Raw genomic sequence first — 72,089 nt, forward strand, 5'->3', positions numbered from 1 at the left:
TCCCGCGTACAGTCCCGATCTGGCACCTTACCTTGTGACTTTTATTTATTTTCAAAAATTGAGAACTAGTTACGCGATCAACGATTTTCATCACCTGAAGAGGCTATCGAAGAGTAGAGAGTATGTTTCAGAGATTGACACGGAGGAGTGGCATAAATGTTTTCAAACTTGGTTCAGTCGTATGAAAAAGTGCATTAACGCTAACGGAGAATATTTTGAGGAACAATAAATTCATTTCTGACCATTTATAGTATTTTTTTCTTATTCATTCCGGAAACTTATAGTGCGCCCCACGTACTACTAACTGTGGGAAGAAATATGTTGTTGTATATGTTGACTACTAAGCAACACTCGTGTCCACGCGCATAAACGTTCTGTACTGACAATGCACTTCACCCCGCCCCATTGAATAGCAGCAGAGCGCGTTGTGTCAGGGGTAGATAAGATTTTTTTCTTGTCCTAAGCCGAGGCAGTGTACACGGAGGCTACAAACTGAACGACAGCGGGTGGCGAAGGCGACAGCGGGTGGCGAAGGCGACAGCGATGCGGCTGGCGGCTTGCGCGACTTGATCAAAAAGTCTAAGTTTGCATATATGCTGTTATCCACTGTACCGGCGCGGGCGGCGCGCGTGGCACAAGCGCCGCACTCCAAATTCAGTCCAGTTGAGCGGTGAATACGCGTTCGAATAGTTATAGTGTCATCTTGTTGCTTACCTACACCAATTTTCCGATTAATCAAATTTAGAGATATCGGAATCGGAGGAAATAATTTCAGCAGTTTTAGAAAGACCACCAATATGGAATAGATATGTTTATCGACCATAAAAATAGAAGGAATCACTTAAAGAGAAGAATATTTATTTATTTTATGTTATTCACAATTAAAAAGTTTACGAAAAGGAACACAAGAGATGAATAGAGATGCTATTTGTTCATAATTTAGTGTGATTCCAATTATGGCTTGATATTTATCAAGAATATAGTCAAACGTTTTCCACGGTCATGCTGGCGTTATCATAGAACTTATCCCCGGATTTTATGTTTGGTCTTGACAATTTCGTCGAAACTTGCCTTTTTACTTTCTTTGTTTGTAGTACGGGTTCACGTCTTCTTGCCCCCATAATAACTCATATTGAATAAAATAGGTAATTATAAAAAGGTCACATCACAGTACCGACATCAAGCAAATTAAGCGAAAAGGTCGCTGGCGTTGGAAACAGGCTATTTTTACCGCCCCACCGACCGCATCGCTGTCGCCACCTTGCCGCGCCGCCACTCGCTGTCGTCCAGTTTGTGGCCGTAAAGTAAATAACTGAGAAAATATTGTAGTAACCATAAGAGGCAGAAGTATTGTAAAATCTCAGAAATCTAACTTAAACTATGTAGGTTCGCCAACAATGCTGTATTTCTTGGAACACCTACACTTATCCAAATAAACAAAGTAATAATAAAAAGTTTTTACAAACATTTCTGTGCTGCCGCCCTCACGCGCGTTAGGACGCGTTCCCATTATATCGTGACGACCATGTGACGATAGATAGTCGTGCAATTGTAAAGCATTTGTGTTTTTGAAGCAGGGCGGAAGACAAAATTAAATGGTAACTGGGTAACACCCGCTCACAGTAACGTGTGATTAAAAGTTACTTTAATTAATACTAATAACTTACCGGAGCTTGTTGATTATGAATTTGTTCAAGGAAAATAGAAATGGCTTCTGGAGTCATCAAAACTGGGTCATCATCAGGCATGTGATGATGGCTGGTAGTGGAATTGAGCACTAACAGATGGGGTACAGTCAGCTCTGACATGGCAATGGAATTAGCTAACTCTGGGGAACCCATCCATCCAAATTGGAAACGAGGATGCAGATCGCTTTTCCTTTGTCTAAAACATTATTATATTTGAAAAGTGGGAAATTCAAATTAGGAAGATTAGATTAAAGCCAGCGTAATATAAATTTCAATGCTCTTAGGCCGAAATCGGAGCATCGCAGCGCATTTTTCTCTGCGGTATTAAAGAGCACGCTACAGGATACTCGCTAACTCGGGAGACGCCGGTATCCACCGACATATGCCGATATCCACAGGTGTGCGCCGGAGTCTGCCTGAGTGCGCCGGGGACTTTTCGACTACGTAGCCGCTAGCAGAAGGGATTCAAATCCGAGCGACCGGTAGCATGTCGGGTGACACGACGTCGTTCCAGTGGACTCTGCGGTACGCAGGTGCACGGTCTCGGTATTGTAAAGGATAATATCCATCACTAGTTTGAGCTGGCGGGCAAAAGATCCTCTTCGATGCTCTCTCCCGCCGAGCGCCGCGCCGCCGCCGGTATGCGCTAGCTTACTATAGTAGCCCGTTAACATTTAAAACTACAGCGAAATAAGTTTTTTATTACGTATTACATAGTAGAAGGAAGAATTTTACAACTATTTGTTTATTATACTAACTTGATAAGTCCTTCAACCATATCCTTAAAATCTCTTTCAGTCTGCGTAATTTCGTTCAATTTATTTTCAGCAACAATCACTATTGCAATATATTTTCCTGTGTCCATCAGTTCATTTATATTTGATCTGGTAATCTTGGGAAAGAATCCGAAGCGTTCTGTATTAATCCACTTATCTAGTGTTTCATTTAAGGCTTCTTTATTGTCAATCAATTCTGGGGTAGCTAAAAATAAATGCGATTACTTACCACTAAACTTTATTATAGTGAATCAAGGTGATGTATATATAAAAATAATTAGTTCATTAATACAAGGAAGGAGTAAATAATATAACTATTATTTACTTCGTGATACAAGTGATTAGAGTAGGTTCATGTTATATTATAGATTACATAGTACAATGCCTAGTTAACCAGTACGAAAGATGATAGGAATAAGTTTTTTATTAAAAAAAAACTAATATAAATTAAAGAAAAACTACTGGTTGAACTTAAAATAAACATGAGGTCTGATAATTCGCGTTAATTGGGACGAATCCTTTTCGGAAAGAAAAAGATCAGTTGCACAGCAATGTCCCGTGACGGTGGCACACGGCACTTGCATCTGCTATCTGCTATGCAGATCGTAGAGAGGAAAAGTCAATTGCCGAACCAATACAATTTATCAAGAATTAGGAATTACAACCGGAAGATGACGATTAGAAGTCGGAACTCCGCCTTTGTGGCCTCAAACGCCGACTACGTGGGACAGAAATCTACATGAAGATTCAGGAATAATTTCACTTGCTTATAATCTAATTGAAAACTGGCGCGGAACGGAGTATTGTAGGTACCTTAGTTATAACGAAAAAAGAGAGAAAAGAAAAAAGCGTATAAGCCTTGAGTCTGTTGCGAGTAATTATGTAGGCTACTGGCTACACTTCCCAGTGAAGTTAGGCCTAACATCTTTGTTTTTTTACGATTTCCACATTACAACGAAAAAAAGAAGCTTCCTTCGGATTCTAAAACATAATAAATTACATAATAACAAGTGATTACAGTTTATTACTTAATTATATCAACATAAACCAAATCTCGAACAAAATGGTTGATAAGAAAGGGAGAAACTGTATTAATACCTTAAAATTTTATACTTTCAGTTTCGGATCAAGCGGAATCTTGAAGTACCGATGTTTGGATTATCGGGTCTCCATCCTAGATATATAATATGTACGTTCAATGTTTTTACATACCATTGAGATCTACTATTAATTATGTAAAATAAATTACCATCAAAGAAAAACGCTTCCTCCTCTTTATAAACAAACACAGCGGTTTCATTGGGTGGTTTGATTTCATGCTTAATTATTTCATGTGACATTGCATAGAACCATGAATGGGGTTGGTATTTCTCAGCATGCACAGCGAATATTTCCTGGAAAAATTATTAAAAAATAATAATTTGTTGATTTGATCACATGATAATTACAACAGTGAAATTAACTAAATGCACGGTAAGAAATAGCTCTCTCTTAATATAATATAAAGTGCTAACTAAACGTTGTTTCTTCATTACGAAAGTAATACGCATTGTTGTCATAGCTGTGTTAAATTATTCTGTACATCAGAACTCTGCAGTAAAGTTTCCTAATTTCAAAGTCGTACTTTGTCTGTTGTGTCTGCTTTGATGTCTCGTTTATCGTTTGTTATTGTTGTGATATTTCGAACCTTTTAGAGAAGAATCCCAAGTCTATAACACTATACACCGCGATATTTTAGTGTTATGCTATGAACTGAAGCAAACTCAAAACTCAAAACTCTGGAGCTGAAGCAGTATGTCAAGGAGTACATAGTCGCCACTGTGCCATAACCACTTTGCTAAGGTACGAATAAATACCAGCTGCCTTATACGCGTGCTACCTAGGCCTTGGCGACTAGAGGCACTGGAGCGCGGAAAAAAAGATAATGTGATTGGACAATTATTTCCTTTCTTAAATTTTAATAATTAAAGATTATTCTGATAGCAAGCATTATACAAAAAGAGTACAGCATTAATTCCATGTAAGCCCTTTTTGTAACACCTTGTATAGGTATTTGTAGTTTCATTTTACCTTGAAACCTCAATGATTTGAAGATTGCTATTTGTACAGTTATTTAATAAGATGTTTTTGGTTAATGGTATCTAAATATTCAATTTCGATTTCTTCGAGTATATATCTCGATGGACCATTATAATGTTATTGGAATTTGCTCTTTGTAGGTTACAGAAATTAAAGCAAGATCAGAGCAGGCAACTAAGTTTCACATCATGTATCGTCGCTTAGCAAACAACATTGCTCAGTTATTTAGCTCTTATTAGCTCAGTTATTTGGATATTTTAAAGGAGAGTTAAAAAACTGGTTACAGTATTGCGTACAGTATTGTACACAAGATTGTTAATGACTATTAACAATTTATAGATAGCAAATAATTGTATGCCTGTTAATTTTTTTTTTATTGCCTTATTATAAAAACTATACATATTAATAATAATATTCATGTTTGATTTTGACTTGAGTAACATACAAACATAAAAACTATCAATTTTCATTTTAAGCGGTATTGTTTGCTAAGCAACTACATTCAGTTATGTAAAATGACATTCAGGGTAGTATTCTAGAACTCTACTCAATGCTCAAGTTAGGATTGCACTGGAAATACGACCCTAATGGCAGGGACTTGAGTATGATTTCGAGTGCTTTAAACCATATTCAAACCCTGACTTGAGCATTGAGTAGAGTTCTAGAATACGACCGTTAGTAATGAAAAAGTCCACTCAAGTTAGTTTTATAAAGCAAAATATGAAGGACTTTCAAATCATACACTAAATTGCATTATTTAAATTTGGACATAGTTATGCAAACTCGAACCAACCCACAAAATGTCACTTTCCGAGATAATTAGATTTTTGTAAAAACAGTGTGAAGAAATAAATAGGTAAGTTATTTGAGACAAACAACGTGAGTTATGTGTAGCATTGAGAATGATATAGGGAAACTATTATATTATACAGCAATAAATAGAAAACATTATGTATCTTTTTATTTAGTTAACGAGAACCACGTTCTAGTTTTCGTAATGAAAACGCTAAAGATCTACAGTACTTCAGTACATGTGACATGGATCCATTTAGCATATTTTTAAAAATACATTATATGAAGTTAAGCAGCATGGTTCTTTTTAGCTATTAAAAAGTTACTTATTTAGGGTTGGTACCATGAAGAACTTTTATTTTCTCCGTTTTGGCTTGGTATCTTGCCTAGGATCTTTTGTGAGCGGGTAAAGGGCACGTCTGGTGTTCTACCTAAATACACAACTCATTTCACTCGAGGTGTGGGTTGGTTCTTGTTTGCATAACTATGTCCATTTGTTCTCATTCATAATCATAATATTTATTACCTACCCACAATGGCCCTTGTTGTTTGCCTACAAAACCAAAGAATACAGGGTGCGATTCCTTTAAGTCCCCTAGACTATCTGCATGTGTAAGTTTCTGCACGGCTGATTGAGACATGCGTAAAGCATAATTCACCATTTCCTCCTTTTCCCTCTCTCCTTGGTACTCATGCAGGGATGACCCTTTTATGCTGTAAATAAAATTGTTTCCAGGAACAAAACAGTTAAAGTGAATATTAGTCAAGATGTTTTTAATTATAAAATACTAGTGAGTTTTCCTCATTCTAATTATTTTGTTTATGTATCACATTTTCCTGATTTCTATACAGGGTGTAAATTTGAGACGGGGCAACAGGAAAACAGTTCTAAAAGACTATCCATGAATTTTGAAGATACTTTGATTGCCATTCACATATTTTGAAAAAATAGTACAGTCAGCAAGATAAAAGGCAATTTTTAGAACTTTTTTATGCCATTCGATCCGGCCTCTGGTAAGGATCAATAGTCTCTGTGGGACCAACTAAGGTAAGAGTACTCGAAATGTCAGAAATCGCAACAAACTATTTACCATACTTTTTGTAGGGACATATTTAGTAATCAGTTATTCTACGTCCTTAAGGAAACTAACAAATTGACAACGTATTTATTACGTATTTCAAAATAAAAACAATAAAAAAAAGCAAAATAACATAAAAATCTATGATAGGCATTGACTTACAATTATATGGACGTCGGGTCCGCGCTAAAAAGTGTCCGCACTTGTAAGGCGCTAAAATCGTATACAGAGCGCGACACTCCGCTTTAGTTCATTTGTTCTACGGACAGCGCGATACTGCGATGACATTACAATTTAAATTTCGAATAGGTTGACTTGGGACATTTTTTTCGTGGTTTTTGTATTAGACCCGTCGTCCATTTATTTGTAAGTCAATGATGATAGGACTTCATTGTCACCTTGGCGGATATAGGACCATGTGTTCCAATGCATGTGTTTCCACATTTGAGACCATTTTGATTAAAAATCGTATTAAAAGGGACACTTCGCTATTAACAAAACAAAACAAAGCTGTTCCAAATTTAAAAAATAATGATATGATTATAATTTGGTTTTACTTAATTCTTATTTGTAAAGCAGAAAAAAAGCGCGGGAAAGCTCGATCTAGGCGGGTTACCTTTTCGGCTTGTAAATTGAAATTTTAATAATAATTGTAATTAGGTGGTCAGGAGTGTAGTGTTTGTGTAAATATTATTTATTTGATTGTATATATTGTTTTTTGTATACATAATCATCGTCATCTGGTGAGTATTATCATTTTTCCTTTTGTCTAAAATGGACAAGCCCCAGGGTGCCCCCTGGATCAGGATCCAGGGGGCACGGTTCCCTAATCATTCATTCAGCCATACGACGCCCACTGCTGGGCATAGGCCTCCCCCAACGATCTCCACGACGATCGGTCCTGCGCTGCCCGCATCCATCGGCTTCCCGCGACCTCCACCAGATCGTCGGTCCACCTGGTGCGCGGTCGCCATTGAAGAACCTTTCCGCCCCAACGGCCATCGGTTCTCCTAGCTATGTGCCCCGCCCACTGCCACTTCAGCTGAGCAATTCTTCGAGCTATGTCGGTTACCTTAGTTCTCCTACGGATTTCCTCATTTCTGATTCTATCACGCAGGGAAATACCGAGCATCGCTCTCTTCATTGCCCGCTGAGTGACCTTGAGCCTTCTTATGAGGCCCATAGTGAGGGAGCACGTTTCTGATCCATATGTGTTCACTGGCAACACACACTGGTCAAAGACTTTCGTCTTGAGACATTGAGTTAATTTGGACGCAAAGATTTTTTGGAGTTTAACGCTGCCCATCCGAGCTGGATTCGACGAGAGATCTCTTTCTTAAAGTTGGACTAACCTAACTGCACTGTCTGCCCCAGGTATACGTAATGGTCAACAATTTCGAGTGTAATGCTCCCAATTTTAACTGGAGCGGGTACAACATGGACATTCGACATGATCTTCGTCTTGTCCATGATCATCTTAAGACCCACTCTTTGGGAAACACTACTGAGATCTTCGAGCATTGTGTTCAGGTCTCCCAAGGTCTCAGCCATAAGAACTATATCATCGGCAAATCGAAGGTGTGTTAGGTACTCGCCATTGATGTTGATGCCAAGTCCTTTCCAGTCCAGAAGCTTGAAAATATCCTCCAACGCAGCAGTGAACATCTTTGGAGATATCACATCTCCCTGTCTCACGCCTTGTTGCAGTTGGATAGGATTAGAGCTCTGATCCTGTAATCGGACTGACATAGTGGCATTTTTGTATAAGTACCTTAACACCTCTATATACCTATAGTCTATTTGGCACCTTTGGAGAGACTGCAGCAACGCCCAGGTCTCGATCGAATCAAAGGCCTTCTCATAGTCCACAAACGCTAAGCAAAGTGGCCGGTTACACTCCTCGGTCTTCTGTATAGCTTGCCGCAGCGTATGGATGTGGTCTATGGTACTAAAACCCTTTCGGAAACTGGCTTGTTCGGGAGGTTAGAAGTCGTCAAACCTGCGAGCGAGACGATTCGTGATAACTCTCGAAAACAACTTATAGATATGGCTCAGAAGCGAGATTGGCCGATAGTTCTTCAAGAGTGTTTTATCACCCTTTTTGAAGAACAGAACGACCTCGCTTCTGCTCCATGCCTTCGGCGTTTGACCTTCGACGATGACAGAATTGAAAAGCTTCTGGAGGACTTTAAGTATCGGCTTGCCACCCGCTCTCAGAAGTTCTGTAGTGATTCCATCATCGCCCGCCGCCGCTTTGTTGTTCTTGAGTTGTTTGAGAGCCACACTAATCTCATACAGGCTGCCGTCCGGGATATCTTCGGTATAATGTCGGGTAAGCTTGGCTCTGGGGTCTCTAACCTCGCTTTCAACAGGTGCTTTCGTGGAGTATAGCTGTCGATAGAAACTCTCTATCTCCCTCAGGATTTCAGGCTTAGATGAAATGATGCTACCGTCATCAGTCTTTAGCTTCGTCAGTTGGCTTTGCCCAATAGACAGATCTCTCGCGAACACCTTGGAGCCCTTGTTCCGCTCAATGGCCTCTTTAATACGCTCTGTACTAATTTGGCGTATGTCGCTAGTCAAAGACTTCGATATCTGCCTATTTAGCCGCCTGTAGTGACTTGCATCCTCTGAGTTCTGTAGCCTCATTTCATTTCTATGTTCCATGAGTTGAAGTGTTTTGTCGGAGAGTTTCTTTATTCTGGTACGGTGGGTTTTGAAAAACTTGGACCCAACCGTACGGACAGTGTCCACCACCATGTTGTTTAGGTCGTCCACATCTATGCAGTTTTCGAGGGCTTCGAAGCGGTTTTGAAGTTCGATCTGAAAGCTCTCGGGGTTTTGGAGTTGTGCAGGTATTGGTTGGAGCGTAGACTCTATCAGTCGAGTTCTTTCCAGCCGGATATTGATATTCAATGTGCCTCGTACCAACCGGTGATCATTTCCTGTTTTAACGGTGTTGATCACAGATACATAATTGAATATATGCTTTTTCGTCGACATGATAAAGTCAATCTCATTTTTTATTTTGTCGTCCGGAGTCATCCAGGTCCACTTACGAGTTGGAGATTTCCTGAAAAAGATGTTCATCATATAGAGGTTCTCCTTTTCCATGAAATCAACCAACATCCGGCCTCTGGCGTTCCGTTGTCCAACTCCAAATTGCCCCACTCTCAGTTCATCACCGCAACACTTTCCCAACCTTGTATTGAAGTCCCCCATAACAATCGTGTAGTGGGTTTTGTAGCTATGCATGGCTTTTGAGATCTCCTCATACATAGCCTCCACTTCGTCATCTGGGTGTGTCGAGGTCGGAGCATAAACCTGAATGACATTCAACGAATATCGTTTTGATATTCTGAGTATCAGGTATGCCACCCTGGTCGACACACTTCCGATGGAAATCACGTCCACAAGTCCCTTGTTAACAAACAAGGGACTTGTGGACAATAAACCCGACACCGTGCACCGCCAAGGGACTGTTAGTCGCCCTCCCGGTGGTACAGTAAGTTGCCGGAATTAAGGATTATCGAGTCCTCCCCCTCTGTTCGGACTTCAGATAGCCCAATGATATCCCAGCGTAACTTACTAATAGCTTCTTCCAATTCTGTGAGCTTTGCGTCGGTCCTCAATGTGCGCGTGTTGTAGGTTGCCAGGTCCAGTCGTCGTCGTTGATGGTAGCCGGGTCTCCCCCGGGGATTCTTCGACCCCATTCCCTGTTTCCAAAGCCGCTACCGTGACTAGGAAGAGCAGGACTGCCGGGACTAGGGGCCAATTCTTTGGTGTGTGTATCATAGGGGGGGTTGTGCCATAATCGCCACGCTTGGCAGGCGGGTTCGCGATCGCAGTTCTGGCCAAGATGTGTAGAAGACGCTGCTGCCCGTCTTCTTCTGACAATTTTTGTCCTTAGTCGCCTTTTACGACACCCACAGGATAAGAAGGGGGTGGTGGTATTCTAGGCCGGCACCACACGGTCCCCTCAGTTGGTAGAAATTTGATTATTGCCTCCAATGATTCCAGTATGGACACGAACCATACTGACTACTCTCTAAAAGGGTGAAAACGTATTCGTCAGCGTAAAATCTGTAAACATTGCAATAAGAAAAAACGAAAGCATAAGTCTCAATCAGACGATGGATGTGGTTGTTCAGATAGCGACATTTGCGGTATACCAAGTTTAATAGTACTTCAGAAATTTACTCGACGCCTCCTTCATCTATGATAAGTTAGCCCCTCCAATAGCCCAACAACAAATAGTACTTGATAAAGTTCTACTTTCAAATGATGAATCGGAGTTAAGTTTTCCATTTTCGTTGAAAGAATTGAGAGGCGTTTTATGTAATACTGTAGACTCTGCTCCTGGTAGTGATGGAATTACTTATACCCTTTTATCTAATTTGGATGATTCTGCCCTTTATTATTATTTACAGCTGATTAACACATCCATGTTGGAGTCGTTTTCAGATAACCTCCAAAAATGTGTCCCTTTCAATAACTTTTATGTTATTACATGAATGCTAAGGATTATTTATTTAATATGATTGCTTGCTTACTTAGTCTGTGTTACATATAAAAAGACTACTTTACTACGTCACAGTAATAAATAAAAAAATTAAAAAAGTGGGCCATTTCTCATTCATGGGAGCCGATTCCATGTCGCCCTAATTTTAAGAAAAGAAGAAAAAATTAAACACTGGTGGAAATCGCAATATTTCCCATCGAGGATAAACTCTAATAATTTACACGTCGAATACATACCATAACTTTCCAATTTATTATAAACAATCATGTTTTTTTGGGAATACAAAATGTGTTTCAATTTTTCTTATCATTAGTGTCAATTCAACTAAAAGCCTCCTAATAACAAAAGTTCATACCGCATCACCTTCACCCTTCGCACACCTGAGAAGGGGCTCCTGCCGGATTGGAGTGTACACAGTGAAGTAACCTGTGCATCTCCGTTTTAGCAAAAAATCGAGTTAAATACCAATTTCAGTACTAGTGACTAAATAGTTCTCATTCATGTAAAGCAATCTATCTATATAATATTAAGTAATAGTTTTATAAACTTTATTATACATCAATAGACAAAGGGAACTTTAAAATCCACTTGCACTTGCACTTGCCACATGCACTTTTATAACAGTCCAGCATATTTTACACACTGGACAATTAAAAATTTATCCAAATATCATTCTTGTCGCTCTCATTCTTATCTACTTTTAAGTCATATAGTTACTTTAAGCCAAACATTTACTTGAAATATAACAATTAGATGGTGATAGTGGTGGTGACGATGATGATTGTGGTGGTGATGATTGTAGTGATGATGACGATGATTGTGATGATGATGTGAATGGTAATGATGCTGATGATAATGGTGAACATGATGATGATGTTGATGGTGGTGATGATGATGATATATCGATGTACAACACAGTTTATATGACATTAACAAAATACTTATTTAGATTTATTTATTAATTACATATAGACAGATAGATGGTCTTACACGTATGAGAAGGATTTTGATACAAGAAGTTATATTAAAATATTTGTTACATGTTAAATGTTGTTAAATGTTCTTTTGTGAACGATAAAATGTGTGTTGTAACGATAATTTCTCATTACTGTGCCGTCGTTCTCATTTATGTTTATGAGAAAATCATTCGTGTTACTGCAATCTCATTCGTGTGACCTAAAATATCGTTTTTTTTGTTGTATTTAACTTAAATATTTCTGTGATTTTATAATTAGTGACATTGCTTGAACTTATTTGTACGTTTAAGACCTTAAAAAGAAAAAAGGGTTTTACAAAAATCACTCAAAAAGTGCCATTGAAATTCGGAAAGTGAAATTCACCCGTTGACAGGTGAAATTTCGCCATCTTGGAAAAGCCAGATAGTGTTACCAGTTTTAAATCCAAATAAAAACCCAGCAGAAAGCTCACCTTACCGTCCCATTGCCTTGTCTACTGTTCTTATCAAAACTGCTGAAAGTTTAGTGAAACCTCGGTTGGATTGGTATGTTGAACATAATAACAATTTGTTGCCCAATAATCAATACGGATTTCGAAAAGGTAGAAGCACCATGGACTGTCTCTCTATATTTACAACAGATATAAGATTCGCTTTTTCGATCGGTAATTCTATTTTAGCTGCATTTTTAGACATCCCTTCGGCGTATGATAATGTTCTTTTTCCAATTTTAAAATCAAAATTAGATTGTTTAAATGTTCTACCATTGTTATCTAACTTCATCATAAATTTATTAAACAATAGAACTATTAATGTTATAAATTATGAATATTCTTTCCACAGGACAATAAATAACAATAATAATAATAATAATAATAACGCACACACTCAACATAGCCCCGCACTAGGGAAACCCTGTGTTGCGGGTGCCATGGACACACACATAGACAACCACAAATTACACCCAAACTCATGAGAGAAATCAATGTAGGCTATGCAAATATTTCTCCCGGCCCGGGAATCGAACCTGGGAGCTCCGCGTGGCAGCCGTTCCGCATGGTAACCGTTCGGCCACAGAGGCAGTTAAAGCAGGCAATAAATAAAGGTTTTTCGAAAGGATCTGGGGGTCTACTCTCGATCTCCGTCCGACATCCGTCCGAAACATTTACTGCCAAATAAGCAATACTTGACCAAATGAAAAGACGCGTGATGCGAATGAAGCTTCATACTGGACACTTGTCTTTTAATTTTGTCGAATATTACTTATTTGACAGTAATTGTTTCGAACGGATGTCGGACGGAGATCGAGAGTTGCCCCCGTTTTGAGTCCCATACTATACAACATAATATACACTCATGATTTAGATAGGTGTTAAGGTGATGGAGTTTCTATTTTGCAATATGCTGACGATGTTCTTTTATATATTGAATCTAATGGAAGTGACCAAGCTGTAAATGTACTATCAAATAAATTGTTGGTTAGAATCGAATGGTTTAGAGTGATCTGCTAGTAAAAGCTCCATTGTGTTTTTCTCAAGGCGTAAAGTCCACCCTGCAATAAATGTTTCTTTTAATAATAACATAATCCCAGTTGTTGGCGAGGTTAAATACCTTGGTATTCTTTTTGATTGTAAAATGAATGGATCTCCTCATGATTATGTTGTTAATAAATGTGAAAAGGTTCTCAACATGCTTAGATGTTTATGCTGGGTCTGGTGGGGCAGCCATTCATACTCTTTAAAACTGCTGTATAATGCCCTGATTAGGAGTATAATTGAGTGTATAAGTGGAGTGCGTTGAGCCTCCGCTTGCCCTTCATCGACAGTTTCTAGCTGATAAATTCTTTTTCTGCATTATCCAATTTAATAGTTACCCTTTACTGCAAAAACCAGAGCTATTAAACAATCTAATAAATACCCCGGGTTATTGGTCTCACAAAAGTACTCCTTGCCGTATAAATAGTTATAGAAAGTATCTTACATTACAAGCTCCAACTCATAGTTTTGATATTCACCCACTTTACAGCAGTAATTATTTTGCCCCCTGATGTTTGTTTTGATTTTAGTTTAGTTAACAGACGTTTTGCTAACGCTTCCTTCAACTTTAATGTAGATTAAAGTAGTATTAAAGTAGTTAATTGGCATCCCTACAATCATATTTTCACTGATGCCTCAAAACTAGATAACTCGGCCGTAGGAGTAGGTGTTCTTCATTCTCAATACGATATTATTGAAAAAACAAAACTTCCTCCTCAAACATCTGTTTTCACTGGTGAATGCATAGGTCTTCTTAAGGCAGATGAATACATTCTCTTAGCACAATTACATAAAACAATAATATTTTCTGATTCCAAAAGCACTCTGCCGTCATTATGTAAATTCCCTTTTAGACCAAGTAAAATTTTCCCAATTATTAGTCAAATATGTGAAGCTGTACAACTGCCATTCAAAGGGTCTTTCTGTACTATTTGTGTACCTGGTCACAGTGATATTAGAGGTAACAAGAGAGCCAATATCTTAGCTAAAGATGCAGCAAACAACGGCGATGTAGATTTATATAGAAACTTGCTACACTACCTGCTATTTAACTTAAAGAATCTTGGCAAACTGTGTAGGAAGCAAGCAGTAAATCCATGGGTAGATATTTTCATGATATACAGCCCGATATCCCTGTCAAACCCTGGTTTTCGCAAATATATTTTGAGAAATGTGTTACTTCAATCATTACAAGAATGAGATTAGGACATACTTGTTCATCTGAACATCTTGCTAGACTTAATATAATACCTGATTCAATGTGCGAACAAGACATTGGCAGTCTGAACCATCTTTACCTGTCCAAGATATGACCATGCTTCATTTTTTAAATTTTAAATCTATAATTTCTTTACAAATTCCTTTACCAATGTCTATTCCTTTGTTATTATTGTATAATAATCATTCCTTTATTAATGCATTGGCTCAGTTCATAAGGAAAAATGATATTGAAATTTAGATTAATTATTTATCCACTTATCATTATTTTCAGCGATTACCATCTCATTTCCATTTCCTTCCGTAATTTCCATCCTTCATTGTTCAGATTTACCTATAATATACTACCTACCCTATCCTGTTGATCACCATACCAAAATTCTGTATTTGCTTTTATTTTTATACTACGATTTCCTTGTTTTTAAATTCCTATTAATATCCAAAAACCCACAACAAAGTTCCACAACAACAACTGCGACGACAATGATATCCTGAAGTCTCAAGAAGGAAGAAAATATTGGAAGAATTAACAAAAATTGGCAACTCAATTGAAATTGCATATGACCAAGGACTCCATAGTGCCAGGAAATAAGAAAAAAATTGTAGAGCAGTGGCCAGTTTCTTTTCTAACAAAAAGTTTTCATTTAAAATGTGTGGTAAAAGGTTTTTGCGATTTCTGATATTTCGAGTACTCTTACCATAATAGAGACTATTGATCCTTACCAGAAACCGAATCGAATGGCATAAAAATTGCCTTTTATCTTGCTGACTGTATCGTTTTTTCAAAACATGCGAATGCCAATCAAAGTGTCTTCATAATTCATGAATATTCTAGAACCGTTTTCCTGAAACTACAACTATTAAAGTATCCGGTCTTGCTGCCCCGTCACTAATTTACACCCTATAAACTACGAAGCGTTTTATAATAGGGTGTAATGTAAGTTATTTTATTTTTAGGGTCACTTACAAAATTATCGTAGGATAAGCTCGTATCTTGAAGTGTGTTGCCACAGCTGGAAACCGAGTGCAGTCCACTTTGGCCACTCTGATGGGGGAGTTATATAAAGTCTGCGCCACGTGCGCCCATACCGGCTCCAACCGCCGGCAGTGTGCACACCATGGAGCATAGAACTTCACGAACCACAGCCCCTCGTTGCTGATGTCAATGAATTTGTCACTCAGCTCCAGTACCCTTGATGACAAAACCCCAGACAAGCCTGCACGAGCACAACAATACATACGTACATAATTAATAACACCACCAGTTTAAGCTCAAATAATATTACCAGATCGATAATTATTATACCTGCTAAAAACAAGAAACATGATCCAAGTGAAAAATTCATTGTTCTTTTATTATCCTGTCCCTTGGGATTTAATTGACCAAATGAACTCTACAGCATGACGCTAGACACACAGACGTATCATTGTAACGAACGTGTACTCAGTAGAAATATTTAAGATACACTATATTTTAATAATCTTTTTTTGCAAGAAAAGAAACTGCAACCGTTCGCTTCAATCAGAATTTGACACACGGAGTGTGTAAGGCACAGAACACTATCTATACTCACAAGTAAGGTATCGATGGGCGAGTCGAATAATTAACTCGATTAACCAACTCGAGTTACTCCCCACAACGAGTACGCTCGAGCTACTTTTTTTATGAACTCGAGCTAGAGTAAGCTCGTATCGGTTCGGTACTAGAGATGGGCGTTGAATGAACGAACTAGTCGAATCAACCGTTCACGTCCAATCGAACGTTTCTATGGGTCTACCGTTCTTCGGTTAACTAGTAGAATTCGATGACGGCTAAACGGAGAGTCCACGCGTTAATCAACGCTCTGCGTCACGAGACGACGCGCGAACTCAGTCGAATTATACATAGACTTACACAGACAAACGTTGCCCGTTGTGGCGCAATGCCCTTGAATCTGTCGGCATTAATCTCTATTGCAGTATGTTAAAAGCGTCAATAGCCACGCTCATGTTAAACATTGGAAATAAATTAATTTCTAAAACAATAGTTCATATTCTCAAAAGTTACTTTAGTTGATTCAGTTAAACTCGTCTCACGAACGAAAACCAACTTAAGTTGAATGATCGACTAGTCGACGAATTTAACTAGTTGACCGACTAGTTGATCGTCGACGATGAACGGTTGCGTTTCGTTAACGGAAAACGCGTCGACGACCCATCTCTATTCGGTACCCGCCCCGCGCCGACCCGTATACTTCATTCATAGAGACGCATTCTAGTATGATTTCAAGCACTAGAAATCATACCCAAACCCTGACTTGAGCATTGAGTACAGTTCGGCAATACGATTGATTCGCACTAGCGTTTTTTCAACGGGCGTTAAAAAAACGTTGAAGTGAGACAAATTGATATCCACGTGTTTATTCACACGAAGACGGTTTTAACACGCGCATTTTTATCAAGCACTGTCGGATTTTCGACGTTGAGCGTTGGACGTTAAACTGAATTGAGCAAACTAAACTACGTGTTTTTGTTCTGACGGGGAGTTAAAAAAATGCCGGCTCAGCAGTCAGTTCGCACATTCGCACGTGTAGTTGTCTTGCGCGCCATGTGCAATGACGAGGGTACTTGTGGGGCTCACGATGCAGGCATCGAATGTGCTTATCAACATTCGGTAATAATTACAAAAGTTATAGGGATAAAGCCTCAAAACTTCCAGCGACACTTTTACACTTTTAAATATCTTAGATAATTTTACCCCAATATGATTTTTTTTCCTTTTCTGCCTTCTCGTAACACAAATGGCTATTGCCAATCATTTTGAATTCATAATTTACGTGCACACCGCAACGAGTTTGATTCACAATGTTTTTTTAACGTTCATATGAACACAAATATTCGGAACGGTAAAAAAACACCAGCGCTTTTAACGCTACGCTTTATAAGCGCTCTTTCGAATGACGCCTAAAAGGGTGTGAGTAGCGATGCACGACTTTGAATGTTAATAATTCTAGTTATTCGAATAGGCAAATCATTCCCCTAAGTCTAAATACAAGCACAATCATTCGACTCGAGTAGAATGTTTACGCTAATGCCCCTACCATTAGATGGATGCACGAGTCGAATGATTATTAGGTTGGAAATATTCGGAACCTCACAGGTAATTCATCATGTCCAAATCACATCAAAACCGCCCTGTCCCCGTCACATTCACGGTATTTACCATATGTCAGAGAGGGCTAGGTGATTTCGAGCAGAAATGCTTCATGGAATCTGTGGATTAATAATACTATGAATGACCATTAGCATCATTCGAATACGAAAATTAAATGGGTCGTTTTAAAATATATGTCACGAAATTGTCAATAAATTGTTTCGTCAAGACCTTAGACTCAGGACTTTGTCGTTGAGTTTCATCAGGACCAAAGGATGGAAAAACCAGTAGTCTAACAGGGCATGTCTTTTATTCGTAAAAATTATGCACTGTTTTTAATACCTTGTTTTATGTTTTATTTAAAAAAAAAACAATAAAATAATTATGTTTGTAAACTTAACCACTTACAGAAATATTTAAGTAAGAAGAAATTAATAAAGGAAAAAGAATGGCACTTTTTTACTAAAGGGAAATTAATAAAAAAATTAACATCAAAAAGTGTCTTATTCATTGAATGATACGAACTCTTAAGGTTCGTTTGATAGTTGTAACAATTCTTTGTTTCATTATACAATCTTTTGGTACTATGTCAATGTTGTCACGTTTTGGCTTTGTAAATTTAAAATGACCCTTTTGGAGGACAGGTTTGTAATAATTAATCTCATAATGGCACTTTTTTAATAAAGGAAAATTAATAAAAATAAATATTGTCTTCCTCATTGAATAGTATACATACTCTATAAGTTCGTTTGATATTTGTAACAATTCGTTAAGTTTCATTATACAATCTTTCGGTACGTCAAGAGCACGTCAAGCTTAACACTTAAGATTTATAAGAACCTTACAGGATGGAAAAAAATAAAAGAACAAATAAGTGCATACAAAGTGTCAAGGTTGACGTGATCTTGACTGTAATTTGAGCCGTTCTTATGGTAAGCGGCATAGAGTTGGATTTCAATCTATGTTAATATCCACACGTTTTGGCTAAGTAAATTTCAAATTACCGTTTTAGAGGACGGTTTTGTAATAATTAATCTCACAACTTTCATTAGCGTTGTCAATTTGTTGATTAACACCTATGTAATATTTCCAGGTTTTCATTGAGAAGTATCTGGGGGACAACTCCCGTTCTCCGTCCGAAACAATTATTGTCAAATAAGTAATACTCGACCGAAAGAAAAACGAGATTTAAAATGATTTCACAATAGTATTTTAACTGCCTCCGTAGCCGAACGGATACCATGCCGGATTGCCACGCAGAGGTCTCAGGTTCGATTCCCGGGCCGGGAGAAATAGTTGTATGGCCTACAATTATTTCTCTCGTGAGTTTGGGTGTAATTTGTGGTTGTCTATGTGTGTGTCCATGGCACCCGCGACACAGGGTTTCCCTAGTGCGGGGCTATGTTGAGTGTGTGCGTTATTTATTTAATAGCGGAAAAAACCCTTTTTAATGGCTCCATCGTTTTCTTTCAGTAATTTTAACTTTTGACAGGTGTCAACGACAAATATGGAAAATTAGGACAAATATTGGAAAAATATCTGGAAAAATATAATTTTTTTGAAAATGCAAACTCGAGCCCGAGCGAGTGTATGGCAGCTCGGGCTTGGGTGTCTCTTCCTCGCCTTGCATATCCTGCACGATTACTCTGTCTAGACGTATCCGTTGACTGTAGGAATTAAATTGGTTAGATAATGCTATATATGACACTCAACAAGGAAAAAAATACTAATAATTTATGAAAAGGCTGTATGGTAGAACCTTTGCCTACCCAACCAAATGTGAGTGAGAAGAAAACTAAAAAAAAATATCTTGACGTTTTACTGTCAACATAACATATAACCTCACAATTTCCTAACCTTATAGATTCTACAAATTACAATTCTGTATCGTAAAACTTTCACTTTTGATATAACGTCATTCACCGCATTCCATGACGGTGCCGCTGCTTCGCGTCATAGGTAATTCATTAGCATTGCGGACTGCAAACAGTACACATTTCGGTCGCCATTATAAGTTATTACGTAGCGAATCCCGTTATTCGGAGTGGGGGCCCAGACGCGCGCGGGGGGCTCGTATCGGCGCGGTTGGAGCGCGAGTTCACTCTGTCACTCGGTCATTACGGTATTTCTCTGCTGCGCGTCCCACATTTACGATCTTGAAAGAAAAAGTGACAATGCCCGAAAGCAAACAGTTTCAGCGGCTTCCAAAAAATGTCATACCCAAACACTATGAGCTCCAATTAGTTCCTAATTTGGAAAAATTCACGTTTACGGGGAAAACGGCAGTGAAAGTATCGGTAAGAGGAAATTTCATCATATCGTTGCGAATATCTCGTTTCCATGTGACGCGCTAAAGTCGCATTCACTTTCAGGTTGTGAACACATCTAACGAAATAGTGGTGAACGCTTTGGACTTAGATTTGAAGAATGTGAAGCTTTTGTATAACGATGGGCGGTCGGAAGCTGCAAAGATTCCGTCGGAGGTGCAACTTAATACGGGCGATGAGACTGCTACCATCAAGTTTCAGCAGCCGCTGCCGGTCGGGGAGGCGACACTGCTTTGCGAGTTTACTGGCGAGATTAACGACAAGATGAAGGGCCTCTACCGTAGCAAGTACGTTACGCCTAGTGGAGAGGAACGATACGCTGCCGTCACTCAATTCGAGGCGACAGACGCGCGCCGTTGTTTCCCGTGCTGGGATGAGCCTGCCATTAAAGCCACCTTTGACATATCACTGGAAGTGCCAGCAGATCGAGTAGCACTCTCCAACATGCCTGTTAAAGATGAGAAGATCAGTGGTGCCAAGAGATTTGTGAAATTTGATACGACTCCAGTGATGTCCACCTATTTAGTTGCTGTAGTAGTTGGAGAATATGATTATGTTGAGAAGAAGTCTCGAGATGGGGTATTAGTTCGTGTTTATACTCCAGTCGGGAAGAGCAAACAGGGTTTGTTTGCTCTGGAAGTGGCTGCTAAAGTGCTGCCTTATTACAAAGAGTACTTTGATATTGCCTATCCTCTGCCCAAAATTGATTTGATCGCTATAGCAGACTTTTCTGCAGGAGCAATGGAAAACTGGGGATTGGTAACTTATAGAGAAACTTGTTTGCTTGTTGATGAAGAGCATACATCAGCTGTGAGGAGGCAGTGGATAGCTCTTGTGGTTGGTCATGAGTTGGCTCACCAATGGTTTGGGAACCTAGTCACTATGGAATGGTGGACTCATCTCTGGCTCAATGAGGGTTATGCATCATTTGTAGAATTTCTTTGTGTCAACCATCTCTTCCCTGAGTATGATATTTGGACCCAATTTGTGACTGAAACCTACATCAGGTATGTTTATGGACTATACAATACATTCATTAATTCTATTACTCAAAATGTCTATAACACCTCAAAAAAAGTCATAATTGTATAGTATGATCATGCAACATATTTAATTTGCAACTCATGCATTGTTTTTGAGTATGACAAGAAAACATTTTTGGCACTTTGCCATGTGTGAGTAAACTTTTCCAAAGTAGAAAGTCATGCACATGCATAATGCAATCTTATAAAAAAGTGCATTGAATTCAATTTCCTACAGTAATAGTTCCACATGAAGATGTTATGTTTTGTTTGATAGTTACATATATTTGCTGATGGTGAAAAATATTTCAATACCTCTCACATAAGTTGTTGTAGACAAAATACCATTTTTTGCTTTTTAACTTAAATATATTCTTTTTTATATGTACTTGGTACTTGGTGTAACGAGCTGGTGTCTGCTACTCGACGTCAAGGCGCCTATTTTGCATGTGGTAAAAGTATTTGTATTTGTATTTTTTTATATGTATTATGGGTGCCATATTTAAAAGTATAAAAATCACTTAGTAATTTTTTAATTTCAAACATGGACAAACATGTATTATTTTATATGTATTATGGGTGCCATATTTAAAAGTATAAAAATCACTTAGTGATTTTTTTTAATTTCAAACATGGAAGCTATTACATACATAAAATGGATATTTATATATTATTTAAGTTAAATAGCAAAATATGGTATTTTGACTTACAACAACTTACGTGAGAGGTATTGATTTTGCCAGCACATATTTTTTGTACATTGCTGGGTGTTTTGAAATTGCATTGTTTACATAAAATGCTAATAAAGTACAACAGCATAATATGTAATAACTCAGCATGTATACACAAGAGTAAATTTCTTAAGTTTTATTATTCATATTTTTATAAACTGTAGTTATGAACTGTTTTACAAAGACCAATTTTGAAGGTTCACATTTTGTGCTACCTTGTGCATTTTGAAGTGTTGTGTTCAACCGTGTCATGTGCATTGCAGGCAAATTTTTAATTGTGAAGTGGTGATGCAAATATTGATTTTTAACACCAATGCTTAGCACAAATTTGTTATATTTTTTAAGTTCAGCAATATAGTGGATATATAAATAAAGTCTACCTTCTTAGCCAAAATTATGTACATATTTCAGGGCTCTAGAGTTAGATTGCTTGAAAAACTCTCATCCCATAGAAGTGCCTGTAGGTCACCCATCAGAGATAGATGAAATATTTGATGATATTTCTTACAACAAGGGAGCCTCTGTCATCCGCATGTTGCACAAATACATTGGAGATGATGACTTCCGTAAAGGAATGAATATTTATCTTACTAGACATCAGGTAAGACTCATAGTTTGTTGCTTCAGTGCATCTTTAAACGAGAAACTCAGTAAAATTTTTCTTCTATACAAATGCAGAAGAAAAAATATAAAAGGAAAACATTATTTGATATTTTGTTAGTTTGTTCCTAACATCAGACATCTCAAAGTCTGTCTGACTGATAATTATTACCTAAGAGTGAAAGTTTTTTGAAAAACAAGAATGTCTAATTTCGTCTATGTCTTATAATACGTCATAGACAAAATTACATAATAAGAAATGTACATTGATTTAGTATAATTTATGTTATATGTTACCAGCAATGTATATAACCCGGTATTCTATAGAATGCTGAACATGCATTATGCAATGTATAAAATAGTAAGTGCATTATATGTGTTAACAAGAATATTTTATGCTCGGCCAAGGTGTTACAATAGTTCATCTTGTAAGAATAAGTAGCTAATTAGAAAAATTGGTATTTAAATTACAAGCAACGTTTGTTTGAGAAAATCGTTACTTTTTGAACAGAATATTATATCTAGTAGCAAAAAAAATTGATACACTAAAATATGCTTGCTACTCAAATGAAACTTAACATACTGTTCAACACATTAAGTAAAACTGTTATAATTAATGATTATCTGATATCTGTCAGTAAATCCAATAATTCTTGGATTTACTATAAAAATTTAAACTCCTTTAAACCAAGCACCCATTAAACTTTTAGGTACATTAGTTTTACTTTGTTTGTTTAAAGCACAGCATTAAATATTTAGCTCTTACCATAATTGCGACCCAGCTCGGAAACGCTAACCAATTCGGTTCTGGCAGCATTTTCATATCCTAACCCATAAGAACCCTAAACGAGCAAACATAAAGATGCAAGAACTTGATATTAAGACACCAAAACTAATCCAAGTTTTACTAGGGACCTCTACAGAGTACAAAAGCAGAGGTTTTCTTTCTTATTTTTGATGTAATATTATGTTATTAATATATATTTTTTTATATTTTTATTCTAATATATATTTTATTTAACTTCCTCCATGGTCGATTGAACGGTTACTATGTCACACTGCCATCGCAGAGGTTCCGGGTTCGATTCCCGGGCCGGGAGAAGTGTTTGTATGGTCTACATTTATTTCTTTCGTGAGTTTGGGTGTAATTTGTGGTTGTCTATGTATGTGTCCATGGCACCCGCGATATAGGGTTTCCCTAGTGCGGGGTTATAGCGTGTGCGCGTTATTATTATATTTGTATTCACAGCAAGCCAGTTTATGTATTCAAGTATATTGCCATATACGTCATGTTTCAATTGTTACAATTACAATATAATTTTTATTGTATATTAATAACCAACTTGATACGCCTTATCTGCTTGACAAAAATAATAGCAGAATAAATATGTAACCGGCGTCTGTAAATGTGTATAATAACATGCTATGAATGTATTTGACTACATTGAAAATTACAATTGCATTAAATAATATGAGGTTGTTTTGCAATAATGCTCCTGAAAATACTTTATGTGGCTTAAGAACTTACATAAAGAATTCCATCACAAGTGTTTTAACAAAACACTTGTAGTAGAATAGAATTTGTATAATAGTCAAAATATAGTGAGGAACATGTTCCCTATCGACTTTCTATACCTACCACAACCACATCCCAGTGATAGCACTTGGCTTATTTGTCTTACACGTACTTGAAGAACATTCGCTATCTTCATTTGATTGAAGTAATTTCTTGTAGATTTATTTTTGCTTCTCCTCGATTGATGATTTTATAAAGTTGTCACATTGTATGAGTAGTGTTCATTGTTTGTGTTTCTTTTTAGTATAAGAACACTTATACCGAGGACCTGTGGGCGGCGCTTGAGGAAGCTTCGAACAAGCCGGTCGGTGCTGTAATGTCAACGTGGACTAAACAGATGGGCTTTCCTGTTGTCGAGGTGAGCTCTTTTCTGTACCCAATAATTTATTTTCAAACTTTTCTGTGATGTAATTTTATCAAAGTGCTGAAAAAAATATTCCATTTTCTGAGCTAATGTTAGCATTACTGTGTTCCGGTATTGAAGGGTAAGGATGCTGGTGAAATTACAGGCACATGGGACTCGTCAACTTATGTCTCAGGATGACGGGCGCAGTGGCAGTGCCCCTCAGATCTTTGTAATTTAAAGCTCTGAGTGGCACTGCAACTGTTATTGACAGGTGTGTAGCTTACCATGAGGCGCACGACTTGTTTGTACCGTCAATTAATATTATAATTTTGTTTTGTTTACTTATTTTTTTATATGTTTATTAAGGTCACACTCACAGCAAGCACAGTGCGCATTTCTTTTCCTATCTGATATACATTGACAGTTACAAGTGTTCACAGCATTCTCGAGAGTTACAGCTGATTTAAAAACATATGTCATGTTTGAGTACCTACTACATTTATAAACCATTTTATGTATACTTTATGTGAAATACGTATCATACATAAGAAGTTTAAGTCATTGTCCAAAGTGGGTTGCAAATTCACAAATTGTTTAAGTTTGGAAACCTCGATTGGTGTAGGTTAAAACCATGGATATTTCTATTAAAACCAACGATCTTAAGTAATCTACAAAGACTAAGAAAAGGATATGATTGAATAATAGCTATGGCCTCTATTCCATGGGAAATGACTGCTTCTAATAATTATAATAAATGTATTTTATTGTCTAAATATCAAAACAAATTAGATGATTTAGACATATCACATTATATGCAAAGATATTGTTGAAAATAGTAAGTTATTTTCAACAATATCTTTGCATTCTGCTGGCAGTGGATTGTCTAAATATACAAGTGTAGTCGAGTGTTACGCGAAGTATATAAAGTATAATTAGCCATCCGCCTTAAGTGTTCTGTTAATTTACCAATGACGTCATTATGAACAGGTTGGAACTGATAATAAATGTTTAACAGGCGATTGTTTGATAATTTAAAGCCAACTCACTATTGTTTGCAATTTTAGTATTGGATACTAATGTGAATTGTTTCCATTGTAGGTACAATCAGAACAAAAGGGCGTCAACCGCGTGCTTACGCTGACCCAGCAAAAGTTCTGTGCAGATGGCACTCAAGGCGATGAGACTTTGTGGATGATTCCTATAACTATTTCCACGCAAGAACAGCCTAATAAGGTAAGATTTAATGAAAAAAGCACTACAGTACTAAAAGAGTGGATGGACGAATAACCGCCATTTATAAAACTTTTGAGTAGACACAAAAAATGGATTACTAGAAATAATTATATGACAGACATACCTTTACTGTGTAACTAAAAAAATGTCCATAAAGTATATTTTAAGCTGTAATTATCCGATATTGGGCTTGGAGAGTATGAAAGGAACTTCGTCCAAAAACGGAGTTACGCGGCGGCGGACGAGTCTTGTGTAGTTTAGCAGCTGAGGCTGCTACTGGACGGACTGCATGCGCGTAGTCGATAATATATGTACAACTGCATGCAGTCGACACTGATTTCAAACGGTTACCGCCGTGCGCCTATTTCAGGAGTTTAGTGTATTTGTTGATGTCGAAGTGGAAGATGTTACTTGTAGTTTATCACTGTATTCACAATATTTACGATTCCAAACCCTGACTTTATTTTTATTGAGGAAACAAACACATCACTATCCAAATCCTCAATTTTATTTCCCAAAAAATCTACGTCCGCAATCTGCGACTGCAAGTACTCTGCGGTGGAATTTGCGATCAAAAATATGTAACCAAAAGTGCCATTGTAAAAAAATATATTTTAAGAATTCTGCAAATGATATAAATTCCCCGAGAAAATGTGTAAACTATTATGTTTTTGTTTTACCATTAAGTTGAGATTAGATACTTTAAGTAATCGTTTCCTTTGGCAGTTGATATTAAAGCTCAAGTATAATTGAGACACAAAAAAAGCATATTTCACTCTCAAGAATGTCAACAGCTAGAAGTCTCGACTGCATGCAGTTGATCACGACTGCACGCATTAACTGCAGACGTTATCCTTCGTTCATCTGGTGGCAGCCTAACATACGCACATGACGACTAACATAGTATTATCTCAAAATTGGTTTAAGTCATATTAATATTAGCTATTTAATTTCAAAGTGACAGTGTTGTCCTGTCACTTTGAAATTAAATCGTATTTGGGAGATAAATTATTAATATATCGCAATTTTGAGATAAAATATAACGCAATTTTTGAGATAATATTATGTTAGTTGTCAAGTACGATATTTGCTAATAAATAAAATTGATATAGGTACATAATGCAATACTCGTGATATGACGTACAACAACACAGGATCGTAGATAAATATTGATTTGTTGTTATATATTATTCAGGCTGCATATATGACACAAAATTTTTATCTTATCAATTTAATCATAGCGACATTTCCAGCTGGTATGAATATTGTGTCAAAAGTTTGCTAGCATTGAGCTAGTTTTTGTATTTCCTGTAAAGATAAACAATAAGAGATGTTACCTTGAGTGGTATCACGAGAAAAGATGAGACACTAGTAATACCGGAAATATATCACTGTTTCGAATAACGGTGTCCTTAGGTTATCTTTAACATCTCGTGCCGAAGCGCTACGTGTATATGATGCTGACAAGGTTGCTTTCACCTTCATAAAGTCTTATCTCACACTGTATATTTGTACTATCCTGACAACTAAAATTGCTTCCCAAGAATATGTAACAAACCTAACACCTAAGTATCGGCAACTGATAGTTATAATAACCCTGTTTTTGATCAGGACGACAGCAATGCAACATGTCAATGTAAACAAATTGAAAACGATGGTGAACGTCATGAGAACAAATCGTCCACAATTGAAAAGGTACTGTCTCCAAACGTAGTGACTATCTGAGAAAATAACATGAAAATAATTTACCCATGAGCTTACTATTGTTAACGTTAATTGGACGTGTATGAACTAGTGTTAATTTATTGTTATTATATTAATCCAAGAAAATTAAGGTGTCCTATTGAGAATATGTTATGGTTTGAACAGTCCTTAATATACTGAAATAAAGTTGAAATTTATTTAAACTATATGCTTATAATAATATAGTAAATACATATAGAATGTGAGAAGTTATTTTATAAAGTGTTATGTAGACGTAGCAAATTATACGTGTAACGTCGTTTACAATTTCATTATCTGCATTATAATACAATTCAGAATGTTTTTATAAATAATGGTAATTTTCAAACAATAATAATTAAATGTGACAGTACCTGACAATTACACCTATTTTGTCGTCTCATTCGCATTCCTCAACATATATCACGAGCTTCGTTTTTTTATTTTGTTTTGGAGAATTTTCAGTCCTTTTCTGATTAAGGATGATTTGTTACCAGAGACATTATAATTTGTAGTCAGTTTGTTTCAATCGACATTACGCATTGTGGACGACCCACCTAGTATTCCACGCCGGAAACCACAAATTCCTTTTGCAGAGATTGTTCAGCATATGGATTTTTGTACACAGATTGCCTACTCTACTGTTCTGGAGAAGAGGACTCAGGAAGTTGTACTGGAGAATGTCAGCGAGGACTCCTGGGTGAAGCTCAACCCTGGCACTGTGAGTAGTTTATAATGAGTAATTTAATTGATATAAAGGGTGACTGACAAGTGGATTTGTGATTTGCCTGTGCTACGGAGGTGGACTAGGTGAACAAGCATTCAAAGCACGCAGTACTCAGTTACAAAAATATTACGTTTAATGATGAATTCATTCCATAACTACATACGTGTTTCAAGAGAGAGCAAGCAGATCATTCTGTCGGTTTGACGCTACATTTTATCACGATCTATATAATATGTGCCATTGTATTTGGAATCTTGTCATGTTGAGGAATTTTAACATGTATTTTTTTTACTTATAATACGAAATTTGTGATCAAAAGTCAATACTAACAATTGAGGGGCAAAATGAAATAGGTTAATTTTTACTAATCTTAATTTTCAAGACCATGTAAGAGAAATTCCTACCACAGACTGATCTAATAGTCAATTGTAAAATTTCGAAGTAACAAAAATTAAATTAATTTTATGCTCAATATGTAACCGAATATCGTATTTTTTTTAATAAAGGCAAGAACAGGTCCGGTGCTTGGCGGTTAGCAGCACGCCTACGTATAAGGGCGCGTTCCCACTATGTCGTAACGACAGATAGTTTGCAGTTTACAGTGTCGTGGCTTGTATATTTAAATGAAGTTTTTGACATATAGAACGACACGATTAACTGTCGTTCACGATTTTTTTATCGTTACGACGACAAACTGTCGTGGCAATGGGAAGAGTTTAGAACGACAGTCGTCCGACGATAAATAAAACGTCACGATAAAAACATGACGACAGATAGTCGCAACTACTATTGTCGTCACGATTTATTTATCGTCTCCCGTACCCTTGGCTTGCTTTGCAGTTGCGCATAGCGTTGGGTCGTAGCCAGAGATGGTCTAAACCCATTCATGCCCGAAATCGAGGACAAAACCTATTTACAACTAAATATTTGTAGTGAATTGAGTTTTGTTCAAATTTAATTATACATATTATTACAAAATATTAAATTCTTAAATAGTGCCTAAATTGTCTCTCATCACTTTTCAGTTCATCTATAAACGTTTAACATAATCCTAACGGAATTCTTTTTAATAACATTGCATGTACCCAAAACTTTTTTCTTCGTTTGCTTCCTCTTCCGCCTTTTAAAAAAGTATACATTATTATAATTTCATCTTCATCCATTTCACACGGGAGCGAAAACACACTATTGGCTTCCAAAAGAACATAGGAACAATTGCAGTGCATCAAACAACTCTGTCGTGCAAACGACAAGGCGGCTACCGTGAAACGAGAAATTGTCGTCACGATCTAGTGGGAACAGCTAGACTCGACAGTCGTTCAACGATAAAATAATCGTCCACGACACAGCCACGACAGATAGTCGTGATATGGGAACAGGCTAGCGCGACAGTCGTCCAACGATAAATAAAACGTCACGACATAATGGGAACGTGCCCTAACAGTTGCATTGCCACTCGGAGCTGTAAATCGCAAAGATCAGAGGGGCACCGCTAGTGCATCCGTCGCCCTTATACATGAAATTGATAAGTCCCGTGTGCCCGTACATTTGAGAGAGCACCATTATTACCTCTATCTCAACTGGTTTAAAGTGAGGATGAGATCGAGGACGTAGCATGCACACCTATATGCCTATTCACTCTCGCTTTGAAAAGATCCAAGTTATAGCGTTCGGGGAACAAGTCTGCAGCCTGGGAATTCCACTCCAAACGCTTCGTGTGAATCCTGGGAATATCCACAACATAGGGGTGGAACCCCAGCCCACGTCTAGTCCCCAGATGATGGAAAGGGGAATCCGGAATCAAATTATACAATTCCATCGCACTCTCCGTGATATATCCTGGAAAATACCGATAAGCAGGCAACTCTACGGCGACGTTCAAGGCTCTGCAGCTTCGCCTCTATTAATTCCGAGTCCCCTATAAGCCTCTTGACACGCTTGTCTATTGAACCCAAGGTAGCCAGTTGGTATTTAGCAGAGCCATCCCATAAGTGGCAGTACGTGTACTCCATACACGACCGGACTTGTGCTGTGGGTACAGCTGAAGCAACTGCCCCAGTGTGAAGTAACGCCTCACCTTGGAAAGCATGCCCTCATTTTTGGCCATTGGAGTTCAATGTATCGGCCGAAGTTCAGATGGGACGACAGGTCCATTCCAAGTAGGTGAAGACGGTCGGCTATCGGTATGGATATATCACGAAAAGTCGAATTCAGGTGAAAAGGACTAGTTTGTGGAGAAAAGTCACGCCTGCGTTTTGGTAGCATTAAATTTGACAAGATTGGCATTGCCCAAATCGGCGACTGCCTAAGTGTCAAATTCAAACGACTAACCATGGACTCTCGATAAAACTGCATTTATTCTCCACTGACCCTTGCATTGGTCAAGTCTCTGTCTACAACTGTGCTGTCATCAACATACCCAAAAGCACCTGGAATTAACATATTTATATACAGCAGAAAGAGGGTTGCGGACAGTACAGGACCCTGAGGCATCCGGCGGCTATCGCCCGATGTTCGGAAGAAATAAGTATGGTGACTGTACTTCTCTGGACGAAGTTTTTCACTAAGAGCTTTACTGTTACAAAAGTAAGACTTGTAGTTACTGACAGGCGTGTCGCTTACCATAAAGCGCACGATTTGTTTGTCCTATCACGTAGTATCATAAAAAAGTCGTAATTTTTTTTATACATAAAAAGTGCTCATTTGGTCTCCATCTCATCCGATGGAAAGTGACGACGAGGTCGACGATGACGACTATGTAACACGTGGGTACACCTAAATAATGCCTTTTAAATGGATTTTAAGACGTGACCAAGGTGCTTCAAATAATTTTATTCATTCTCGCCTTGAAAAGGCCCAAATTATCGCGTTCGGGGAATAAGTTTGCAGGCAGCGAATTTCAATCCTTAGTCGTTCACTATATAAATGAGGAAGCGAAACGCTTCGTGCGAATCCTTGGCATATCCACAACATAGAACCACAGCCTACGTCTAGTCCCCCGTTGATGGAAAGAGGAACACGGAATTAAATTATGCCATTCCATCGCAAACTTCGTGATCTAGTAGTAGCAGTAGGGCTCATTGTGAAAGAATTCGTCCAGGGAAGTACTGCCACCATACCTGTTTCTGCCTCCAAGCAGTAGTGCTGGTGAAATTACAAGCACATTTATTTATTTATTTATTCACTAACAAAAAAAAGACACATTAATTTAAAAACAACAACAAAACAAAATCAAAATCAACCATAATTAACGATAAAAATTTAAAACAAAACATATCGTTACTAATCTAAACTTAAATTATTATTGTCAGTAAAATCCTTCCATTCAGTCATCAGTCTCGCTATCCCTGTCACAAACAGATCACACTGCGGTGATGCTGCGAGTACGGAGTTGAGGAGTGTAGTCGCACGGGGAAGGGGCGTCGGTACTGTTCAGTGCGTGAAGGCACAGTTGCTAACAAGGGCACATCACGCCGCCTGGTACAGTAGTCATTTGGTACTTTGAATTGTCAACTTATGTCTTAGTGTCAGGCCCTGTGGCGGTGCCCCTCAGATCTTTGTGATTTAAAGTTTTTTGCGTTCCACCAAGTCGTACGAACTATGGCCAGAACGAGATCGTTTCACGCCTTACAACAACGTGCAACAAGTCTTTCATACATTGACATTTTCGCGAATACTATGCATTTGTTTAAGCGGCATACTAGAAGAGTAATTTGTCCACCATAGCTGTTACCAAATTTTCTGTTGTTAAATATAACATAAAAAAATTATGTAGCTTTGTACTATTTGATATCTATCATCATTTTAATTTTTAATTTGGAATGTATTTTGCTGCAATTTTACAAATATTATTAGAAGTAATTTTTTTTTTCTTTTAAAATTTTTAATTTTTATTATTGTTACTTTTTGAATTTACATTAGCATTCAATGAACCCTAAACTCACTATGTCACGTCATGCCATTTGTTCAGTGATATGCTATAATTGGCAACACTTATGGGTCATGTAAATTAGTTTTTAAGTTCTACAATGTATGCTGTTGGTGTAGCTTCATAAATAAATAAAGCTTTGAGGGCAATTGTAATGGACAGGCGTGTCGCTTACTATCAGGCGCACGACTTGTTCGTCTCGTCGCTTAGTCATTATACAAAGAAACGTAGAATACCGATAAGTAGGCAACTTTACGGCGGTGTATATTGTAGACGAGCCCTGTACCCGGCCTGGGGCGTGTGGTCAGGTTTAGATTTCGGGGAGTGCTTATGCTCCTCGGTAGCACAGCGGTTAGTACTATAATGGAAACATAGCTTGGGTTTGCGTAGAGGTACTTTTTAAATATAAAACGATGATTATATTCATAAATAAAGATATTCAAGCGTGTATTCAATTTCGAAGCCTGTTCCAGAACTCCTAGATGTCCGTTTTAACATCAACCCTCTATTATTTATACATTTCTAAATACAAACCTAACCTGCATGTATTACAGTACTAAGGGCGCTTGATGAGATGGTTCCGGGTTCGATTCCCGAATTGGACCGATTTAAGATATATCAGTTTTTTTTTCGGCCATTTACGGTATAAATATATTTTTTCCACCATATCGGCAAGTATGCGTTCTATTTCTATCAGTGAGTTAAGGGCGCGTTCAAATTAGCCGTGCCGTGCGGCTGCAGCGTTAACAGCGGCTAATTTGAACGCGCCCTAAAAGTTGTAGCTTTATGTTTGTATATAATAGTGGTATGTTATTTATGTTACGACTTCAGCGAAACAAGAGATGTGAATATTAACAATCAAATTGTCGATTTCACGGCGATTAGATTAGTGTAAAGAAAACCAACCCTGAATGAAAACTGAATTATTTATGTTTTGTATATATGTAATTGTGTGAGTTGAAAGAGGATGTGGACAAACCCCCCTTTAATATAATATAAAGAAAAAAATTAAAAATCATGTAGTTACAAATGCTCATACAAAAATCTAGTAGGCGTTTTTGATGACAACAAAGATTCAGGTTTTCATCGCTAAATAAATGCTTTTCCAGTAACCGGTTTAATCTTGGTTTACACGTTACGAGTTCATCAGCGTGCAAGTAGCATTTGTCTCCTTGCACAATCAAGATGGTGACGACTGACCTTCTGCTGCGAGGTATAAGAGTTGTAGCAAATATGTTATAATGGCTGAAGTACAAATTCTTGAAAAGGAAAAAAACAAAGCAATAGAAAATTTTGAACCATAATATGGATTTTAAGAGGTGACCAACTAGGTGCTTCAAAAAAATTTAGTCGTGAAGAGGAAGATAAAAACACGTTTAAATCCTCATAGTGCCTCATAGTTCATTCCAAGTTTTCTTAGTAGGCGCCATTTGTTTTTATAAAATTAAAACAGAACTGCGCTCGAGTCCACTTTGATCGGATACCGACGCGACGCCCGAGTTCACTCGGATCACATCTTTACATGCTATAAGTAGCGTATGTCATAGAGAGTACTCATATAGTAACTGTAACTGCCTCTGTGGCCGAATGGTTACCATAACAGACTGCGAAGAGGTCCCGGGTTCGATTCCCGTGTCGGGAGAAATATTCGTATACCCTACATTTCAATGTCTCGTGAGTTTGGGTGTAATTTGTGGTTGTCTACGTGTGTGTCCGTAGCCTCAGTGATACAAGGTTTCCCTAGTGTGGCACTATGAGTGTGTGTGTGTGTAAAAAAAAAGTGAAAAACCGGCTTTAAATGTCCTGATTCGTCCTGAGTTAACATGCTCAAATCAATACGTGTGTATTGTGTAAAATGCGGTACCTCGCTTCCTCATGACTTACAACAAACGCATATTCACACGCAATTAAGCTGGCCCATGTAGCCGGGCCATTAATAACAGTAAATTTTTGTGACGAACCCACAGTCCTTTGTGAAAAATGAGCCCATTTGGGTTTTGCCAGAATTATTACACATCTCGGTTCTTAGTTTATCTTGCAATTAATGATCTGTTACATAATAACTGTTGACCTTTCCGAACAGGTGGGATACTATCGCACCCGTTATCCGCCGCTGATGCTATCGCAGCTGGTCACTGCCATCCGTGACGCGACGTTGCCGCCGCTCGACCGACTCGGCTTACTGGACGACTGTTTCGCGCTTGTACAGGCTGGACATACTTATACTGCTGAGGTTAATTTCTGTTATCAGATTCTGTGAATTTTAAGTTTTATTGTATTCATTTATAAAGAACCTAGTATTGACACACAGACTGACATACTGATGTGAAGAACTGTTACTAAAGGCTAGATAACTTTTTAAACGTCTTTGAACTCTAAAGTCCAAATTTTATAGATAATAAACATACAACGTAACATAAAAGGTAATAGCATAGTAAGAGAACAAAATTAACAATTTTTTAAATTAAATTATTTATTGAATTGATATTCAATTATTTTTTTATGAAATTATACCACTAGTTTCTTATAATTATTAATGAAAAAATTCCTTCGATCCGGCCAGATTTAAACCGACGTCTTCTAGCAAACCGTGCCAGACTCTATGCCAACTAAGCCACGGAACAAAACAGCGGACCTCACGAATTTTTCTATATTGTGCTTGTTGTCGGATCTTATTTGGTTTTATTATTTAAATTTGTATTGCAAGGAAGTAATAATTGAATTACTACTATTACAGTCTTTAAAACTGATGGAAGCATTCAGTAACGAATCCAACTTCACTGTATGGTCGTCCATATCCAACTGCATGTCCAAGTTGACGGCTATATTTTCCCATACCGCATTGGACAAGCCGCTTAAGAATTACGGGCGTAAGCTGTTTAGTAATGTTACCAAGCGTCTTGGCTGGGATGCTGAAGAAAAGGAGAGTCATCTTGATACATTGCTAAGGAGCCTGACCCTTAACAAAATGATTGGATTTGAGGACCCTGAAACGATAAAGGAAGCTAAAATCCGGTAAGATTTTATTGTCAATGAAGTCTTTGTAATTTGTTTACATTTGAAGTACTTAAGTTATTTGGGTAGAGGAGGAAAACATTGTATTATTAAATGATGGTGAGAAATGAAGCGAAACAACGCGTTAAAATTTCCACGCGCAATCACTGTCAAACATGACAAGTTGAAACTTATTGCAATTTATAAGCATAAAACGCTGATAAAACTACAAACGCACGTGTGTAATTTCAGTGACGTATTTTCCTTTTCAATGCAATTGAGTAAATTATTATTAATATATATATTTACCAATTTTGTACAATTCCTTAGCATACCATGAGCTAATTTAATTGTTATATTTCCTAGTTTCGAAAGACACATATCGGGGCAAAGCACTCTACCCGCCGACCTACGATCAGCATGCTACCGCGCAGTGCTAGCCGACGCGGACGAAGCCACTTTCAAACGGTTTCTTGAGTTGTACCGCGCCGCAGACCTGCACGAAGAAAAGGATCGTATCAGCCGAGCTCTTGGTGCTGTCAAAAACGTTGGGTTGCTTGAAAAAGTGCTCAATTTTGCTATTTCAGTGAGTAAAACCAACGAACGATATCAGTCTATTCTGACTACCTCTAAACAAAACAAACAAAACCTCTCTAGACCAGCAAACTCAACCTGCGATCTGCAAGCATATTCCACGAGTCTCGCAGCTATTACCATGGCATAATACATAATTCTATGAACACGCACTATGTGCGAGGTCAAGTTAAGAGAAAAGATACGTACACTTTAAGACGATAATAAGGAATTGTTTAAGACGTTAGTAAGGAACTGTTTAAGACGTTAATAAGGAACTCTTCTAGTGATCGCGTCTCTCTTACTGGATCCCATAGCCTAAGTTAAACAATAGTATAATAAGATAAGATTGATAACTTCATACAAACGTAGCAGCGCACCCGCCGTGAGTCGTGTACGGACGCACACATTTGCATAATCTCGCGGTGCACTCGCAATGCACAGCGCGGGTCGCACGCGTCATTCATCATAGAATTGAAGCGTTCGCTCGGCGTTTAAAAATTACATAAAATAATAGACGTGTTTATTATTGTTTTGCGGTTGTTTGAACAAGTGTGCCTCAAATTCAGAATGTTCAGCATTTAATTTCTATTCATAACCATTAACGAGATACCAAACCGCGATCCTGGTGTAAAAATAGCAATACGTACTGCATTTAACAAAAGTTATTTCCATATAGTACAAGAATTTTTTTTATATTTTTTTTGCAATACTAAGTGACGGGACGAACAAGACGTGCGCCTGATGGAAAGCTACACGCCTGTCCATAACAGTTGCAGTGCTACTCGGAGCTTTGAATCACAAAGCTCTGAGAGGCACTACCACTGCGCCCGACACCGTGAGACATAAGTTGATAAGTCCCATGTGCCTGTAATTTCACCGGCATTCTTACACTTCGAAACCGGAACGCAGTAATGCTCACATTACCGCTTGGCGGCAGAAATAGGTAAGGTTCCCTGAACGAACTATCACAAGGCGCTCTACTGCTAATAAAAATATGGTGGTGAACACCTTAATTTCTTCAAATTATGTTGGCAACTTGTAGGTACACATAAAATAATAATATGACAACCCTACGCTCCAAGAAAATTGTAGGCATTTTCGCACCGAACAGGCGGGAGTTGTTCTAATTATCTTATTTTACTATAGTTAAACCCTCCTAATATCGAAATATTCGCTGTCAAAATCGTAATACACTGATGCGTAACGAATTTCGACTAATATGATTATTTTAAATCGAAATACATAACGTATACTGAACACTATCAAAGGCTTGTCCGACACGCTTCAGAACGTTGTTTTATATATATATATATATATATATATATATACCCGATTTACATTAAAACATAATAATTTTACATTTTTTTTCAGTGATACGTCATTGACCACTTGAAGGACCTACACAAACTACAGTGTCTGTTGTTTGCAGGACGAAGTGCGTGCTCAAGACACGGTTTTCGTGATCGTGTCGGTGGCGGTGAGCCGCAACGGGCGCGACCTTGCTTGGCAGTTCTTTAAAGACCATTGGCAGGAGTTCATGGACCGCTATCAGGCAAACTTTCCACCATAATGCATCTTAGTTTAAAAATCCCAGTCTTTATGACGAGGCCTTTCTATTAAAACCTGTGTTTTCTACTGACACATTAATGTGGTATGATCGATCCTGTGGTATAAGTGGTAGTATAATTGAGCTTAAAGAAAATAAATTGCGATTGTGTAAAGTATTAAAAGTAAAAAACCAACCTTAAAAAGCATTCATCCCTTAGTTAGCCACCCTTAGAGGTGGAATATTTTCTTCAAATTTAAATGGAACCACTACAGAAGTACCCTTGTCCAACAAAAAAAGAGTCATCAACTTCGGTCGCCGGAGTCATCGCGTGGCATACATAAAAAAAAAACATACAGTCGAATTGAGAACCTGCTCCTTTTTTTGAAGTTTGTTAAAAATAGATAATATAAAAAGTTATGTTCATAACTTGTTTAGATTAAACATTAATGTTTGGATTGGGGCATGCAAAATCTTTTGCATATAGGACTATGACAAACCACTTCGAACGCGACGAAGCCTTATGAATCCGTAGCTAAGATAGTTAGCTAGCTCACTGTTTAAATCTTGATTTTTTTACAATATCAAGTGACGGGACGAATAAGTCGTGTGCGTGATGGTAAGCTACACGTCTGTTGATAACAGTTGCAGAGCCACTCAGAGCTTTAAATTGTTAAATCGCAAAGACCCGAGGGGCATTGCCACTGCGCCTGTCACCCTGAGACATAAGTTGACAAGTTCCATGTACAAGTGCCTGTAATTTCACCACGCTCACATTAAACATAGACCAACACCGCCGTACTCTCAAATGAATCGGTTTTCAAAATTGGCGGATTACAGCGATTGCAATAAAGCTTCACTCTAGTACTCAGAAAGACACTGAAGTACACGTCTTTACTTTACCTTATGCGCTTTTGCCACTTACTTACTTACTTACTTTTTGTTACTTGCGTTTCTAGAAGTGAACTAAGGCTCAATATTGCGGCGGAACGGTATGGAAGCGAATTTTTGTAACGATATTGTGCATAGCGTAATGATGGTCAATAACGTAATTAGATACGAGCCAAAAATCACGCGCGTCTTCCGCGGAATTCTCGCGCATGCTTGAGAATGCTCACGCATTCCGCAGCTGCCGTCGGCGACGCCTGGCGAATCAGACAGGCGCAGTGTAATGTCAAACGTCGACGAAATATTACAGCCTCAAGGCGCGGTCGCTGGAATGTTCGGACCGCCCGCTCCTTCTGGCGCAGCGAGGCGAAATTGACGTTTCCATTCCATTCCGTTCCGCCGCAATGTAATTTGAGCCTAGGTCTACCAAATTGATTTAAAAATTCCTTTGCTGATGATTATTACACACTTGCGACACAAGTAACTACATAAGTGTGTATTGTCGCACCTGTCTACCAGTAGGTTAGGCCGATTACTATTCTCCACTTGTACAACTTTCGGTTATTAAATTCGCAAATGTCCTTGTATGGACCCTCGTCTAATCTAGCTACTTTTGATCTTATGCCTACTACGTAACTAACTGAACCATTATTCGCAGGGTGGGTTCCTCTTATCCCGGTTGGTGAAATCGACGACTGAGAATTTCGCATCAGAATCAAGCGCGCAGGAGATCGAGGAGTTCTTCCGCACACACCCATCGCCGGGCACCGAGCGCTCCGTGCAGCAAGCTTTGGAGACCGTGCGCCTTAACGCCGCCTGGCTACGTCGCGACCTCGCCTCCACCACGACCTATTTGCAGCCCTATCATTGATGTCACCCACCGGTGAGTCTTGTTAGTGCCGCATCTACCAAAATTCAACCATGTATTTCATGGCTTTTCATTCAGAGGTTCGGAAAAATTTTAGTGCAAAAGTATAGAACTATAACGACTGGGTAGATTTCCTTCAATATTGTAAAGCGGTGGCGGAAGAACGTAGGTGGAATCATATCATGCAACGTATTATTCCACGTATGTTTCCTCACGTAGACATAAACGTGTAAACCGATACATCGTAGTTTTTTTTAGAATAAAGTATCGTTTATTACAACCATATACAGTTGTTATGTATAAACTTGTTATATATTATGTATAAATTGTTATATATGTGTGTATAAACATAAATACAGTTGTTATGAGTAAATAATAGTATCACATGAACTCTGCCCTGACAGGGTATAGCAAATTGGACTTAAATCTAGTTTGTTAATTATAACAAGTGTAATATTAATATTTGCTATAGAAATGTATGATTGAATTAGGTATTAAATACAAATATAGGCTACACATCGAGATAAATTTTTTAGAGATAACTATACTCCATGAATTCTGAGACTTATCTTTTTTTACAAGAAATTATTAAAGGTTATATGTCATGACGACAATGTTAAAAGCTGTATTTGTTCACGTGTACAATTCATTGTTTACAGGACCAAATGACACAAGACTGAAACTACAACGAAATCCACTGTTATGTTTCATCCGGAGTTGGTGTAGCTATCGGCTACTTTTACGAGCTTTATTTATTTTCAATGACATTCTTATTGTAAATTTATACGGGATATATTGTATTATAATTTACTCTTCATATTTATGACACTACACAGTGCATTTTTGAGTCCCGTCGGGACACTGAAGGTCATTAAAATCTCAATGAGTACAGAGTGCAACAACGGTAAAATTGTTTAGTAGTTTGCTCGGTACCGTTAAACTGTGATGTTTTTAAAACCTAGTTTCTCTACACAGTTACATTTAGGAGTCGATGTTGTTACAAATTATTTAGCCTTGTAGTTTTACCCTCGGAACTCCGTGCCCTCCTTATTCCACAAGGGCGCGTTATTACTTTGCTAAAGTATATTATAGTGCTTACGATTCGAAGAAGCTATAAAGTACAGGCCTATTGTGTAAATGTGTATAAATATTATTATTAATTTATGTTAGATAATATTACGAGTGAAGTAATTTTGGTGCTGAGTGCATTAATTTTTGTTTTCATTTAAAAGGGTATAATGTCTCTTTCTGTAAGCTTGCTGACACTTAACTGTTTCGTCGTAAAATATCTAACGTTTCAAAACTGCAATAATATATTGCGATTGCTTCATGCAAGTCGAGTCAAAATTGTGATTGGTCTGTAATGTGAAGTTACCATCATTAATAGTGTCTTTTGTTGTCATCGCCCATTTGTTGTAAGACTGTGTTATCGGAATAAATTGTACAAAAAGTATTTTGTTGTTTTTCTCCAACTTTTGGGCTTTTCTGACTCTTAACACATTCAGTGCCTATCGAGGTCGCCTTTGCCGCAACTGAACGATACATGGGTCCCGGTCTCGATTTGGTTTTGATCACAAGCTGTTTTATAGGTGACACTTAGTTAATGACTCTTAAACATAATTAAAATCGCTGTGAATCTCTTCAGCCTGAAAAAATTTCAACCGTTATTGTTATTTCATAAGTTCTCGATAAATAAAACTAAATAATAAAACAGTACATCTATATTGCACTATAACATCTCACTTAGTATTGTACAATGGGGTGTCGAAATTGGACTATTATAAATACATAATACTAGAACACAGACATTACAAACTTTGCCAAATATTACCTAGCGGCGGGTGCATTCACATATATCGGATCGGAAAATTAACACAGTTCTTTTAACATTCCTTTGGGATGCTACTGAGCTGTTTTCTCTGTAGCTATTAGTATTAACTTAGAGTGCCTTCAACTCTTGTACAACAACTACAGAGAAAGAACAAATATATTACTTGAAAGGATCTCGAAGGAACTACAGGGAACATCTCACATAAATTACACAAATTAAATATTACACCAATAAAATATTTGCTAAAATTATCCGACAGGAAAGAAGGTCCATAGTTTTGATTTAATAAGCCCATACAATGGCGAACATGTCGGCTGGCATAGGTAATAGTTTCTTATACGATTACTGTTGTTTCCCATGAAGCGATAAAAAGGAGTCTTATCTTGCACAGTAAACAGAAAAGTAGCAATTTACGTGAACATGAAAGAAAACTATTTCTCATTAGCATTTTTAAATAACTATATAATAAGTATCATACGTACGTACACATACCCTACATAATTTGACATGTTCGCCATTGAACAAGCTTCTTAGAAGCTGTACAAAAATATTTGAGGTATTTATAATACACACTTTATAAGCTTAGCAATGAGCAAATACAACTCACCACGAAAAAGTAAGTCACAAATATGAAAATAAGAAATTCGTAAGTCTTAACAGTGTATTGCTTCATTTACAACCACTTGCAGCAATGGAGAAGTCAGATCTCTTTAACAATATTAAATTTATAATTACACATTAATATTACACTTCTCGACGATTTATTATTATTCTATATACAAAAAATTGGAACTCCTTATATCATCCATGGTTTCGCGAAATATAAAATTAAGTGGTTCCGAGCTCCGACAAAATTGACAAATTGTGTTATTTCAATGCATTAGGTATACACCACCGATGATATAATACATTCTAGAGTGAAAGGCAACTGGAAACCAATACAATGTTTAACTTTAATACTTACAAATTTATTTATTACCTTAATTAGGTAGTTAGTAATATCCATACAATATCCAAGGAAATTATCAGAATATGACAAACAACATTCTTCAAAAATATTCATACAAGTTACTGTAATACGAAAGAAAGGGTTAGACCATCACGGGACAAACGTTAGTGACCCTTAAGTTTATGGTTATAGGACTAATTGTTAAAGGAAATGATTCAATCACAAGACAACAAACAAAAATTTATAATACGTTGGCAAATTTCTTTTCGACTCTGAAATGAAAGAGCTACATCTCTGACGTCACTGTTCGTGTTCACAGTAGAAGATATTATTTCTTTGAAATTCCGCTATATGACAAGTATCAAGTGTGATTTGTCAGCTTCAAAGTTCAATACTAAGAGTCTTCCAATGATCGCGAATCACTTTACAATATCTTACAAATAGTAGGTCTACAAGGCAATATACTCTTGGTTGCTTTTATTGTACAAATGTAGGTATTCCCCCTACAAACAGATTATAGGCCCTGAGTGTTTCCACTAAGGCTTTTTGTGCTTTAAAATTTTATTATTTGTACCTCTATTATGAGTTAACGGTGTTGATAGTTGTTAGCGCTCAAATATTTTTTTTAATGTCCAATTGTGAAACGCTCCTGGCGGTCACAAGAGGAACTAATATTTGTTTGCAAATATTTTAAGAGGCCTCTAGCGCTAGCTAGCTCTACTTTAGCTATAGACATAACTCATGCTTGAGGTACCATTCTATTTCTATTTAATATGAAATTTTTCAGCTGCCTGTTTTCTATCTTAGGACTCTAGTGACTATTCATAAGCGTGAAGAATTCTTAATTCTATATAGGGTAAATAAAGCAAACAAGAGAATGGAAATCATACAATTCTGTTACTTAATTAGAAGAAAGAAAAAGCCAACGTGACAAGCAACTTTCACGCTACATACGTACCATGGCACCAGGCTGTTTCAATTTTATTTTAGATTGTATCAGAAGCCAAGTTAAATCTGCGACAGTAGGTATACTAACTGAAGCTAAATTTACGTTGTTATAACCGTATAACGGAAATTGCTGACCACTTTGTCTTTTTCAAAATCAATTAACCACACGCAAACGCTCAATACTCCTTTCGGACGGTTTTCCGACAAATTAAAACAATATTTAAAATTAGCTGTCGATTGTAAAAAAATCATATAAATGAATAAAAAAATCGTATATCATTACGTAAAAAACATCCAAATCTTGACTAGAAATATCGACTGATTGATTTTAGTTTCATATTTATTATGAATTAATGAAGTTATGTGAAATATGATTGTCATTTATATTCATCGTATATAACCAGAAATAGAGACGAAATAAGGGCCATACATTCCTGGTAACTCATCAGTGATAAATCACTTATAAATATCAACTCTCGTTTGCACTGAAATTACAAATTAGAAAGCTGAAATAGTACAGCGCCAACCACTGACCTGTGTGTACGTCTCCGTATATTCCAAAAATATTCTGTATTTACTGTAATAAAGATAATATCTCTAACAATGGCGTGCTGTTAAATATGTAATTTTGCAATTTTAGTGCATTATAGCAAAGCTCAAGTTAACTGGTCGATTTGAAGTGAAACAATTGACGACACCCGTCAGTTGTTTCGAATTCGGGCTGGCCAATCGGAGCGCAGTTGTCACAGTAAATATGGCAGAATAGTTTCAAACAAATTAAATGACATTTCGTCTCTTATTTCTGGTTATATACTCGATGTTTATATTGAACGAATAGAACATGAGACATTACGACGTCATACTGAAAGATGAGAAGTGATATCTAAATGGCATGTAAGCAATACACAATACTGCATGTTCAGAAAATAATGTTATCAGAAAGTGAATGTTAAATCTTACAATGGAGCTGTAATGAATAGAAGATGTAACACGGCTTAGGAGAAATAAATATTGAGCTACCGTACAAAATAATACCTTAGAATAAGATAATCAGATGGACTAGACAGCAACATTCCATTGTATATAGATGGAAAAAAAATACAAAATATAGACTTAGAAAACGTTAAATGACAAACACCACAAATAATATAAAACTTTTCACTTTGACTCAGATGTTATCTACATTTAAGCCTTTAAGGGCCAACACAAATCCGGTGTTGAAGAGGGTTTTATGCCCGCCAGCCCACACTGGGATATCCTTGACGACACCACGACTTTCCGCTAGCGCATCGTAGAGTCCGCTGGAATGCAAAGGTTTCCGCCGACATGCCACCGGTCGCTTGTATTAGATTCCGTTCCACTAGCGACTACGCGGTCGAAGTCAATGAAATGTATACCTTAATTCAATTATTGTAACATAAAATATACACTGATAAATTTAAAGTCCTCTGCCTTTCCATCCGCCGGTTTGCGCTGGCACTAAGTGACATCGATTCTGACAAACAACAACCAACCTAACATGTTTGCCAATGAATGGGCTCTCTATCATCATGATATTGGTATAATTATTGGCGCCGTTAGTACTAGCATGTCAGCGCTGGTAAAGCATTGGCAATGGCATAGTGAAATATTTTTTTATGCCGGGTCAGCGCTGCGTGAAAACGTGCAGAGAATAAAGCGGCTGTTTTCTGTACTAGTGACTCTCTCCCGCTTAGCGCTGATGATGGTAATATAAAAACAAAAACTCAATCGTATTTTCTATATCATCCTTGAAGCTGCGCCACTTATAACATCCATAGTTCCGGGTATTATTCGAGAGGTCTCAGTAGAGTTTTGGAATTGTCGAGGAATTCTCGAAATTATGGAAATTCAACTTATTTAATCAGGGTAACGGAAGTAACAACGGGTAATCTTTTCAGATCAAGAAATGCCCCTTTATTTTTCCTCCTTGTATTTAATACTTCAAAGGTTGCAAGGTTTGGCCACGAGATCAATGCCACTTGAACATACGTTCCTCGTACGGTTAAAGTAACTAGCTACGACAAGTAGCACCAACACTTTCAAGAGTTTTTGAGCAGTCAAGCACTTTTGCGAGTATTGGTTTGGGATCTATTTTAAATTGGAACTAATTATAGTGTGGCCACCTCTGACACAACTAAAAAGGATATAAATTCATGGGTAGCAAGATGGTGGATATGCATGCAAGACATGACTTACTAGACTAGAGAAAAAGGTGCAAAAAAGATTGTTCGTTTTTTGTAATTTTCAGGATAGCAAGATACAAGGTACATTTAACTCACTTTGCACATTACATATTAAAGAAGTCAATCCAGTCATAATAATTGACTTTGCAAAATAAGTTATATCAATTGAAAAACGAATTTCGTTTGTCTTGGTAACAGCCGAAATATTCTTATCGTAAAGAAATTACATTACGGCTGATAAGGGGGAGTGAAAGAAAAATATATGTTGCGCCGAACCCACCTAGCGTGGGATAAGGACAGGTAGAAGAAGAATGAAATTACAAAACACTGAACGATAGTTCTCGTTTTGCATATCATCTCATAGCTCAGGTCGTATAAATTATAAATGCACCATAGCTAAAAAATGTTCAATTTTCCGACGGCTCATAGTACTTACATTCTGAAAGAAGACAGCGATGAAGAAGACCGTGACCAACATGCTAATGATTACGAGTTGAAATAGGGACACATTCGCAAGAAAATGGCGGCAGGATCCAAATAGGTCGTACCACGGAATGTAGGTTGGAAGATGATGATGAGGATTTTAAGGTGTCGATAACATGCAAGCTGTCATTTGAGACCAGTATTAGTTCCCTTAGATAATGTTGTGACAAAATATGACTGGAATGTTTTAAATGCTTGCTTGGTAAAGTTGATATTGGCCGAAAGTCAAGGCTGTTTTACCCAATACCGTAGGGCCTTAGAAGTGGTACATATTTATCATCGTGGTCCATTTGTAATGGGCAAAAAAGGGTACCAGTAAGTTATTGCATTACAAAATGTTGAACTGAAATCAGCATTGACTTACAATTATATGGACGTCGGGTCCGCGCTAAAAAGTGTCCGAACTTATAGGGCGTTAAAATCGTATACAGAGCGTCATCCACGCTTTAGTCTTCGTTCGTTCGACTGACAGCGAAGCAAGCAAAATTAGACAGTACTGCGATGACATTACAATTTAAATTCAACGTTTTAGATTTTTCATATTCCTTTACATGTCACTACGTTTAAATAGGTTGACTTGGGACATTTTTTTCGTGGTTTTTGTATTAGACCCGTCGTCCATTTATTTGTAAGTCAATGGAAATCAGCATAATATTAGCACAAATTTTTAAAACTATTAAAAGATGTGGCCTATTTGCACATTCAAAAACATCTGAGTTTTTGCGGGAAAAACAAAAGAATCAGATGAGGCGCGTCAAATTTAAATGGCAAGTAAGATTTCTTTAAAATAAATTGACGAATGTTTGAACAATGTTATACTTCACAAGCAAAAGGAATACTGGATACAAAAGTTGAAAGACAAATTTGGAAGAATACTAAAAATAAAACAAATTTATTTTTTATGACATCAAGCGACAGGCTGAATAAGTCGTGCCGCCTGTTCATAAGCAACACAACTACCCTTATGGGCGACTAATTAATTATTATTAGTTACAGTGCCATTCTAAGCATTTAAACCGCAAAGATCTGAGTAGCACTGCCACTGCGCCAGTTACCCTGAGACATAAAGTCCCAAGTGCCTGTAATTTCACCAGCACCCTCGCCCTTCTAAACCGAAACGCAGTAATGCTCACATTACTCCTTGGCGGCAGCAATAAGTAAGATGACAGTACTTCCCTGGACGAATCTTTCACAAGTTCAACTGCGACTACATGCAACTACTACTGCTATTTTCACAGTATTACGGTTAATTGTGTTTGTCCGAACCCACATCATTATGCTACACAACACAATACAAAATTATACTACCAAGAATTACGGAAAATTCACACAATTTAATTTGATAAAATCATAATTACACATTTGATTGATTTTGAAAATAACAGCGATGCTAAGCACTTTAAAATGTTGAAGAGTGCAATAATTAGCAATGTATAAATCTATACATGGTCTTATATTATAGTCTTAACACAGACGCTGTTCCCGAAACAACATTTCAAATGATTTGAGCAAATAGTATAAGGTTTTTTAATTAGTCAAAAGTAAAAAATAATTTAATTGTAACCCTAACGCCGTACCTACCGAAATACAGCAGTGTAATATCGGAGTATCTCATTGTTTCCAGAGATCCATCTTATTTGGTCATAGAGAATAACTGTATGACAAAATTGTGATTTCCGATTGATACGAATTTAAAATACATCGGAATCCCGCGGCTGAAATTATGAATTTTTTATTAAATTTACATATATTTTTAATTAATTAACCTAAAGAAAGATCAGCCACCGAATTTCGGTACAATTTCTTACAATCGGAGATCACTATTAAATCACAAAGTTGGACCATATAAAGTGTCTCTACGGGTGTTCTTTTGTATACAAGGCTCTTTCTTAAATGACAATATCCTGTACCTTATCTTTTTGCCCTATTTAAACTAATACAAAAACGATATCGATAAGTGCTGTACTAATTAAAACAAGTTCAAGTTTTTAACAAAATATTTTTAAAAAATCCAAACAACTTTTCAATGAAGCTTGCCTCTATCGTCTAAACCAACATGCAACAAGTGGCATCCTATCTCTAAGATCTACCATCACCTCTACAGTATCGACGTAATACAATAACATTCAAGAAAGTACTGACAAAAATGTACTTTATTCTTTCATGATGATAATGGGGTGATTTCAACGAAAATTTTAAAGAATACTGAATAGTTATTTTTTATGTTTGAAAATAAATGAAAAAGGTATTAAATTTTCCCTAATCGCAGAGGATAAGTACCACGGAAATCCAACGCAATCATAGAGGCACTAAGAATCTTTATCCTATACACCGATGACGAATGGACACGTCTTTGTTTCGGATGGTAAGGAAACACCTTTGACATCATAATGTCTATAGTTTGCGATAGCCATTCGAGTAGGATCATCAATATGGTTTGTATACAATGATAAAGTAGTAACACTTTAAATAAAGAACAAAACAGCAGCTGTCAAAGGTAGAAAAGAAATACCTCATTCAATGATGACACAACGTGGCAGATGTTCGTGTAAATAGTCGAAGAGCTCTGGTGATGCGCCGGGACAGTTGGTCAGCTCTAGTTCTCTTAACTGTCGTAGTTGTATAAGGCTTGATAGCCCCCCGGACGTCAATAAGGGACAACCTAGGAAAACCAAGATTTGAAATTGAAAGAGCAAGTTAATTTGGCACATGTACTGTTCAAAATGAAACCCAAAAATTAGGTACTTACTAAATTAATTTAAGTTTAAATAATATAATATAATAATTATAACGCACACAGTTAAAACTCAGAACCATGTATTGGGGGTGCCTTGGACATACACATAGACAATCACACATTACACTCAAACTCACAATAGAAATAAACGTAGGCCATACAAATATTTCTCCCGGCCCGGGAATCAAACTCGGGATCTCTGCGTGACAGTCCAGCATGATAACCGATCGGCCACGAAGGCAGTTTTTATATTTATTAACTCTTTTATTGCAAATACTATGTACACCGTAATTGTCATATTTAGCGGGTGTTTACCGTATGTTGAATGTTTATTAAATGCTGTAAAATGTATGATGTATTCAATAAATATATTTTTTTAGTGTAGTCATTATTATGAACTACTCACACTTGACCAAATGATTCATTACATTAGACAACATCACATACGTTGCTCTGATCACAAAGTAAGTAGCTAAAGTACTTGTGTTATGGAAAACGGAAACAACGACGGTAATATAGAAAAGTTAGTGTCTACACTGATCCGGCCGGGGATCGAACCCGGGACCTCTGAGATGGCGACACCATGAAAACCTGTGTGCAAGCCACTCGACCACGGAGGCCGTCAGATAAATAAAGATGACATGACATTGCAAACAGTATTAACTTTGGACATCAAGCGACTGTAGCCACGTTGAGGCAACAGTCGCACGTTCTTTATTATTGATAGAAAGATCGAACAAACACAAAGAAAAATTCATGCGACCAGCCTGGACTCTAACCAGCGACTGTTGCCTCAACTCAAATGAAACTGCATGTCAAAAGGGGTCATAATAATTGTCTTCTTTACATACATGTAAAGTCTGCAATCCGTACTGGACCAACGCACCTTGTCTTAAAGTCTCTTTTACAGGAAACTCGTAGAACTTATTTGGCTTCATGGTGGTAATAGGATACATCGAGTAGCTCAGTAACCATAAAATAAAAAGAAAAAACTCACCAGCTAAGGACAATAGCTGTAAAGAGCGCATTCCACACAAATGTTGCACACCGAAGTCGCAAAGTTGCGAGCACCAGCGCAGGAATAACGCCACCAGGGATTGCATCGTACTGATGTATCCTACTCCTATGTCCGTGATGCGTACGCAACTGTGGAAGCGAGATATCGCAGTTTATGGTTTTTGTAAGTGGTACGAATGTTAACTGGCACAATGAGCCGATTCTCGACAACATGCAAATTCATATTTTTATTATTATTTTAATAACTAATGAAATAAAAAGACAATTTAATCGTCATCATCAGCTTATCGCAGTCCACTGCTGGACATAGGCTACTCCCAATTCGTACCATTTCGCCCGGTCGTCAGTATGTTGCATCCTTCAGCTGCCAGCAGCCTGTCGCAGGTCGTCACTCCATCACGAGGCCAGAGGGCGTCCTACACTACGTTTGCCAAGTTGTGGTATCTACTCAAGAACTTGTTTCCCCCATCGGTTATCGGTTCTTCGACAAACTTACTCTAGCAGTTATGTCGACGACCTTTGTTCTCTGTCAGATAATCTGATTTCGAATTTTATTAATTCGAATTCACAGAAATTCCGTGTACAGCTCGTTCCATAGATTACTGAGCGACTTTTACCTGGTGGAATATTCAATATAATAATAGTCCATTTAATGAAACTAACTAATCAGGTAGTCTAATTATCGAATCAGGTTTTCGCGATGGTTTTGATATCAAACAAACTAACGTTTCGGGCCCTATACATCTCCATGGTTTGCCGATTACAGACAGATTGCAATGTTTGAACAAAAAAAATATATTTACGCGAATTGGATGCGAAAAAATTGTTTCATTTCCTATTGGTAGGCTTCGTGATAGATTACTTTCTTGATTTCCTTGACTAGTGAAATAAAATAATAAAAAAAATAGGAACGCTCACTATAATTTTATAGTACGAGTATCGATAACAGAATATTTTTATGGAAAAGCGTGTGTACAACTACTGATTATCTCACCGGTCAAGAGTCAGCTCCTCCAGATGATTGAGATCGCAGGCGATATACTCCAGAGCGTTGTCAGTTACGCGTGGACACCAGCTCAAGTCGAGACTCCGTAAGCGAGGAAGGTTCTCTGCTAACAACTCCACGCCTTCGTCTGTTACTTTACTGCACCCGCTTAGTGATAACACTGTCAGGTTTGGTAGGGCGTGCACTGTTACGAAAAAAATTAGAAATCAATTACCTCCTGAGCTATGTGTTTATTTACCAATGTCATAGGCGGGCAGAGATAACATATGTGTCTGGTGGTAAGCGCCAAGTCTGTCAGCAGTTGCAGTGCCACTCAGCGCTTTTTATTACAAAGATCTGAGGGGCACTGCCACTGCGCCCGACACCCTGAGACATAGGTAGATATGTCCCATGTGCCTGTAATTTCACCAGGTACCCTTAGCCTACGAAACCGAAACGCAGTAATGTTCACAATAATAATAATAAAATTTGCCACACAAACTAAGAAATTCCCTGCATTATGACTCATAATTTATGAGTACCAGAGCAACAGAAATCTCGTCGGTACACTCAGCCCAGAATCAGTTTAGATATGTGCATTTCCTGAATTGAGCCTACCGGCAATTGCACTCAGGACTTCCTCGTCTAGCACCCACAGTGCAAATTGGAACATTGGGCCACCGAGGTCGCCAAAAGGTTTTTTAAAAAGACTTGCCGACTAATTTTTTTAATATCAAGTGATGGGACGAACAAGTCGGGCACGTGATGGTAAGGTACACGCCTGTCCGTAGCAGTTGCAGTGCCACTCAGAGCTTTAAATCGCAAGATTTGAGGGGCACTGCCACTGGGCCCGACGTCCTGAGACATAAGTTGAGAACTTAGTGTCTGTAATTTCACCAGCACCCTTACCCTTCAAAACCGAAACACAGTAATAATAATAATAATAATAATTTATTGATCAAAGAAAAATGAAATACAATGGCATTACAAGGCACAACATAAAAAGAAACATAATGCTGACATTACTGCTTGGCGGCCGAAATAGGCAAGGTGGCAGTACTTCTCTGGACGAACTCTTTCACAAGGAGCTCTACTTTTACGAAGCTACTACTTTCTACGTCTGCACCTTACTAGTATACATTTTTGACCGTCTCCTTAATACTCGTCTATTTAGAATAGTTCTGATTAATTTGTACATGTTTTTCTTATAAGAATAATATATAAAATATTGTGCAATGGACTAAATAAATCGATTGCCATTATTAAGCGTGATTTTTCCAGTCAACTTGTAAATAATTATCATTCTTAACGAGTAGATGGCCGGTATGAATATTATTCTTGTCCAGCCATTCGGCGCATACCGGTCAGTATCAGTGGTATAAAAGGTAAAAAACAAATATATTATAAACACTTTTCTTGGGGTTTGGCACACAAATTAAAAACCTACATTATGAAGAACTACCTAATCTATCTAATTCTTTGTACCGTGTAATGCATAAACCATTTTCTAGAACGAAGAGATGTGTAGGCAAGAACATGCACGCTCTGCGAACTATGATCAAACGTTGACCTAAATACAATGTCACAAAGCGTCAAAGCGATACTTGAAATTAATTGGGCGTCGTCGACTGACGTGTTTCGTACTTGAGTAGTCGACAAAGGAAATATACAGGGTATATTATTAGGCTATGGACGAACATCTCTTCCAGATGGATAGGCATCATTCAACCTATAATTTATTATGTTGTATGCATCGAGTATATAACCAGAAGAGACGAAATGTTATTTAATTTGTTTGAAAACTATTCTGCCAAATCATTACTATGATATCCGTGCTCCGATTGGCCAGCCCGAATTCGAAATATACATAATTTCATTAAGAAAGAAGATATTTATGATATTAACCTTAGAACTAAGTCCAAACTCATGGTACCACGATTTCGTTTAACTAAGATAAACGATTCTTTTATGGAGAACTGTATACGTTTTTACAATAAGATTCCGGAGAATATATTAAGATTATCATTTCCTAAGTTTAAAACTTACATTAAAAGTATTTTAATTGAAGTCATATCACAAAATTGAAGAGTATGTTTTAGATAAAGAAGTATGGAAACACAACAAGAGTCTAGATTCCACACAATTGTGATTCAAAATGTATTCCATAGCATTTACGTTTATTTGAAAAGAGCCATCCCTAGAGTTTCTTGCTCGTTTTTCTCAGAGAGGTCAGTGTCAGAGTGATTCCATTGTTTTGTACTTAGATGGTTTGCTGTTATTCCCACACCACCGAATGGAACAGCCTCCTTTGTTAGAGATATTACAATAAATACATGGAATATACGGAGACGTACCCACAGGTCAGTTGTTGGTACTGTACTACTTCAGTTTTCTAATTTGTGATTTCAGCGCAAACGAGAGTTCATATTTAAAAGTTATATAAGGCCCATTTGCCTGACGAGTTGCCAGAGATGGATGGCCCTTATTTCGTCTCTATTTCTGGTTATAATAATATACTCGACGGTTGTATGTAACACACTGTACATAATTAATTTAAACCATACATCCATTACATACACATATTAATTTGCAGAGTATCTACAATACTTCAAACAAATAGTCGCTACGACGATATCGAGTTGCGTAAATCGTACAAAAAACAGGACACTCATCTTCCTGAAGATTTTCGCGCAATCTCAGGAATTCCTGCAGCTACCGTCGCGTCTCAAGTTTTGTACGTTACAAAGTCGATATAAAGTTCATTATGCTATGTACCATTTTGTTTCAATAATATTATTAATATTATTAATAAGTTTTTTGCTGTTATTTGCTATATTTTATTTATATCACACATAAAATTAGTTGAGCTGTCAGTTCCTATGTTAATGATTTTACAATATGTCTGCAATACAGTTCAGTGGATTCTTCATAGCACTAATGAGACTCAAGACTAGGATATACATTAATTGACATAAACACTAGTGTATTGTTAAAATCTTATTAAACCAAAAAATTATACAGAGTATTTCTTATTCTTACCAATATTAACGACACCATGGTTAGTGAGTTCCCAACAGCTATGAAGACGTAACACGCTCAGAGACGCGCTTTGCTTTGGCGAGAAGAACCCGAGAGCAGCGTCGGTCACGTGGTAAGCTTGAAGAGAGAACTCGTAAAGAGATGGCAAAAGTTGAGCTACTGCACCCACCTACGAAAAAATAAGATCCCTCAGGGCGATTCTCTACTATGCGGCATCATGGAATTCAAATTGGATGTTGGATGTCGATTACAGTTAAGTATAGATTTCTGAATGCAGAATTCGAGTTGTGGAGAAACGCATTTATATCGTGAGGCATAAGTAGGATAATAAATTCAGACAATCACAAGTGATCCGCTCCAGTACTGTGGTATACAAATGTCTAAGTCTTTGATTTGCCTAAAACTGTAGATGGAAATCTGTAATTGGCTGTATATTTTTATTAAAATGTTGATATTACTGGTTTTCCATTAATAAATAAGTCAACTCTGAAACAAGTACCATCTTAACTCAGCTGGTCGTTATTATTATTAATATTTACATAAATATAACAACAGGTATATAATTAAATATTAATAAATTAAGAGAGAGTTGGCATCGGAATGAGGAATAACAATAATAATAAAATATTCTGATATTGATAAGTCCAGAACGTAATATTATTCATGATAAATACTTACAGCCTCGTCAGCTATATTAATGCAGTCAGTAAGCGTGAGTGAGACAATTCGTGGAGTTAGACATGCCCACAAACCAGCCTCTGTTATTTCATTGCATCCAGTTAATTCTAGCTCAAACAGAACCTAAAAAGTCAATAAGAATTTGGTTTAAATTTATAGAATGTGACATAAGAAGTATCCATGTTATTGAGGTTAAAAGAAAACTGACCTGTAAGTGATCCAGAATAGCTTCCAACCCTCGATCAGTTATCGTGCATCCTTTTAAGCTTAGAGCATGTATATGGTGAATAGACATAGGAAACTGCCTAATAAATTCATTAATATCATCATCAGTCGCCGAGACTAGCACCACCCCGCGGATACCCCTTCTAACTAGCGAATTGTAGAACCTCAGCATGCAGCAGCCGGTGGCGGAGCGCAGCTCGCGACAGTCGAGCACCGCCACCAGGCCGCTCCACCAGCGCGGCGACGAGTACAGCTGGTCGCGCCACTTGGTGCACACCTGCGCGAGCGTCCGCCTTTCGCTTGCCGTGAAGTACAGGAAGAACTTGTCCAGGAACCTCTCTTCAAGTACGAACTGGCCCCAGACGAGCGGGCGCGGAGAGGGTCGCCGACGGCGAGGGACTCGCGGGGCGGCGGCGGGGGAGGCGGGCCCGCAGAGTGCGTTGGCAACGCGCTCCACTACGCCAGGCGAGCGTTTGCGGCCGCGCAGTCCCAGGCCGGTGATGCGGCGCGACAGTTCGGCCGACGCACGCTCCACCACGCCTTGTGCCGACACTGACGACATTTTCACCTTTACGCGACGGATGGTCTCGGCGCCGCGCCCGCCGCCCCCACCCGCGCCTTGTTCACAACCTGCCACGGCGCTGCGAATTGATGAATGTATGGATGATTACCAGCGATCGGAGTAGACTAGAATTTTTTTACCTAAACTTCAAGGAACATAGACAGAAAATGGAGACTGCCTTACGATAATATTTTTTAGAATTCGAAAAATCACTTATGTACGGACAACGGCACATCAGACTTCACATTTTTGTGCGAAAATCGCCTCCAGTGCAACGGAACAAGATACGTCAATGTGTAGCAGATGTGCTGGCGCGTGTACATTAAAAATTGATGTTATTTGGGATAGGCAAGTAGACTAAATTTATCAGTAATTTTCAGGTAAGTTTAAATGAATGAATAAAAATGAATAAAATTGATCAAAATTTTTTAGTGCTGATTGACTCTAACAATGAAATGATTCTTTCATGAAGGAATAATTATTACATTGTATGGAACGAAGAAATCGAGACATCAGAAGTTGGTCAAATTTAATAAAATGATTCTACATACAAAATGAATAAATTTTTTTTTAATGCTGACTAATTGTCGTATTGCAGAACTCTACTCAATGCTCAAGTCAGGATCTGAGTATGATTTCAAGCACTGGAAATACGACTCTAATGGCAGGGACTTGAGTATGATATTGAGTGCTTTAAACCATACTCAAATCCTGACTTGAGTATTGAGTAGAGTACTGGAATACGGCCCTCAGTTTCTTAAAAATGAATCTTAATATATTTAAGAGATTTCCGCAATCCTGAAAAGATCCAGGACCTAAAAAATATTGTAGTAAGGCAGTCTCCTTTTCTGTCTCTAGAAAAACTCTATCTATTTATATACATATTCATTTCACATACATTGCTATTCCGATCACTGATGATTACTGCTAGTTGGTAAGCAGACAAAGTTCCTCCAAAAACATTTATTTATTTCAACTATTACAAATATATAATCATTAAATGCAAAGCATTAACAATACTTTTCTAACTGATGAAAACATTACAAAGAAACATATAAAATAGTAAAAGAAATTATAAGATTTCATTCTGAATATGTTTTAAGGAAATAAACAAAAACAAATGAGATTTCTAGAACAAAACTTAATATGTAATTACTGTAACGTTGTAAGTAAAATAAGATTTTAAACATAAAGGAGTAAAATATGTTTAATGAAATTATAATTAAAATGTATGTAGTGAAACCAATTTTATTTAGTCTATTACATATGAATAGTATACATTTTTTTATAGTCTAATTTGTAATGTTACTAAAATAAAGGCTATTCTTATTTCTCTGTTTAGAAAAGGAAATATAAGGAACGACTATGTGGCAGGAGCAGCTATTTTCTGCAACTTTAAAATATATTTTTCAAGGGCTCCTCAAAGTTTGATTTTGTTGAACCAGATTTCCTATTACTATAAGTTAGATCCATTTGTTACGCCTGCGCTATTTATTGACTGATAAAATATACACATATATATTTTCATTTCTCAGCCACATTATATTTTATACATTTTTGACAGCATATGTGAGTGTGGAGGTTAGAAGGAAATTTCTTTCCGATATCCCATGTAGGTGTGCTAGTCGGTTATACTGTTATCTTACACTAAAAATTTAGGCTATAACAAAAATATACAAAAATTAGAAGAAAAAATAAGTAAAGAAATCCAGCAAGGTTTAAGAAAACAATGCAAGTGTAAAAAGAAAATGTGTAAGTAGTATTACAATAATTTATACCACTAGATCCATGAAAAAAAAAACCTAACCATATTTAATTCAGAAATTTCAGTGTTTCTTACGAAATATTGTCGACAAACTAAAAAAATCGATGCTTATCCATACAAACCTAAATATTTTTCGCAGCTCTTGAAAACACCATTGTAATGAATAAGTTAGCACTAGAACATTTTAATATCACTACTTCATTGTTATTTTGCATGTAAACCTTAAAAATAAATTTATTTTGCTAAAGAAATTAGAAAAACCTCGCGTTGCTTGTCTGCTAATCAGAATAAATCGACCTAATTTAAATTTCCTACTTTGATGACGTCTGTTGGCTTGTGTGTAGTTTCGTGCTTACACAAAATCAACTTTCGCAGAACGAAACAACGAATACACTTTCGTAATATACCTGGCATTTTTATTTAGCCGGATAATCTTTGTTTTCAATGCGCAAATCCTATGCAGATGTCACCTTGAGTACTGCACAATCGATCGATTTTAAATTTATGATGACAAGTTTGTAAACTATATTTACATTGTCTTTGGTTACTCATTCAATCAATCGGCGCCGAACAGAAATAACCTTAAAATTGTTTTATGATTTGTGACTGTTCATTTTGAAGTTATATAGTTTAGTTGTGAAATAGTGAAATTAATTAATAATATTTTTGTATAACAGTTGTAATCGCAAGACAATCATTTTGCACATTCCTTGAAAATGGAATTCGTTGATGCTATACCCGTTGCTTTCAAGGAAATTACTCCAAATCACAATATTTCAGAGAAATGGAAAGAAATCGTTTTAAACACAGGTAAATTTCTTTCATTTGATCATTCATTTTCAGCTTTTCACAAGCATAACAAAATGCTTGTGAAAAGCTGAAAATGAGCTTGAGCTTAGAGTATGGAAAAAAAATAATTTAACTCTAGGGATTGCTCTTTTCAAATAAACTTAATGCTATGGAATACACTTTGAATCAAATTTGTGTGGATTCTGGAGCCGTGTCGTCTTTCCATACATCTTTATCTAACACGTAGTCTTCAATTTTGTAATATGATTTTTCGATCAAAATATTTTTAATGTAGTTTTTAAACTGAGGAAATGATAAACTTAATATATGCTCCAGAATCTTATTGTAAAAACGTACAGTTCCCCATAAAAGAGTTGTTTACCTTGGTTAAACGAAATCATGGTACCATGAGTTTGGACTTAGCTCTAAGGTTAATATTATGGATGTCTTCTTATTGAAATTATGTATATTGTTACGGGCATATAAAATATTTGAGTAAATGTACTGTGATGCCACAGTCATGATACCAGTCTCCTTAAACTTTTCTCTGAGAGAAACCCGAGAGCCTAGACGGTACACAGAACTTGGTACTTGGTGCAACGGGCTGGTATCAACTAATTGCTTGTACACAGAACTAATTGCTCGTTTTTGCAATATAAACATGGTTTGAATATCTGCTGCTTTACCCCACATGAGAATCTCATAGGACATTATACTGTGGAAGTAACTATAGTAAACTAGTCTAGCAGTACTAACATCAGTATGGTCACGTATTCTGTGGACTACGTATGCAGCAGAGCTTAATCTGCTAGCCAGGGAAGATATATGTGGAAACCATTGAAGTTTACTATCTAAGGTCACTCCCAAGAAGACTGCTTTATTAACAAGGCCTAAATTTTCTCCGTTTATTTCTATGTTTGGACTAATTTTACGTTAGTTAATTCAAATTTGACATATTTTGTCTTCTTGGCATTAAGCAACAAATTGTTAGCATTAAACTAATAACTACCTTAGAGAGTTTCACGACCATAACATAGTTCCCCTGCCAATTACCTATTTCTTTTTGTGACAGGTGGTACACACAGCACTCTGCAAGACATCAAATTGCCTCAAAAAGCCGGCGGGTATTGGTACAGAGAATCACAGAAGGCTAATACTAGAAATAGATTAATTTATTGGTAAGGAATTATCCACAAAGACCCTTAATTTTAGATAAGTATGGAATCTGTTGATGTTTATACTTTGTAGGCAAACAACGTCAGATGCAATTGAGTTATCAGAGGCGTCACTCGACGTCAACCTCTCGGGAGCCAACTTACGATGCAAAGTCGCACCTGGGACACCTCCACTCAATAACATGACTGTATATGAGAGAACAGCAAATCAGGAAATGATCATTCTTGCTGCCACAGTATCATCTGTGCATAGATTAGTATTTCCACACCCTGAAGTTTTAGACAAGAAGGTAAATCGCCAACCACATCTTTGCTAGTGTGTTGTCCTAGTAACTACCTTTCAATTTACATTGCTTGTTATATTTAGCTAATTATCAGTTAAAAACAAACTTTTTAAACAATACACTTTGAATGGTCTACTAAGAGTCTTATCACACTGGCAATTTGTGAGCAATTTGAAAGAGAACAGAAACTTAGGAAATAATTGTTTTGGCAGCCACAGTATCATCTGTGCATAGATTAGTATAGTGTACTAAAATTAATTTTCCTTTAGTCGAAGCTCATGTATTTTGTTAAAAAAGTACATAAAAGAGTTAGCAATTTTGCCGCACCTTTAGGCGCTGCGCAGATGGTGCAACTTTGATCATCGAGTTTCGGCAACTGGCAACCCGCAACTAGCTGTTTATGACATTTTTCATGTAACTTTAAGAAACCGCGCAGACCTAGCAACTTCAGTTGAGAGTTTCGGCAATCGACTACAGTTTTTGATTGCCGAAATCCGTGATTAAATAAATTCTTAATTACCGCAACTTGCAAATTTGTACTTGTTGTCTCCAGTTGCCAGTTTCCGCAATCGGCAACTGCAACTGCAACTTGTGAAGCAACTTCACTCCCTTTCCCGTCCCCCGCAGCGTCAGTCTTGACTGTGGATTTCGAAAGTTTATTTAAAATTGCGGCAATCGGCAACTTGGCCTCTTAGTTGCTACAACTGGCAACCGTTAATGGAAACTTGTAAAAAGTTGCCAGTTGCAGTCAACTAAAGTTGCTCCATCTGCGGAGCGCCGTACTTATAAAGCCGCAAGTACATGCAGACGGATTATTTTTTTCTACATAGAAAATGATTGAAACTATACTGTAAGTAACCCACGCACATTACATTTTCGTATATTTTGAGATAAAAAATAAAATGTATATTTCTACATACAAAAAAAAATATTGTTATTTTCTCTGAAACTATCAACTTTTCAAAAAAATATTCAAGAATAAAAGTTGTTAGTAATGTTATTATCTATCATATAAAACAAAATTTGCTTGGTACTCCACAAGTTATTCCTATGTCCAAGAATTGTCAATTATTATTTAATCATGGGAACAATTTTAGGAATACAGAGCTGATTTTTTTCATATGATAAATAATAACATTCCTGATAACTTTTATTCTTATGTAATTTCTATTTTAATGTAGCTGATTGTTACAGAGAAAAAAAATTTAGTTTTTTTTGTTTGGATAAGTAAACATTTTATTTTTTATCTCGAAATGTAGGAAAATGTAATGTGTGTGGTTTATTTACAGTATAGGTCCAATTATTCTCCATCAAGAAAAAAATAATCTATCTGCAGGTTCTTGCGGCTTTACGAGTAAAAAGGTGTCAACATTTTAGATTTGTTATTTATTTTTGAACACTATATACTAGTTTCTACTTAACTTTCGTGTTATTGTTATAACACCATTGACTTACAAATAAATGGACGACGGGTCTAATACAAAAACCACGAAAAAAATGTCCCAAGTCAACCTATTCGAAATTTAAATTGTTATGTCATCGCAGTATCGCGCTGTCCGTAGAACAAATGAAGACTAAAGCGGAGTGTCGCGCTCTGTATACGATTTTAGCGCCTTACAAGTGCGGACACTTCAATGTATAACACTCTCTAAATTACACTAAAATTAATTTTTCTTTAGTCGAAGCTCATGTATTTTGTTAATAAAGTATGTAAAAGAGTTAGCAATTTTGCCACACCTTTACTTACAAAGCCGCAAGTATATGCTGACGGATTATTTTTTTCTACGTAGAAAATGATTAAAACTGTACTGTAAGTAACCCACGTTACATTTTCGTATATTTTGAGAAAAAAAAAATGTGTATTCCTGTGTGTGCAAAAATAAAAAATTTTTTTTTTTCGAAACTATCAACTTCTCAAGAAATTATAAAAAAAGTAAAAAAAAAAATGTTAGGAATGTTATTATCTATCATATAAAAAAAATTGGCTCGATACTCCACAAGTTATTCCTATGTCCAAAAATTATCAATTTGGGCGCACTGTGCGGCGTGGCGATGATGGTGTGTTCGCTGCGCGCTCGCAGCGTTGTCACTGCGAACTCGCGGCGGGCCCGCTGCGCTCTCGTCTCGCTTTAAAACCAAAGTGAAATCTCCAGTGTGATAAGGCTCTAACAATGTTTAAAACTCTCAAATCTCCAGTGTAATAAGACTCTAAGAATGTCTAAAACTTAACATTGACCTTTATACCCAGGCCACATTTGGATCAATGAGCACAACTTCTCCCTCAATATTCCAAGAAACCAGTGCCATAAACAACCCTAATAATTACTATATTCTCAACCAATATGCAACACCAAGTAAGTAGAATATATTTGAAAGTGTCATTTTATCAATCACAATTTTCCACCTTGGAAACTAAGTTCATAAAAAGTGTTACTTTCCATTTTAAGAATTCCACTTCCAACATGTTTCTATAGATTATTTGAAAGTTGTTTCTTGTCTATACCTTTTTGTGTAATATGGCACTAAACTTTATGAGAAATTACCTTATTAAGTTATTCCGTACTATTCAGTGCATATATTCTACTTATTACTACAAAATTATTATTTTCAACAGCCACAGGAGTAGCACACACATGTGCATCAATGCTTCGGGATAATGGTGAAGCGGTGTTCGCACTTGCGTTTGGCCATGGCGGTGAAGGCGGTTTGTTGCTAGTTAAGCTACCAGTTGCCGGTGCTGCAGTCACTACTCTATTGAAGAGGGAGTCTACTGTACCTAGATTCTTGTCTGGCATTACTGGAGCTTTGAGGTAAAAGGGCTCATAACAACACATTTGTGATAAAGTTTCTAATAATCAGATTATACTTACTTGACTGCAGCAAGATACTTTCAGTTATACTTATGGTTATGCTTACATCATCTCCAATTTTTATTTTAATATTACTAGAAGGCACTGTGTATTATAGTGTACAGTGTAGACTTGGGCTGATCGGTCCTTAGCAGGAGCGATACTACTTAGTTCAATCGGTCAACAGAACTATGTCGGCCTTCTAGTTCATTTAGTTCATCTAGTTCCTTAGTTTTGTCTTTGCTCAGACATTGAACGAACGCTCCAAACTAGTAATTTTATTCACATGAACTACCACGGACTTCTAGTATTATGAGGTCAATACTACACTGTACTAAATATTTAAAAATACAATTTGTATGGAATCGATACTATTTGATTTTCTTTCTTATTTTACAGGTTTAAAGACTGACATTGTAACTAAATATCCTTTTTTTTTTACAAAATAATAGAATTTTAATTAAATTTTTATTGAATTGATATTCAATTATTTTTTGTGAAATTACTCCACTAGTTTGTTATAATTATTAATACAAAGATCGAACACTCAGAAAAAATTCCTTCGATCCGGTCGGATTCGAACCGACGTCTTCTTGCATACCGTGCCAGACGCTATACCAACTAAGCCACGGAACGAACCAATGGACCTCACGAATTCTTCTATGTGCTTGCGTCGTGTCTTTGTACTTGGTCTTTCAACGACTCAGGCCAGGACTGGTAGCTGTAAAGGTACTAACTGGCTGATATTTTCTGAGTGTTTTTTCTGAGTGTTCGATCTTTGTATTAATAATAATAGAATTTTAGTTCGAATGGTGTGTTTAAAAATCAATATTTAGGTACAACTATTTTTTAATACTCATACACGTAGGTTGATATTATACGTACAGATACCTACCAAAAAATATTACTTTTTTGCAGGCTTGTATATATATATACATAATGTAGATACGTATTAGAGACTAAGGGTCGTATTCCAGAACTCTACTCAATCAAAGTCAGGATTTGAGCAGATTTGAGTATGATTTCAAGCACTGGGAATACGACCCTAATTGGAAGGACTTGAGTATGATTTTCAGTGCTCACTGCAATGCTCAAGTCAGGATTGCACTGGAAACACAAGCACTGGAAATACGACCCTAATTAAGCCATTAGGGTCGTATTTCCAGTGCTTGAAATCGTACTCAGATCGTGATTTGAGCATTGAGTAGAGTTCTGGATTACGACCCGAACGAGTCAATCGTGCGTCTCACTCGAACTTGTACTAAAAATAGTGAAAGGTCGCTATTTGTCCCGCTTGCACCGTTCCTACTGTATAAAAGACAGGTGGACTATACAGTTCCTAGTTTGTACTGAACTAAAAAGAACGATGAACTATTAAAACCGTGCAAGACGAACTAGTTCATGTCGATCAGTGTAGGGAATATGTTCCTAATAGTTCGTAGTTCATGAATTATACAAGCCTAGTACAGTGTGTAAATAATGTGTTTAATGGTCTGAACACAAAGATCACAGACCATATTCTAAATCACAGTTGGTTATGTTAATCTGTGAGCCACATCTCTTTCGCAATTGGTTTTATTTTTCAGGGGGAAGACAGATGGTGTTGAAACATATGGTGTAGTACTCACAAATACTATGACTGTTGCGGTATGTGGGGACACATGTCTACGAGGCTGGGCGCTGGACGAGGGTGGTGCCCCAACCGCCGTCTCGCCGCCATTATCACAGACACTTGTTAGGCCGAAACCACCACGTAAATTATTCATTTTTACTCATTAAATTTCAAGTTAAAAAAAGATTTGGAAGGAATTTTTCCAAATTAATCTGGGTTTTGTGAGAATGTTTTGGAAATAACGACGTCAGAAGTCGAGCGATTTGATTGATGCTTTTCGTTGTAATTGTAAATTTCCAAGATTTTATTTACTAATATAATATGACTAAGCTATCTCTTTTATATGCAATAAAAAATTGCTCATCTTTTGTATAATTCATATTTCTTTTGTATTCGTTAGGTGCAATAATGAATATAAATATTAAAAGTTAGATTTTTTTATAGCCATACCTGTTGCGCTCAATTACGTTGTGTCTCAATTACTGCATTTTTTAAAATCAACAAAATTAGATTTCGTTTATTGATTTTTGTTCCAGCACATGGCCATATGCTTCAAAAGACAGCAGGCACAGACGGTAGTGTAATTCTGGTCGCATACCTGTCCTTTCCCAATGAGTGCGAATTCGTTGTTATGAAGATGCATGGCAGCGGTGCAGGTGTTGTTAAATTCGCACATATTTGCCGCATTTTTGGACCACAGGTATTGTATTGTAGCTTTTGACCGGTGAGAGCTTATCGTTTTTTTCTGATTTCCTTATAAATAACCTTAAGATATTCTGTTTATTCCAGTTGGATCTGCTAGATTACAAAATTGGTTATGGAGATGGAAACAATGTAGTTTGGGCACTTTGGAGCCAGCCTGACGGAGAAACTATTATAACAAGTAAGTGTTAGGGTCGCCTCAAATTGCCACAGGACGACGCGACGCCGCGATGCATTAAAACGAGCAATGTAACATAAATTTTGTTTTTTACAAGATAAGGTTACAATTCTTTAAGCAAAAAAATATTATATATATTAATTATTATTATACAATATATTATAAAATAAAATTCAATATAATATGACACATACATGAAGGGGAAAAAACAGAAGAACTTATGCACTTCAAATTGCGTTAAATGCGTTCAAACGTGATAAATCAACGCTGTATTTGGGCGCGTAAATCTCTATATCTTGTTTCAAAGTTGCGCAATTCCTGCGTAGCCTAGGACAACGCTAGTAAACTACGCGTATTCACCTACAGGCAGCGCTCTAGGCCCTGAGGTGTCGTGGCGAGCAGTGTGCGGTCGCGAACCGCCACCGCCACTGCTACATTACTCCACTCACCAACAATACCGCGATCGGCTTATGGCACCTGGACTCTTCCCTCCTGCTGTACTGAACAAGGCTCTGGTGGTAAGTAATGTACTCCACAGAAATAAACTGTAATTGGTTAAAACGATACCGTGAAATGCTACAAGAAGAAATAGCCATAAGGTTGTTTACATTGAAAAGTAAATAATGTTGTAAAAAAACAAGACAATCTTTTTTTTTTTAAACATTATTTTACATTACAAAGTTCGATCGTTCAAAGTATGCATTAATTGTAGAACACAAGCACAAATAAAAAGAGCAAGACTAGTTGGTGTGTTTGTTTAAAGAATGGATTATTTATGATTTTGTCTGAAAGTAGCCCTTAGTATCCAAATTTTAAATAGTGTTCCTTAAGGAACTTTTTATTAGCTTGTTAATAATAATATTGTTAAGCTTGGTGGATTACTTATGACACTCCAGTAACACGACGCGAAAGTTTTCGCGCGGCCGCCGCGTAACCCAAAGACAAGCCAGACTCGCCCGCGCGCCCGTGACGCTCGTTTAAGTTAGAACGTAAAAATTAAATGAATAGAGCATGTTTTGCCGTGACAGTTAGATGTACGGGGTCGCTGTGCGGCGAGCGTGAGCGCGATGAAATTCGTGTGGAATAAACGCACCCTTATTGTAAACTAAAACTTATATGAAAATTTTACGATTAATATAAATAAATGTGAACTATGTTTATGCAGATATACCGTCGTACATGGGGCACCGAGACAGGTGCAAATGTGACTACTGGTGTGGATGGCGACTTGGGCGAGGCGTGTATAAGCGCAGTTCAGTCGCGCATCTGCCACTTGGCTGCGCGTGCGCAGGCGTCTGATCACTCGCATCTTATGCACAAGTGAGTTTAGATTCTTTATTTTTAAATTCATTGGTTTTTATTACTAATTTTAATTTTATTATTTAACACAATCACTATTGTGTTTAATATGTAGTCAATTTAAACTTTAATAGGTACGATGATGTTCACAGCCCTAAAAAAAGGATTAAAAACCCTGAATAAAAAGGATTAAAAATTTTATTGAACTGATATTCAATTATTTTATGTGAAATTACTTCACTAGTTTGTTATAATTATTAATATAAATATAGTACACCCAGAAAAAATCTTTCGATCTGGCCGGATTCGAACCGACGTCTTCTAGCATACCGCGCCAGACGCTATACCAACTAAGCCACGGAACGAACCTGTGGAGCTCACGAATTTCTCTATGTGCTTGAGTCGTATCTTTGCATTTGGTTTTTCAATGACTTTTTAGTCGTAGCGCCATCTATAAGAAATCTATGATATTTCTTCACGGTATGGTAACCGTTATGCTATGGAGACAGTTTGAACAGTTTTTCTTTGGGAGAAGCTTGGAGATTGAGGTGGGAAACTATGGGGTTGAGAGGTTGTAGAAGAACATGGGGTAGCTGCAGGAGATTGAGCTGTCATAGGGCGAGTGCTGTCAGCAAAAGACTTACGAACAGTCCGGAATCTAAGGGATGCCTCTGAGTACGGGAGGTTTTCTGTTAACATTATAAGTTTAATTGATTTCTGTCTAGCTTGTTCAGGGCAGGAGGGATCCGTGGCCATAGAGCCACAGCAATAGAAGCACGTTGGATGGGAGGTATTACAAGTATCTCCTGCATGTGGTTGGCTACAACTGAAACACCTTGGTTTTGAACGACACTGGGCTTTTACATGACCAAAGCGACAGCAGTTATTGCATTGTATAGTTGGTAATGTATAGATCTCCACAGGAAGGGATGTGTGGTAACAGAAGACTCGTTCAGGAAACTCTTTGCCAAGGAAAGAGACCATTACTGTATGGAAGGGGATCCAATGTGGTTTGTTCTCTACATATTTTTTTTTGTTAAGACGTCTGGCCTTAATGGCTTGGGAGCCGTTAGGGCATTCGATGGACTTGACCAGTTCTTCCATAGTCTAGTCTATCGGAATGTTTCTGACAATACCATTTCTTATCAGGTTAAATGCGGGGATCACTGCCTTGTATGAAATCTTGGTGACGAGAGAATTTTCAAAGAATTCGTTGGCAAATACTGCACTTAGAAAAGCAACTAAAACCCGATTGCGCCCTGTAGCTTTTATACCGTCTTTCGCAATCCCGTGTATGCCACCTTTACTTAGAAACTGGGCAAACTTTAATAATTATTAGACCAGTTGAGGGTTTGGACTCCTCTCTCGATACGTGTATAGTCCACGTATCGAGAGAGGAGTCCCTTATCTTTATATTTTAATCTTAAGCCATCATAAAATTCGGGTAAGCTATATGTTTGTTGGGCAGACGCATTTGGGGGAACGTTTGTAGAACGTTTCGGAGGTTGCTCCTATGTGGTTTGGGGGGAGGATGATTGATTACTGGCACGTTTTTTGGGTGTAGATGTCTCATTCTCGATGGGAGACTGGTCGAAATCCATTCGACAATCCGGGTCTATTGAACCCTCATCAGAGATCCCGCCTCCCCCATCAGGGGGATTAACGTCGTCCATCACCAGTTAGTATCTAAATTTACCTGGACAAACGCAACAGCAGCACCACAAAATAAACAAGAAAAGCGACTAATTTTACTCAGAAAGTTCAATTAAAATTTCAACACGTGTATGCTGACAGGAGCCAGACGCTGACCGTCCACGCAATAATTCGAGTTATTGTTGAATAGCGTATACTTATAGTTACATATGTATCTATATTTTTGGGTGTTTCTTTTTAATAGGGCTACGCAATGAGTGTATGTAGTAGTTCATTGTAATTCGTAGGTAATTAAAATAGCAACCCTTAGCGTTCATGTGTTTGTTTACATACTTTCGTATCGCGACGGGCAGCTTAAAATGTAAAATTACTTTAAAAGCTATGGTTATTTTATGTGTAGAATAAGTTATCCTGTGAAATGACGTGAACTATAAGTGTTGTGCTTAAATGTCGCCAAGCGCCTTTTTAACGGGAAAATAATTTTTTGTTAAAGTGTTTTTTGTTTTTTCAAAAAGTTAAAGCTTCGGCTTTACCAAGAAAAATTTTCACGCCTCGCCACTACTAGCTGGGGCTGGTAGCTGTAAAGGTATCTAACTGAGTGACGAAATATCATAGATTTCTCATAGATGGCGCTACGACTAAAAAGTCGCCGAAAAAACAAATACAAAGATACAACGCAAGCACATAGAAAAATCCGTGAGGTCCGTTGGTTCGTTCCGTGGCTTAGTTGGTATAGCGTCTGGCACGGTATGCTAAAAGACGTCGGTTCGAATCCGGCCGGATCGAAGGATTTTTTTCTGAGTTGGATATTTATATTAATAATTATAAAAAAAAATACTTATAATTTGCAGATTAGGTTACATTTGGTTTATTGATAGAAAAAAAAACATAGCGAGTGATCCCTATCAGAAGTGCTGGTCGGAAACCTCTTTGGAACCGATTACGTAGTCCAAGAAATAGATGAGAAGTAGACTAAGATCTAGATTAAGTGGTCTTGCGTATTTCTTACCTAGTCCTTAGTTGAAATTCTGACACAGCTCTGGCTAAATAATAATATTTTCAGATGCTGGTCGGACTTATATAGCTGGTGTATGCAATACATGGAGGGATTGCAAAAACCTTTAGGCCTTATGGTTTCCAAACATGTAAGTAGAAAAAATTGAAAATTATAGTGCTAATTTCGAGTCAAAGTCAAGGTTAAAGATTATTTAATCCATAGGTAAAATAAATTTACACTTGAAAACGTCACATTTAAGCTACTGCTCGTTCACTACGCTGACCTCCCTGAGAAGAACGAGCAAGAAACTCTAGGGATTGCTCTTTTCAAATAAACTTAAATGCTATGGAATACATTTTGAATCAAATTTGTGTGGATTCTGGAGCCATGTCGTCTTTCCATACATCTTTATCTAACACGTAGTCTTCAATTTTGTAATATGAGTTTTCGATCAAAATATTTTTAATGTAGTTTTTAAAATGATAAACTTAATATATGCTCCAGAATCTTATTGTAAAAACGTATACAGTTCCCCATAAAAGAGTTGTTTACCTTGGTTAAACGAAATCGACAGACAAATACCTACTCAAACTGATTTGTACCATTATTTTGCTACCTAAGGGTTCGGATATGGATAGTGGCTGGTGGTGTGCCGTCGTTCGCCGCGCTGGGATCTCGTTAATAAGAGAGCTGGAGCCTTTGGAGAGGTTAATGCTTTCGCCGGAATCTACCTCGCTTGGAATATTAGGTAATGTTTTCGATTTCAGTGCCTCTTTATGCTAAGTAACCGTTGTCGCTATCAACCGCGTAAAATATATAGAAAATGTTGGCCGAGGCGTGTGTAATGGCGCCTTCAAATTAGACGTTTGACATTACAGTGGCATCACTGTGACGCTGCAGCCGCGCCGCTACTCCAAGTCAAATTCAAAAATTCATTTATTCCATAGATAAAATTTTTACACTTCAAAACGTCATTTTTAAGTTACTGTTCGTTCACTGCGCTGACCTCACTGAGAAGAACGAGCAAGAAACTTTAGGGATTGCACATTTCAAATAACCTTAAATGCTATGGAATACACTTTGAATCTAATTATGTGGAATCTAGACTCATGTTGTCTTTCCATACATCTTTATCTAACACATAACTTTTAAATTTTGTGATATGACTTTTCAATTAAAATACTTTTAATGTAAGTTTTAAACTTAAGAAATGATAATCTTAATAGATGCTCTGGTTACTTATTGTAAAAACGTATACAATTCCCCATAAAATAATCGGTTCCTTAGTTAAACGAAATCTTGGTACAAGTTAGTTTGGTTATTAGTTTGGTCTTAGTTCTAAGTTTAATATTTTGGATATCTTCTTTCTTAATTAAATTATGTATATTTTTACGGGCATACAAAATATTTGAGTAAATGTCCTGTGATGCCACAGTCATGATACCCGTCTCCTTATACTTTTCTTTGAAAGAAACCCGAGAACTAATTTTCATACAATGTTTAGAAGCACAGTTGCAGCGTCACTGTCGTGTCACGCGCGTACCAGTTTTGCTGTCACAATTACTGAACCAATAATATAACTTATATAATTATAACTTTTTTATAAAAAAACCGATCTCAAAAGTTCGTCGAATTACGTCTATTTACTAGGTTTTATTGAAATCGGTTACCGAAAAGTGCGCGAAACTGGATTCATCCCCTAGTTTGCCACCTATAGAGGTGGAATATTTTCTTCAAATTTAAATGGGACCAATACTGAGGCACCCTTTTTCCAACAAAAAAGAATCATCAAAATCGGTTCAGAAATTCCGGAATAATCGCCTAACATACACACACAAATACAGTCGATTTGAGAACCTCCTTTTTTAAGTCGGTTAAAAATTACTGGAGCGCTACAGACGCGCGGTTACAAGCGTCTAATTTGAAGGTACCCTAAGCGCAGTACAATCGCAAATACCAACAATGTATTCAAAATGTTACTTCCGTTAGGGGCGCTGTACATATTCCCAATTAAAATCGTCAAACTGTTATTGTAAAGTCATGGTTGAGGTACAACAGGTCGAGCCAAGAATTTTAAAAAACAATATAAATATTGTTAATTGCAGACAAGAATAAATACATAACAAAAAAACACGAAAAGATAGGTACAGCATGCGGCCTTATTGATAAATAGCAGTCTCTTCCAGGCAAATTAAAGTAACGTAAATGAAATAATTGTTTATTTATTAAAGTATTTTTTATTTATCAGAGCCTGCGAAGTGATTACAGGTTATTAAAAATTACCCTTTATAAAAACTTGGTGATGTTTCTTCAAATTTCATCATATTTTCTGGTAAAAAAAAGTTTTTGAATAAATACTCACGGGATATTTTTATCATTTACATTGGTCACTTTGGTTCCCAGACGAAGCAAGCAAATTTTTAAATTCTTTGAATGCAGTATTACTTCCTTTTAAAAGTAAAATAATGTCTCCTTGAAGCTAAATATTGGATCTACAATATTTAAAGTACTTTCCTTCCATTCCCCATATCCGTGTGACGCTCTGTGTATAAATACATGTGGCCTATTAGTGTACTGCCTTTTCTTTCCAAAATTCTGGAAAAGGCAGTATATCATCAGCTTCTATGTCATGTAGATAAGAACAATATCCTCCCTTCTCTTCAGTCGGGTTTCCGAAGGGGTCGTGACACGGTTACTGCTTTGCTGGGCGTAACGGACAATATACTAGTGGCACAGGACGCTGGCCGTGGTATAATTCTTTCTCTTTTGGACTTCTCTCGAGCTTTTGACAGCATTTGTGTTCTTCTTTTGCTTTCAAAATTAGTCTACTACGGACTGGACTCACAGGCGGTACAGTGGTTCGGTGATTATCTTAGTGACCGACACCAGTCTGTGAGACTCAAAAAACGCGACCGCATTGGCATGGTCTCCGATTCGCAACCTGTTCATCGTGGAGTTCCTCAGGGTTCCAAACTAGGTCCTCTTCTATTTATTATATACAGTGCTGATTTGATCCAAGTAGTAAAACGCAGTAAATTCGATATATACGCTGACGATGTTCAGTTATATATCTCTGAAGTGGCTGAGAGAATATCACATGCGTTACAGCTGCTCAACGAAGACCTAAACGCTATAGCTGAATGGTCAGTGAGAAACGCGCTTGTACTAAACCCTAATAAGTCGAAGTTTATGGTACTTGGATCAATGGTTCAAATTAAGAAAATTTTAAATAAGTCACCAGTAGTTAGTATTCTAGGTCAAATTATTTCCCTGATTCACGAAGCTAGAAATCTAGGTGTTCTGTTAGACAGCGAACTACGTTTCGAAAGACACTTAGAGAATCTTGTAAGGAGCTGTTTCTATAGATTGAAAGTCTTGTATAAAATTAGAAACTTATTATCCGAGAGAGTGAAGATCACTGTATGCGAGTCACTGGTGTTACCTCGTCTCAATTACGCAGATCTTGTTTATGGCCCTCGACTATTATACAAAACAAGTCGCTTAATACAACGCGTGCAGAATGCATGTTTGTAGATTTATTTTTGATGTTCCGCCTAAGAGTCATATCACGCCTTTTCTAAACAATGCCTGTATACTCAATATGGAATCTCGCAGACAGTTATATCTCGGGTCTTTAATGTTTGATATTGTTAAATTCAAAAATCCCGAATATCTTTTTTTAAAATTACAATTTCGCCACTTTTATAAACTACACGACCATAAGCCCAAATCATTACGCACCCCGCTAAGCGTGCTGCGACATCGAACTGCAGCGTTCAGTTTTCGCTACCACGCAACAAGGTGTTGGAATAATATCCCACCACCTTTAAGGCTTCTAAAATCTAAATGCACTTTCAAGGCAAAGGTAAAGGCACTTCTTCTAGACTCTCAAAAAAGGGTATTCCACAGCGCTTTGCTTAGGTAGCGAAAATTGCATACATATTTTTTTGCATATATACATTGTGTAATAGCAACATACCTATTTATAATTAAATTGACTTTTATATAACAAAAACATATATTTCTATTTATAATTTGGTTATATTATTAATATAGTTAAATCATCAAAAATATTATTTATTATGCGTATATATTATCTTCCGTATTTATTTAGTTTCGAAATTATTATTTCTTTAATTTATACAACATGAAAATGGCGTCAGCTAGCTGGTTATCGTATCTGCTAAATCCTCTGGGTTATAGCTGAAAATCAGTGGTTTGCTCCTGAGTAAACCACTGATCCGACACTGAGCTATGACCTTTTTGC

At 37.1% G+C, this 72,089-nt stretch overlaps 4 protein-coding genes across 6 annotated transcripts in view; 2 read left to right on the forward strand and 2 right to left on the reverse strand.

The window, feature by feature from the left end:
• Positions 1-16,093, reverse strand: part of LOC113234080 (protein disulfide-isomerase TMX3) — a 20,151-nt gene extending 4,058 nt beyond the window's left edge. The window contains exons 1-6 of the mRNA XM_026469325.1: positions 15,951-16,093; positions 15,612-15,861; positions 5,866-6,049; positions 3,714-3,858; positions 2,447-2,669; positions 1,668-1,884 (exon numbers count right to left, since the gene is read on the reverse strand). Coding sequence (XP_026325110.1) covers positions 1,668-1,884; positions 2,447-2,669; positions 3,714-3,858; positions 5,866-6,049; positions 15,612-15,861; positions 15,951-15,990 — 1,059 coding nt within the window. The 5' untranslated portion in view covers positions 15,991-16,093. The remainder of the gene's footprint in view (positions 1-1,667; positions 1,885-2,446; positions 2,670-3,713; positions 3,859-5,865; positions 6,050-15,611; positions 15,862-15,950) is intronic.
• A 3,606-nt stretch (positions 16,094-19,699) lies between these two features.
• Positions 19,700-40,301, forward strand: LOC113234058 (puromycin-sensitive aminopeptidase). Its single transcript, XM_026469294.1, has 12 exons — positions 19,700-20,074; positions 20,150-21,111; positions 22,269-22,458; positions 24,278-24,391; positions 25,478-25,612; positions 27,963-28,055; positions 34,073-34,222; positions 34,727-35,004; positions 35,350-35,569; positions 36,989-37,111; positions 38,652-38,876; positions 39,521-40,301. The coding sequence occupies exons 1-11, from the start codon at positions 19,709-19,711 to the stop codon at positions 38,862-38,864; spliced, it is 2,844 nt and encodes a 947-aa protein (XP_026325079.1). The 5' UTR covers positions 19,700-19,708; the 3' UTR covers positions 38,865-38,876; positions 39,521-40,301.
• Positions 40,302-43,303: 3,002 nt separating this feature from the next.
• On the reverse strand, positions 43,304-54,686 carry LOC113234084 (F-box/LRR-repeat protein 16). Its single transcript, XM_026469331.1, has 7 exons — positions 53,941-54,686; positions 53,733-53,855; positions 53,055-53,223; positions 50,025-50,220; positions 49,011-49,159; positions 47,789-47,938; positions 43,304-43,890 (listed from the first exon to the last, which is right to left on the reverse strand). The coding sequence occupies exons 1-6, from the start codon at positions 54,517-54,519 to the stop codon at positions 47,790-47,792; spliced, it is 1,365 nt and encodes a 454-aa protein (XP_026325116.1). The 5' UTR covers positions 54,520-54,686; the 3' UTR covers positions 43,304-43,890; position 47,789.
• A 2,166-nt stretch (positions 54,687-56,852) lies between these two features.
• LOC113234047 (nuclear pore complex protein Nup160 homolog) overlaps positions 56,853-72,089 on the forward strand; it is a 39,366-nt gene continuing 24,129 nt past the window's right edge. The window contains exons 1-12 of one of the 3 annotated variants that reach the window (XM_026469270.1): positions 56,853-57,094; positions 58,146-58,251; positions 58,322-58,538; positions 60,781-60,886; positions 61,147-61,342; positions 62,968-63,134; positions 63,530-63,693; positions 63,765-63,876; positions 64,240-64,391; positions 65,039-65,193; positions 67,889-67,970; positions 68,444-68,570. In XM_026469270.1, the coding sequence (XP_026325055.1) occupies positions 57,001-57,094; positions 58,146-58,251; positions 58,322-58,538; positions 60,781-60,886; positions 61,147-61,342; positions 62,968-63,134; positions 63,530-63,693; positions 63,765-63,876; positions 64,240-64,391; positions 65,039-65,193; positions 67,889-67,970; positions 68,444-68,570 (1,678 nt within the window). In that variant the 5' untranslated portion in view covers positions 56,853-57,000. Of the gene's footprint in view, positions 57,095-58,145; positions 58,252-58,321; positions 58,539-60,780; positions 60,887-61,146; positions 61,343-62,967; positions 63,135-63,529; positions 63,694-63,764; positions 63,877-64,239; positions 64,392-65,038; positions 65,194-67,888; positions 67,971-68,443; positions 68,571-72,089 lie in introns of those variants that run through there. The other 2 variants (XM_026469271.1, XM_026469272.1) reach the window with 2 other exon arrangements.

Source organism: Hyposmocoma kahamanoa, unplaced genomic scaffold, assembly GCF_003589595.1.
Source record: "Hyposmocoma kahamanoa isolate Upper Pololo Valley unplaced genomic scaffold, ASM358959v1 81, whole genome shotgun sequence".
In the NCBI taxonomy this organism is placed as follows: domain Eukaryota; kingdom Metazoa; phylum Arthropoda; class Insecta; order Lepidoptera; family Cosmopterigidae; genus Hyposmocoma; species Hyposmocoma kahamanoa.

What these genes read in the sequence shown, in the direction of transcription:
- LOC113234058 (XM_026469294.1), top strand. Translation starts at nt 19,709, where the DNA reads ATGACGGTGCCGCTGCTTCGCGTCATAGGTAATTCATTAGCATTGCGG. An exon ending in CGCAAGAACAGCCTAATAAG is followed by an intron (nt 25,613 to 27,962) that starts GTAAGATTTAAT and finishes TTTTGTACACAG; the next exon opens with ATTGCCTACTCTACTGTTCT. An exon ending in GACATACTTATACTGCTGAG is followed by an intron (nt 34,223 to 34,726) that starts GTTAATTTCTGT and finishes CTACTATTACAG; the next exon opens with TCTTTAAAACTGATGGAAGC.
- LOC113234084 (XM_026469331.1), bottom strand. Translation starts at nt 54,519, where the DNA reads ATGTCGTCAGTGTCGGCACAAGGCGTGGTGGAGCGTGCGTCGGCCGAA. An exon ending in CCATGGTGTCGTTAATATTG is followed by an intron (nt 50,221 to 53,054) that starts GTAAGAATAAGA and finishes TTTTCGTAACAG; the next exon opens with TGCACGCCCTACCAAACCTG. An exon ending in ACAGCTATTGTCCTTAGCTG is followed by an intron (nt 47,939 to 49,010) that starts GTGAGTTTTTTC and finishes TGGTTTTCCTAG; the next exon opens with GTTGTCCCTTATTGACGTCC.